General features: G+C 40.0%; 2 protein-coding genes across 2 annotated transcripts in view; one reads left to right on the top strand and one right to left on the bottom strand.

The window, feature by feature from the left end:
- Positions 1-13,697: 13,697 nt before the first annotated feature.
- TMEM65 (transmembrane protein 65) lies at positions 13,698-49,303 on the bottom strand. The gene is made up of 7 exons (XM_037501988.1): positions 49,003-49,303; positions 26,202-26,246; positions 22,759-22,826; positions 18,420-18,474; positions 17,611-17,653; positions 15,756-15,861; positions 13,698-14,314 (listed from the first exon to the last, which is right to left on the bottom strand). Exons 1-7 carry the CDS (start codon positions 49,301-49,303, stop codon positions 14,216-14,218), a joined length of 717 nt encoding a protein of 238 aa, XP_037357885.1. The 3' UTR covers positions 13,698-14,215.
- A 20,525-nt stretch (positions 49,304-69,828) lies between these two features.
- TRMT12 (tRNA methyltransferase 12 homolog) overlaps positions 69,829-72,089 on the top strand; it is a 5,800-nt gene continuing 3,539 nt past the window's right edge. The window contains exon 1 of the mRNA XM_037516659.2: positions 69,829-72,089. This exon is cut by the window's right edge and continues 3,539 nt beyond it. Within this exon, the coding sequence (XP_037372556.1) occupies positions 69,829-71,145 (1,317 nt within the window). The 3' untranslated portion in view covers positions 71,146-72,089.

The following is a 72,089-nucleotide window of genomic DNA, read 5'->3' as shown; positions in this document are numbered from 1 at the left end:
TGGTTCCAGTTCCTACACTTAGCAGAATGTTTCACATCAGAGGCCCTGGGGGTACTGAAGGGGGTGCTTCACAATGTAGCTATAAGTTTCAAATCCAAACCATATTATAAACTACCTTGATATGCCAAAGCCCTCCAAATACCACATATTGCTTTGAACAACCGAGCCCTTTATCAATGTTACTGCTTTGCTAACATCTCTAACTGAATTCTTTTCCTCCAAAGAGAAAAATAGTAAAAGTCACCAAGGAAAGACAATTACCAGATAAAGGAGTCTGGGGTCATACCATATCCACTCTGGACACTTGGAATTACCCAGTAAATATAAAATGACTCGATTTACAGTCAGATCTGAGAAGGGAAGAGCTTTGGTGCCAGGTAAGGTCCTGATGGTCCACCTTCAGTCCACGTTTCAGCATCACCACGTAATCACGTAACCCTTTCATTTCTTACAGTTAATAATGGCTTTGCCCTCCTCTGATTGCTACTTTCTTCAGGAACCAGTAAGTGCTTTCCCTCAGGTCCTCTTTAACGGAATGTGTCCAGACAGGGAAGAGCCTGGCTCCTCCGTGCTGCCTCTTCACTGGCTTTTGTTTAGCAACTGCCTTCTTTAAAACAAAGAATAATAAATGTCACAACTTCTGCAGAAGGGCAAAGAGACCCTTGGCTGCTCTTGAGAAAGATGCGATGATTGTTATCTTCCTGCCTGAATGCATGTGCTTATGCACTCTCACGGTTTGCTTGAAAAGTATGAATAAAGAGCTGCTGAGACCCTCAGCAGGACGATGCCTGCACCCTGATCAAGTGTTAGCGTCTCCTCACTCCCCTCCCCCTCATTTCCACGATTGCGCCGACGCCGTCCCATCCTTCAGGAACCCCTGACACCCAGGCGGCTGCGGCTGGCTGGCTCGCGGCAGTCCCAGATTCCAAGTCAAATAAGGCATTGCACAAGGAAACATGACCCTGTCTTCCTCTACTAGGTGATTCCTGGTTGCCTGGCGGAAGAAAGCTAATCTCTTTAGTGAGAACAAGCCCCTTCAGGATTTAGCCTTTGTCCCCAATCCTTTACCAAACTCCACCCGCATTTCACATTCCAACATAGGCATCCACTGTGGTTTGTCAACACAGCAAATCCAGCGCATTTCCAGACGCTGTGAGCGGCACCAATGAAACCAGGCCGCTGAATGAATTTGCACTCAGATTTCTGGGGCACCAGATGTGCAAAACTCAGCCCAGTTGTAAAAGTGTAACAGGGGGGTCCCCAGGAAAGGGGGAGGTTCCAGGTTCCCTGCCCCACCCAAACGGAGGGTGGAGCTGAGCAGGGAGAGAAGAAGCTGCAGAGGAGACTGAGGAAGGAAGGAGCAGGATGGTGCAGGATGGAGCAGGATGGAGCCAGGAGCCCTGGAGGAGACACACGGAGCCTAGAGACACGTGAAGAAACTGCGCTTGTCTTTTGGTCGTGGACGGGGTGACACAGATGTGGGTGAGACCCGTGGGGAGGTGACAGTGGCAGCTTTTATCTTGATTCTGATTTTGCTCTTTTCCTTCCTGGCTTGTCTTTTTTTTTCTAACCCTTTTCTGTGGGTCCCACTGGAAGATGCTTTAGACCTGGGGCAGGCTTTGGGGCCTTGTTCTGGACCAATCCCATCTGGATGGAGTTTTACCCACGAGGGAACGGGTAACTTTGGGCTCTTGATTTAGAAACTAGATTCTTTGCCTTTCCTGTATTGTTTCCTAGTTGTATTAAAGTTCCTTCCCATTAAAGTCCCTTATGTTTTGTGTTGATGCGGCGGATGGCAGAACCCATTTAGAATAGGCAGGTTTGCGGGGTTTGGGCTGCTCCTCTCCCTGCCCTGTAACAAAAGGGCGATTTGAAAGGCCCTTTCCTTGAGTACATGAAGATCCTGAGGATCTTTGCCTCTGCATCTTGCAAATAGAGCACGCCTCCCGTTCCTGCAGTCCTCCGGATGTCCACAGAAGACATGTGTGTGGTTCTTGCTCCCCAAATCAACCTGTCCTACCCACCTGCCCATCAGCTGCAGAGGGCTGAGGGGAAGAGCAACCCTCCCACTAGTGGACCAGAAACCTAGGGCTTTGCTGTTGCTCTGTGCAGGAGGGGGCAGCCCCGGGCAAAATTGGACCTGACCCTTGTAACTTACCTGCTAAATGACTGTTATGTCTCTGAACCCCCCTTTCTCTGGAGCGAGGAGCAATCATAACTCCCATAAAGGTTATGGAGAGAAGTGCCTAGCCTGGAGCAAATGCTCTACATGTGTTGCCTATCAGAATTTCTTTAAGTTGCAGGCAATGGCTCCACTGAAATACCTTTGGGCCATGAAGAACATGTGGTCTGGGTTTCATGGACAGCCTGAAGACTGGTCCAGCCACCGTGCATCTATATCTGCGTGTCCTCCACACTCATCCTCCCTTCCAGTTAGCTCCAAGGGACGTTGGAGCTTACTCAACTGAGGCCAGTTGCTGGGTGTTTACCCTTCCCCTGGAGGGAAGTGTGTTTGCGCTCCTGGGAACAAGTGCAGGGACACAGCCTCTGTTGCTCTGACTCCTCAGGACCTACTGTGTGATGTGTGGGTTGTGACATGGAAATGTCCAAAAACATGGAAGCAGAGGACCTGGTTCTAGTTGCAGCTGCGCTGTGTCATCTTGGCTAAGCCACTAGCCTCTCTGAGCCTCAGATTCCTCCTCTGTAATATGGGGGTGTCAGCCTCACATATCAGATAAGAAGAAGGAAAATGTTTTCTAAACTGTAAAGTATGGATCTAGGTCTAGAGCGTCTCAGATTTCTCTTTTTCCTCTTGGCCTACTTTATGATAAGTTAAGAATCTCTTATCTATGAATCCAAATGGCAAAAACATCTGAAAAACAGTATTTTTTGATTACTCATTAAGCTGATCTTTGACCTGAATTGATGGGAGTCTAGTTGTAGACTTTATTTGTCCTACTTATATTCATCACTGCAAAAATTATAACATGCTTGATTTGAGAGTGCTGTTCCAGGTATCTCTGGAGATACCAAGTAATGCACGAGATAGTCTGAATTCTCAAACATGTCTGGCCCCAAGACTTTTGCTTGGATTTATGTTGCAGGAGTCGATCCTGAGATTCATTTGTGCATGGACCACTTCCATGACTTTTTGTCATATTCTTATTATTTGCTTCAGATACATTTAATTGACTCAATTTTAATTTACTTCTTTCAAAGGAGTCACTTTAAAACATTCAGTAAAATAAATTCCTAATTATCCATTAGAAATGTTTGTGATGCCCCAAATCAGCCTGCTGATCTCAGTAAGTGGGAACAGCAGTGTCAAGCCAGCAGGTTAAATCTTCAGTAGCCAGAATACCGGGGATAAGGGCAGCCTGTTGAGGGCTTGTCAATGGTGATTCCTTAAAAAAAAAAAAAGGGGGGGGGGGGGCCTCCCCGGTGGCACAGCAGTTGAGAGCTGGGTTGCAAAGCTGCCTGCAGCCTCTGCAGCACTGGTTCGATCCCCGGCTGCCTGGCGAGGGTCCCACATGGTGCGCAGACCTCTCCTGCCGCCCGCTGCTCCCCTCAGCAGTGTACATCGTCAGTCTGCCCGTTCTACTCTCTGCTCTGGCTCTGGTGAATTCTCTCACCCTCCCACACCTCTGACTGTACCCAGTGCTTGCATGCATAAATAAATAAATCTTAAGGAAAAAAAAAAAAAAGGAAATACCATATGATCCAGCAACACCACTGCTGGGTGTTTACCCAAAGGGTGAAAGCGCTAACGGAAGAAGATTTCTGTAATCTTATGTCCAGCATTATCCATAATCGCTGAGTCCTGAAACCAGCCTCGGGGTCCAATGACAGGCTGGATTAGACATGACGGGACACGTACTCAGGGGAATGCTACTCAGTTGTTTAAAAGGATGAAATAGCGCCTTTTAAGACAAAAATGGATAGATCTCAAAGTGATGATGCTCAGTGAAGTCAAGTCAGAAAGTGAAAGACAGATACCAGATGGTTTCACCCATTTGTGAAATATAAATAACCAATGAAAACAAACTGGCAAGCACAGCAAAGATAATTCTGAGACACTGAGAAAAATGTACTGGTTACAGGAGGAAAGCAGGCAGGCGGAGGGGGAGGGGAGCTGGCGGGATGTTGGTTGGTGGAGGGCGAGGCTCGTGCCCTTGTGAAGGGGTGAGGCTGTACCCCCAACAAGAGCAATGTGAATGACTGAAAATTTAAAAAATCAAATAAAAAAGGGATTCTCAATTATACATATTCACCAGTTCAGTTCCAGCAGGAGCTGGTGCCCTCTGCTGCGGGCTGGGATCTCCATCCCATCAGTTGTGCTGTTGTGTGGAAGCCCCAGGAGCGCCAGCCGAGAGGGGATACTGTCAACCTCCCAACAGCTGATGTGCGGTCAGTTCTTTCAGGAACATTTTGCCTCACCAGTAGCACAGGCCGCATTAGAGTATCTTAGGATGAAAAACCAGGCCCACCTGGGTTGGAAGCTTTGCCTGAGGTCTCCCAAGTCAGAGGCACAGCAGAGTAAATTCAGGCCAAAGGTTTTCTCAGCCACATCGTCGTGAAGGTTTCTCAGCCACATTTTAGGGGCTTCAAGCCACAGACTCAGCTGCTCAAGGCTCTGCTTAGGCCACTTTCTGCCTCTGGTTGATGTTAATAGTCACCAAAGTCGAGGCGTGTAAAAGCCTCTGGCTTCTTAGCTTTATAAACCTCCCCTCCCAACCCCCAAGGCTCGCTCTGAGAACTGGCCGGTTCTGCCTTAAAAGGCTGTGAAGAGGTTGGGCGGGTGTAACAAGGCTCTTGGAGGCTTGGCGAATCCTTAGAATCTGTTAACAGTTTCAACATTTTCCAGGAAGTTCAAGGAATAGCCATTTGTGGAAACAGGGCTGGGCCCAGATGTTCTGTCCCAAGGCCACGTGTAACAGTGTAACTTGGCTCTTTGTTAAATATTTTTTATTAGAGCTTTGGTGGTGGCACAGTGTGAGAACATACATTTGTGGAGGGTTGAACCTATCACCCCTAAAACTACCATAATGCCATAAACCAACTTTACCTCAGTAAACATATAACTGGGAGAAATAGTACCAAAAATTTGGAAGGAAAACATGACTTCTGAAGGGCTCAATAATTTCCCAGTTATCTAAACAAAGAAAGGGAAAGCAGAGCACACACACTCTATGTCACTCATGTTTCCAGGTTTCCTTTTTTCCCTTGGGTAAGTCATGAAAAGGAAGTCATTTTTGTTGAGTTTTGTTAGTTTGCTTACTTTGCTTTTTTTTTTTTCCAATCTTGTTGGGGGAGGAGACTGGGCCCTGGGGTTCTCTCAGTGGGCAGCGTGCGTGTTGGGGCTGTTTCCGGGCTCCCTGGCATTGCACAGTCGGGGTATAATGTACCAGCTAAGCAGGGCGGCTGTGGTTTTTACTGTCTGGATGATCCAGACCCTTGGACTAGTCTCTACGAACACAGATAATGGGCAGCTCTTGCCTTCCACCATAATGGATTTATTACTTAAACAGAATGACTGAGGAAGCATCTTGAAGGCGACAGATAAGCTCATCACTATTCAATTTTAAAATGCACGGAATCGGTCCAGCTTTGAAGCGCTATTCACAGGGTGCCTGGGGAAATGCAATGGGGAAAAAAATCAACCAGCACAGCTTTCAACATGGCTCTTGGTTATCAGTGGAAAAGGAAGTCTAGGCGAATGGGAATAAATAGCATCTGCAAGTAATTATGGGTCTGTGCCTTTGACTTTCAGGACAAATCTTTTCACCCACGTATGCCCCTTGGTTAGAGTCACCTCGTGACCTTCCCTGGCTTATGCCTTCTCATTTTCTCAAGTCTATCCCAAACTGCTATCTTTTCACCTTTCACTTGAAATACCATTTCCATAGCTTCTGCATGCTACCAATTTAAATATCTATTCTTTTTCCTTCAACTTAAGTGTAATTTTGAAAAATAAACTCTCAAGAGTGGAAAGAGATAGGCTATTTTTATTTAAAGCAAAATCCATCACAGGAACCGCTATCTGGGGATAAGAGAGACTCGAAAAACAAGGCATTAAACCATTCCCATAGCAACAAGGGAAGCAGGCATTTCTGTATGCCCCAATAGATGTCCAGGGAACTACCAACTCCTAGAAGAGTTTTGGGCCTCCCCAGTGGAGCAACGGTTGAGCGCTGGACTGCGAACCTGCCCGCAGCCTCTGCAGCACCGGTTTGATCCCCGGCCACCTGTGAGGGTCCCACATGGCGTGACAGACCCCTCCTGCCGTGCCCGCTGCTCCCCTCAGCAGTGTATTTCATTGGTCTGCCTGTTCTGTTCCCCACTCTGGCTCTGGTGAATTCTCTCACCCTCCTGCGCTTCTGACTGTACCCAGTGCTTGTAAAAATAAATAAATAAAAAATCTTAAAAAAAAAAAAAGTTTTAAAGCAGAGCACAGGATTTAGAGGACAAGAACCCTGGTATTAGAGAACCACTTCTGTCATTCATTCTATGTGACACTGAGGTTCTCAGAACTTACCTAAGGAAAGGTGTAAGGATACCTGTATCTTCAAAGTTGTTGTGATGGTCAAATGAGATCTGTATGAAATCTCTTGATAACTAGAGAATTTGAGACAAGTCATGGTCACGCTCTGAGCAGAGTATGCTGAGGTTTAGCAGTGACAGCAACCACAGACATATGGTCAAGTAAGGTGTGTGCACACACATGCACACATACAATGCACATGCAAACACATAAACAGGCTGTCTGGAACATGTATTTGGGGAAGAGAGAAATACAGAAACAAGAGCAATAGTGTGTGACCCCTGCGTTAGCATGTCCCAAATCTGGAAGAGAAGCCTCACATTGGGGGACTGTGGGACTTTAAAGTTTTGTGATGTGATCATGTGATGTGCTCCAGGACTGGGGACAAACCTTCTGGTCCCAGCAACAGGATGTGGCTACACCTTGGCTCCATCCTCACATCATCACCCCAGCACTCATCAGCTGGAAAAGTCAAACCAGGGGGCACAAATGTGTATTATGGTCGCAGCTGAACAGGCAGCAGGGTCTGTCATCTCGGTTTTCTTGGCTGGGGAGCACCAGTCCAGCCAAACTTCCACTTCAGATTGTACCAAAAACTGGTTTAATAATCGTAAATGCTCCACAGTGGCCGGTTGCTCTCGTGTTTTAAAGAGGCCACCCTGGATCAGTCTTGAATAGTCAGTCTTTCCTTTTTGGTGGAGTAATAAAGAATACTCTTTTTTTCCATTTGAGTTCTGAATGTTTTGAGAAATAAATAAGCCAGACAGTTGAAGATTAAAAAAAAATAGCTGCCTTACTGCCGAAAACGCCAAGAAGGCACTATGGTTCAATGGACAGTAATGATAGACTCCTGCACCCCAGAATTCTGCACGCCAGAATTAGGCAGCCCGGCTATCAAGTCACAAGTATCTTCCATAAATAATGGGCCTTTCTTCATAGGAGCAAAATATTTTCTAATAAAATTGTCAAGCAGCCAATTTTCTCTGTAAAGAGCAAATCCCAAAGGGGACCCAGTAGGTGACCAATTCCTTCCAATCAATCACTATAAGCAAAATGTTAACTAGATACAACCCCAGGAGTCAGATTAATGGTTAAAAGAGGCTAAAACTGTTAAAATGATAGCTGAAATAACACTGTGAGATTAAGCATCTCCTCTTGAGCAATTCTGAGTGGTCCAGTGGACTGCAGTCAGTTCAGCTCCATGTGAGAAAGGAGACCTGTCTTAAGTTCCCCATTAAGTCCAAGTCCCAATGTCACACCTATGGGTGTTTAGTAATATTATAATTAATATGACAGTGGTCCCAATGACAAAGCCATTTGCCATGCAATGTCCCATTCAATCTTAAAACAAAGGTGAGACAATGATGATAATGTCTGGATTGCATTTTGCAGATGAGAAAACCAACAAGTTACCTAGGATCAAATACCTACTAAGCTGAAGATCTGTGTCTTGGATTTAAATATTATTTCAGTGAAACTATGAGAGTTTCAAAGACTGTATCAGCTTTATAGAACATACGAGAAAAATACTGGGAAGCCTCAAATCACTAACTTGGGTGCAGTTATTTTAGGGGTTGCATTGGCACAAACAACTTCAAAACCATATGATTGATCTGGGTTATCTTTTGACTGATACTCAACATTCACCAAAGATGTGTCTGAAAGACTGAGATGACAGTACTTAAAAGAAAATCACACAAGTGGAATATTTTCACTTTCTCGTTATTCTGCAGTTGGAAAATATTCAACAGGTAACTTTTTTTCTGCCAGACTGAAGACAAAAGAGTCCTAAAAACTATCTTCTCTACAACCATTTACTGAGCACCTTCTGCGCATGCCGAGCATTTCTCCAAGCACTCTATGCCTATAACCTCAGTCCTCACAAACCTGTAAGGAAGATATTAGTGTCTCCATTTTAATAAATGGGGGCACTCAGAGTTGAGGGCTAGTCCTCACTTTTAAGTTTCTACAGCCAGGACTATTGGATTCCAAATGACAAATACTACTATGTACACGGTCTCAGAAAAGCAAAGGACTTCAGCGGCGGAAGTGATCTTCTGCACGACCGAATGCCAGCTAGCCCAGTACCGCAAGTGCCCTCACAGGCTCAGAGGTAATGGCTTAAAAAGAGCATTAAAAATAAGGAAGTTTATATCTATCCATTTATTTTTTAATGAGTTTACAATTCTCTTAGCAAATCTTCAGACCCTCAAAATTAATATTGATGTTAACTTAAAAATCTATATAGGTCAAGGAATGACTCACAATACAGTGTCGTGATAAATACCAGGACACAAAAGTCATTAGATGTATGTGGCCTTTGCCTGAGAGTTGAGGCCTCAATGTGAAACAATGTGCTAAAGGCATCCACAGGGACCCCGGAGATGGGTAATTTAAACTGAATTTCTGTCTTTCTCTGTAAGTAGCTATCTTTCAGTTATATTGTTCCTGAATTGGAATAACTCAGTGTTTTTTATGTAAAAGGTTACTTACACCAAGTCTTTCTGAGAGTAGATTACTAGGAATAGTGTCAAAATGACTTTATTGCCTAGTATGTTGAATTATATAAAAAACAAAGAAAAATTATATAAAAACAAAAAAAAATGATGCATCACAAGAATTTAACAGCCACACTGTGAACCACACAGATCAACTAGAATCACAGAACTTTTGGGCCTTGTGGAATACCCAAGGACTGCCATCTCTCTGATACCACAAGGGCCTCAAGGGAAGGAGTGGGGCCTCATGATTTTGGATTCCGCCTCTCTCATAATCTGACTTCTTACCAAACAGTAATAAGTAGTATAAAAAAAAATTTTTTTTTCTGAATTGCACTTTGAATTTCTAAATTTCACAGAGACAAATGATTGGATCTTAAAATTAGTCAAGTTATTTATTAGCTGTTGAGTGGGAAGGATATTGCAGTAAGATATAATTATAAAACCTGAATGTAGCTGCGAACCAGCCCAGTTTTCAGCCTGTTTTATAAAACACTCAAATATCAGATGGCATCAAAGGGTAATGTGCTAATTGCAGATACACAAAACACCGGCTGCAATTTCTAGGAAAGACTAAAGAATTTGGACTAAGCTTTTGGCAGGGCTGCTCTACAACATACTTTTTCTCTCGAAATCTAACTGCTTAGAAATAGACAGGACTTGAAATAAACGAGGAACGGCTATTTTAAGCACCTGAAGCTTTGTTCTTCGAAAATCTTTCATTCTTTTACCCAGGAAATATAAATACAAGTGTGGTACCAACCACCATAATGTTGACTCTGTAAATTAAAACCCCTCTGTTATCCATCCCACTCTTCAGTTGCCTAATGTAATAACATCCTATAAAATGAAAAGGGAAAAAAGCCTAGAATTTGTAGTCAGGAATTATATTTAAATAAAGGTATAGCAACTTAAACAGCTATACAACTCTTCTCATCTATAAGATTCCCCTTACTTATTTTGCTATAAAAATGCTGTTATTTCAATATTCTAATGACTCATCAATAGTGGCAATTTCCTTTTGCTTACTCTGAAGATTATGATTTTAAATGCCTTGGAATAAACACCAACTTTCTAGAAACCAGTATCCTTTGCAGATGGCTATGTATGCTCTCACCTCCTTCAGGTTCTTCCTGACCACCCTGTGTAAAAATAACCCCCACAAAGGACCACCAGTACTTACTAGCCCCATCCCTTACTTCATATATTTCTACAGGACTTATTACCACCTGGCAACAAAAAAACATGAGTACATTTGCTACTCTGCACTGTCCTCCCTCACCAGCATCCCCCACAGATAAGCTTCCTGAGGATGGGGATGTTCTAGCTGTTTACTCAGAGCCTCAAATAGTTTCTAGCACAGAGTATGCAACCCAAAACACGGGACTTCTAAATGAACCTTGAGATTATAAATACCATTCCTGCAGATGATACATGAGGAAATGACTCCACCGATCTGGAGGGAAAACAAATCTAAGCAGAAGAACAGATGTGACCAAGTCCATACAACAGATAACCCGACTGTATCCCAGTTAATAGCACAGGCTGCACACTTGCACAAGCTGGATTCCAGTCTATTTATTAGTGGTGACATCACGGGCAAATAATCTCTCCATGTCTAAACTTGCCCAATATAAAACAGGGATAATAGCACCAACTTAATGTTATTAAAGTGATTAAATATAGTAGTGTGTGTAAAATACTACAGTACAAAACAACAAATAAGTGCTTAACAAAAGGAACCAATGTTATATTTATCATCGTCATCATTACCATTATCGTTTCTCTCAAGTTCCATCATTTATTTTCTAATATTTCCCAAATAATTTATGGGAAAACTGGCTAACTAGTTTCTAAGTCCATGCAGCCAAGTAGCAGCAAATGAGAGATGAAGCAGTTGCCAGATATCAGAGCAGTTAAAAAAAGGGGGGAGGAAAATTAAAAACCACAAAAACTATTCCTGAAGGACCACACTGCAGCATAATAACGTCTGTGAAATGGTGTTTTGCCACTAAGAAAAAAATCATATAATATTTAATATGCTCTTTTAAGATGGCAAGAAAATACAATTCTAAAATTAGAAGTTTCCTTCAAAATGGTTTACACAAACTTTTGGTGTAAAAGATAAACTTACACTACCTTCAAAATGAGGCATTACAGAAGAGGCTTGGCTAGCAAGTATGATTTATTTCAATCTCTCTATCTAAAGTTTTGGACAACCTATTAAAGATCAAATTATCTCAATAGGAGCAAATACTGTTTAAAAATGAACAATGATGTAAAAAAATAAAAACATTAATATAAAAAAAGAAAAAATTATCTTGATATGGGATCATTCTTCTCTCACAATCTGTAATGATGTATCTTAAGTGTGGATTTCAAGTAGGTGGTAAAATGGTTCCACTTTACTGTCTCAGTGACATTGCAACAACCCTATAACAAAGCTGCTTTTATTAATCCTATGTTCTTATTAACACAATAACCAGACCTTCTGAGTTTAGGTAGAAAATCAAATTTCAAAATCAAAACCACATTCCAAATTTCATAAAAGATTTTTCTTGTTCAATTCTTTTGTAAAAACATTGGTCACCATTTAACATACAGTGGCAACAAAATACACCCAATTTACATGCATCAACAATTCTGTAATTCATACTACATGGACACAATGGATTTCAAACAAGTATTACTAACATAGCTCATGTAGCAGTTAACCATAGTTACAGTGCTCCCAATAAAAGAAACGGCTAATATGAGAAATAAGAATTCCAGTTTCAATCTGAAATAAGGGTCTTTGTAACAAGTAACATGACACAGTAACTCCATGAAGTCATTATGTTAAAGGGAACCATTTTTCAAAAATCACTTTATGCTAAGGTACCATACTCATGTAGAATAAGATCTTGAAAAAAATGTGTATCTTAGGTAAAGGACAAAAGGTTTCCTTTTTTTTTTTTTTAATTACCTGAAAAATTCAATTTTTTATTGTGTCCATAAATTAAAATATCTTTCAATGTGGATTACATATTTCATGTTCTGAAAGTAAATAATTCAGCAAACATCCTAAATGCAAAGATTCTGTAGGACTGGACTGCCTTCAAGAGCCAAAAAAAAAAAAAAAAAAAAAAACAAGACAACAAAACACACACACACACAAAAACAATAACCAAAAACCCTTTCTTACCTTACAGGCAAGGTTTCTGGATATGGGATTTGACTAAGAAGAAGAAGAAAACTGAAGCACCAAAATAAGACACTTTTTTTTTAAGAAAACAGAAAGAACTAGCAATATATGTTAGGACAAAAGCACTTAAACATTTACCAAAAATAAGTTTTATATCGCTTCTCGGCCTTTTGGCTAAGATTGAGTGCAAAAATAACTTTTGTAGTAAATACTCTAATCCTATCACCTGAAATAATAAAAAAATTATTTTTGGTGTGTGTGGTATTTTGTGGAAGATACAAACCAAATTCCATTTAAGATGTCAAGTTCTATGATTCTAATTTGATCAAATGAGACTCATATTTGTACATTATAAGAATATTCTCATTCCTTTTCCCCCTCAAATATCTATGATTAAAGTACAACACTAAATTATTTTGAAGTGCATAGAATTCATAATAAATTGCCTGTGGGGGGTGGAGGGGAGAAAAAACCTCCTCTAATAAGAACTCAAAGTGAGTAGATGTAAATAAAATTTTTAAATAAGGTACCTGTAAATACAGCCATCTTGTAAGTTTTCCTTCTTTTGCATCTATTTAGCATCATAAACAATTTCAATGCCAAAACAGTAATTTTAACTTTAGTTTTTCTCCTCCACATTATGCTTATTCTTCAGAGTACATTTTTTAGCATGTGTAAAAGACCACATTCTAAGAAACTTTAGCTTCCATCAAATCAAAATTTAAAATTCACACATGGTTATACTTAAGTCAGATATGCAAGACTGGAAATGAGTAACTTCAACCTAGAATATGATTTAAATACCACAGTAGAAGAAAAAAAGACCAAAAGGGACTTTTGACTACTAGACTATACACAGCCAAAAAGTAAGGTATAAAAATACTTAGTTTTCACTTTGAAAGAAGTTATTCAGAAATAAAATTTACTAAACAAGATACAGTGAATCAGGATTATGAGTGGAAATAATCAGACTGATCCAATGCAAATGAGAAGATATTTTGAGGGGGAAATATTCCTCCCAAACAACATAATATTTTATATCGCATTCATCTTACAAACAGCATTTAAATGTCACCACTTCAAAAGCCTTCTTGAGAGTTCCCATAATCTACTTCTCTAAAAAATTTTTGGCCTCTTAATTTCTAAGTTTCACGTCAAATCCCTTTAGTTCACTCTACTTCCAACATCTCCATAAAAAGACCCTAAAATAATCATTTTCTTCCCCCAGGACTCAGAAACCACATGTAAATATTCAAAATTAAGAAATAAAAGGTAAAAAAACCAACTTGAAATAATACACTTGTTAACATATAGGGCTTTATGTAGAAGAGAAACCACATAATTGCTTATTCTGATTACTCCCTGGCTCTTAAGACAGTACTATGTCAGAAAATCAAAATGAGTAATAGATACTTAAAAAATACACCAAGTCTGCATCCATTTTAAACAAGGTGAGTTAAAAATGACTAAAATCATATAATTGTGAATATTTCCTGTGGAATAGTACAAAAGTGATGTTGCCAAAAGAGTAAAAAAAAAAAAATCTGTAACTGATATTGAACAGTTTAAATAATATGGGGGAAAAAAATCTTAAGGGTGAATTCTAACTACAGGGAACAACAGAAAATGCTTTCATGCATGTACACATGTTAAGTAACAAATAAGCAAACCCCAAGTCAGTACAGTACATCAATGACTGATACTTAAATGATATTTTGATATATATAAAGAGAAGAAAAAGGTAAAATGTTGACTGCCAATGATGAAAAAGCATCTCAGCAATTTACACAAAATGATACTAAACAGTTTTTTTTAAAAAGATGTCCTAAGAAAACCAAGCTACAATAAGTTAGTGTTTTCCATAATACACATGCTGAATTATTTGATCCCATATCTATACACAGTTACTGTCTTAATTCCTAAATGTCGTGACAGCATATTTAGTAGTTGAGGTACATTAGTTTACATCTTTTTATAGATATCCTAAGAGCGTTAATTTGTCTTTTCCAGTTTTTCATCATCTTCACCTCCAAGGAAAAGCAAAGGAAACATTCCTAGAATGCAGCCAATAGTCACCCCACCAGCTTTGCCCTAAAACAAAAGACATTTTTTAAAAGTTATTTTAGCCTTGAAAGAATCTTTGCTTACATGTCTATGATGAATACAATGTACTATAAAAGTCAACTCGACTGCAGGTCTTTGATCAGATCTTGTAAATCAAGGATTTACATACATGTAGCTACATAATTTTCTGCACAGTAATGTATAGGTCTACTCAGGTGGAGAGTGAGACTCTGCTTTTCCAATATCCTGGATAATGCTGACCCTGCTGGGCCTGGCACCATCCTTTAAGAACCACTGTCCTATACAAAATTCTCACCTTCTCCCATGATTTTAACTACCACCCACCTTGCCAGTGGGGCCTACAGTGACTGGTCCTCTTATTTAAAACTATTTCCATCTAACATTCCCAACTTCTTTTACCCAGCTGTGTAGTTCTTTTTTTTTATTTTATTCCCATAATAATTATGAACTCTAAAATATTAAGTATTTTATTTGTCAGTTTTTTTTAATGTCTGACCACCCTCCTACCCCAGCAGAATGTCAGATTTACTAAGCGCGTTAAAAACTCCTAGACTGTTTTCTATGAATATTGATATTATTCATTTACCCATTGTCTCAAATTCACACCCTTCTAACCCTTGACCTTCAACCAAATGCCTATCAGGTGCTATCACATGAATGTCCTAGTAGCACTCAAATTCAACATGTCCCAAACAGAACTCATTACCTTCCTTACACACTTGTTCTTCCTCCTCCTCTTCTTTACTTAATTGATGGCATCGTGACCCATCCAGTTACTCCCTATTTAAAATTCTTCACTAGCACTCCATCACTGAGGTATGAGGTACAAAGTCCTTAGCACAGTTTGTACAATGCCTTTCCTGACAGTCTTACTTCTCCAGAACACTGTACTACTGCTTCTAACCACAACTACTATGCATTAGATTCCAGCAATGCCTAATATCCTATATTTCTCTAAACATATCCTATTTTTATGCCTTTCTACTAGTTAGTTAATATACTTAGAATTCTCTTGTTCACTTAGCAAATGTCTCATCAACAATTCAAGAATCATCTTAGACCCAGTAATAGTCAAAGAAATTTCCCCACAAAAAGAAATTTCTCCTCACAAAGTGTTTATTATCTTATTTGTGCTATTATTATATCTAGTATATAATTTTATTAATGTATGTCACATTAAATTAAAACTTGGTTTACTTGTTTGATTTCACACCTACACAATCCTCAAAGATAACTATAGTTTATTATTTATTATGTGTCCTTCATTCTCTTAACATTAACTGAATCATATAAAAAAATCATATGAAGAATTTAAATCAAGTACAACAAAACACACTGTTCTTCTGAAAACTGCCAGTGGTTAGCAAATTTTTGTTAAAGACTTCATTCAAGCTAAATTGCTCTGGCTCTCTGAATTCAATTATGATAAACCACACAAAGCACTTACCAGATGTGTACTAACACGTGTTTGCCACATGTCAACTTGCTTTGGTGTGAGATCAGGAATCGACAGGCCTAACCTAGAAGCCAAAGCTTCAACATAGCCTGCAAGTCTTTAAAAAAAACAAAGACAAAATACAAGAGAATGAAATACAAGTTTTAAAAGAGACACACAAATGTCATCATATAGTAAAAAACTAATTATACAAAGAGAAACAAAATCATTTTACACCTCTAACTGGCATTATACAAAAGGTATAAATACTGCTTTACAACTTTCATGTTGTATTGTGATAAATATATACAGTTTTAAAATGTCCACATTAATATACTTAATATACAGGTAAAGTAATTCACAGTGCAATTATCCTCTACCATTACTTTTAAAAGATCAATTCAGGGTATAAAAAAGTTTTGACAATTGTAATTTATACATTAATTCCAAATTCAAAGCAAAAAGCTTTGATGTATGATATAACTCAAAAATAATTTGTCATCAGAATGAAAAAATTTCCAGAATTTATCAGATTGACATACCGAGAAAAACAACTTAAAATTTTTAGGGCAATCTCAAATATTATCAATTCTAAGTTGCTATCATTTAATGAGAACAATCTTACTTTATAAACTGTAGGAAAGGGAAAAGGCCAATTCTGCATACCATATTATAAGATGAATCCCAATATCAGATACATTAAGGTCTAAAAGAAATGTGCACTGGTGAAGTATGGTACTTGTTATTTAATGTATTTTTTTAAAGGTGGACAATAGTTCTTAAATATAAAGAAGTATTTATCACTCATAAAATAACTCCCTAATGATACAATCAAAAATCTAAAATCTATTAGATCATTTGATTTTATTAAATACAGAAAGGTTATCATAGTAGTTATATTATGCTTATTAACCTTAGTGTTGGAAATTGGGAAACAGATTGTTTAAGGGTGATATCATTATAGATTTATGGCAGAAATTACAGGAATATAAAATTTCTGCATTAGCCTAGAAGCAAAGAAACTGTTTTTAACAGTAGCTTTGGCATCAAGCCCCAGTTAGAAATCTTGTATAATTAGATCACCATGAAGTTGGCTTTGACTAGATGATAAGACTAACCTAACTTCTATTAGACCCCCAATTCAAACCTTAAAACTTACCACACTAATGAACCAAAGAAAGAAGAAACAGTCAAACACTGAGCAAGAGAGAGTATGTTTGTCACATTATTTCATGCCAACTTAGTCTAACTTAAACTTCCTAGGTTTCCCCAAACCGAGGAAGCAGCCCAGGCCATCTGTCACTTGGAATAGAGAATGTAAAGAAAGTGAGAAAACTAGCCTTTTCTAAGTAGACATACTCAGTTTGTTTTATCATTCCTGCCACATGGAACAAAAGAAAGGGAAAACTGGCCAAGTCCATGTCTGCTTTGGCTATCATTCCCCTCTCTCTCTGTACAACACACCCAGTCGGCATCCTCACTCTTGATCAGACAACTTCATCTCTGGGCTTAATGGGAGGAGGAGGAGAATGAGGTGGAATAATGATGGTGGTCTTGCTTTTATCCTTGGAAAATGTCTATGAAATGCATATATTTGAGTAAATAAAGACTATTAAACAGAAACGCCAAGGCCCCTCCACCAGACACAAAAATTGTGTATGACTGGGGTGTAACCCAGGTACTTATATTTGATGCATATCAAAGATTTAGTACTACTGATTTATAATACTGTACTAAATTTTAAAATCTAGTTCTAAAACACACAGGATTTGTTCCTTTTTCTTTAATCCTTATTTAAAGGAGAATGGAGAAGAAAAGGAGCAAAGTAAGTATACACAAGCAGAAATGAATATATAAATGAACCTACCCAAGTCCAGCTAAATCTGACACAAGATTTCCCAAAGCAGCAGCTAAAAATTTTTTAAATGAAAAAGTGAATTGTCATATGGAAGTCAGAAAAATCATTACAATACAACATTACATAATCAATAAAGTACTGACTGGTCTGGAAATTATCACATTTCTCAAATTTCATCAACTATATCCAAATAACTGAAAGATTTCAAAATCAAACACAGGTCTTTTGAGATTACAGAATTCTACCTTCACCAAGTACTAAGTTTTTTCTGTTACTGCAGCCAGTTTCCATTTTGGTTTCAATATTAAAACACCTGCACAGTATTTTAAGGGAATTTGGATATTTGGAAGTTAAAGAAAAAAAAGGCATATGTATGGCTTTAAATTTTGAAAAGAATCATGTTTTCTATACAGTAAACATAACATTAGAACCATTCCCAAATTTTATTGTTACAAAAATGAGTGGTTAATTGGGGGAAAGAAGGAGAGAGAATCAAATTATACTTCTAATCTTTATTTCTGTCTTTGACTTTTCTACCCAACTTTAAAATAAATAATTTAATAGAGACGAAGGGTAGAAAGGTTTTGGGGTAACAGAGAATAAAAGGAAAAATATCTTTTAATACAATCGAGTATTACTGATCACTAATTAAAATTTCTCAGCAAAAAACTATTCTATCACAAAATTAAATATTAGAATAGGATTTAAGAAAATAGACATATTAATAAGCTGACTGAAACAAATTATCCTCTCCTAAACCTAATCTACTGAAACGTTTTATGAATATACAGTGAAGTAATAACATTACTATTAAATACCTGCCATAGTTGAAATTCCAAAAATAATGCCAATAGACATCTCAATATGGGTTCCCTGAAAAATTATTACAAAGAAATTAATCTTAAAAATTAAAGATGAAGTAACTATAAAAGAATAGCAAAGTATTAATAAAAATAGTTAAACCAACATGCTATCCAGCAAGTGTATACATAAAGTATGCAGAAATGTGTATATATAATGCAGTAATTCACTTGATTATTAAATATATGCATTCATGCAGAAATAACATCAATATTTTATCATTAAAATTAGGTTTTCATAAAAATAAAAACAATATAGCAATACAATTCATCATTAAAAATCTAGAATGTATATTTTCCTACCACAAAGAAATTCTAAAGCTCTAAGCAAAGACCAACTCACCTCATTTTAAATTCTGACTGATATCTATATTATTATTATATTTACTCTACCAAAAGATTAAAAAGACAGACTTAAGCAGTATCCAGGCACCAAAAGGACCATAGACTTCAAAAATTATCCTAATAACACTTACTTCTTTAACCAGGAAGTAGTGAGATTATATGATTCATTTATAAGCAACATTTAGTATAATAAAGCTACAGTAAAAAGGAGGCAACATTGCATTTCTACTGAATTTATTTTATTGGGAGACTTTTAGAACTTGAAAATACATCATTATTCTGAAAAGAAGGACTTGTATATTTACCTCCACTGTAAAGAGAAGGAATTAAAATGAAGATAATTAAACTATTCTAGTGTGGTATTATGTAGAATAAATAAGAAATCCTAGGATTTATTGTGCTAATTCAGTTCTAATTCTTAGGTAGTACTACCAAAAATAGATGTACTTTTTAAAAGTTCTCTTTAATACTGATGTTTAGAACTTTAGAAACTTTTAAATCTCAGTAATATTTGTAGAAGGGGAAAAAAGAATACTATATCTGGGATGTAGAAATATGGCATTACTCAATTATTTATAAAACAAATGTAAAGCTGGCCTTTTGGTTTCACATCTTTAAAATACAACTCTTGTTGAATACAGACTGAGCAGTCTGATCTTCAAAAATCTACCTGATATTTAAAATTACAAAATTGAATGGTACCCAAAGGAACAGATTTCTGAAGAGGAAAAGAAAATAACAGGCATGAAGAATGAAATTGTTTCTATATGGATAAAATGAAAACACAAAACTGCTGTACTAATACAGGAGAAGTACCTGTCAGCTACCATGAATAAAAAAATAAACATGGCATTTTAACAGCAGTTATTAGGAAATGTTAGGAATGACACAGAAGAATCCAGTTGCAATACAAGTATTTAAATAGTGTTGAGGTGCTTGTTCATTTGGTTGAATTTCAAAATATGAAGGTCCAAATACCATGAAAAGCCTTAGGTAATATATAATCAAAGACAGTTTGATGGCAATTGGACTATGGATTTTTCTTGTTCCCATAATTAAAACAAGTTTTATGTTAACAAGTGAGGCAGGAATCACAAATAAATCTAACAGAACAACAGGTCATACATGTTTCATCACCTTAATACTATTAATCTACTCTAGAATTCTAATTCTACCCTAATTGTAAGAAAAGTAATTTTTAAAATGCTGAAATATAAGTTAGAAGGAGGCAATTCTAGTAATATAAAAAAATGTAATGAAAAACTAAGAAACCAAATGCTCAGTTTGGACAACACTGAACAACAAAAATAAAATCTACTTTAAAGAAATTGTATAGGAATTTGTTTCTATGACTAAAACGAAGGTTGCAGCCAAGAGAATATATTATGGAAAAGTAAAATATCTAATGTCTATAGCATGCCAGGAGGAAAAATGAAGTATCCCCTTAACTCACAATCCTAAAAAGAGTCATAGCTGTTCCACAATGGTAGAAGCAATCAGTATTAAAAAAAAAAAAAAAAAAAAAAAAAAAGGTGAAAAAAAATTCTTCAGGTAATAATGATTATTTATTTCCCTATTAATAGATTCTGTAGCTGTATTTATTACCTATATTACTATAGTTAGTTATATATATATAACTCTCTTATTTATGTGTGTTAGTCTCAGAAATTACAAAAGCTCTTGGAAAATTTTACTGTCCCTGAATTAATTTGAAAGTATCACAAAATAATATTGTACCACATTTATTTACTCTTAATAAGGTACTGAAGCCAGTGGTTTAAACATTTATTACAGGATTATATAAATAAGAACTGGTGATAGTCTTGAAAATAGATTTCAGTATAAATCAGAAAGTTGTTTCTATATGGATAAAATGAAAACACAAAACTGCTGTACTAATACAGAAGAGAGGAACCTGTCAGCTACCATCAGTATTTAATTTGGAGTCAATTATATCAGACCTGGAAAAACAGTTCACTCTCAATTATACAGATAATGAGACACAGGCCAGAACGACACAAAAGAGTGAGCCATATTAATAACTGTACTCTAGAACGCAGTGTTTTGGTTTGGTTTGGTTTTTCCTCTTTGGTAGTTGTATTTAAACACTCATCTGTTATTTATTTCAAAAAAATGATAAAAACATAAGGTGAGTATCTTATTCAGGATCACGGAAGCCACTCAATATCTCTATTTTGATCTCCAAAAATTCCTTGAACCCCTCTCTATGGAAAATATATCCTCTCAACACTGCTGAGACAATGATGTTTCTTAGTACCCGAGTGACTCAAGTTTGTCCGAAGGCGGTGGGGGATAAAAGTAACAAATGATTATTGGAACGTTAGCATGGGTACTAGCTCTCAGTAACATAAAACACTAAGTTATGTGAGATTTAAAGAAGTATCTCTCACAGCTATAATTCAGACAATCTATTCAAGAATATATAAGTCTAGCTTTGGCGGTGGGAGAGCTATGGTGACCACACCTGAAAGGAGAAATCCTATAATGTCGAAGTATTAGCATGGATATAAAACAGTGGTACTTCAATAATAATAAAAAAAATTAAATAATACACCAAATCCTGACTACAGTTTGTAAACTCATAGTTTTCATGATAATTACATGTGATTTACATTAACTATTTAAATAATCTGAGCAACTCATGTGATTTCAGAAAAGGTAGTATGGTTCCAAATGCTTGAAGAAATTTTTCACATTAGATGAAGTGGTCAATTTGAATCTTATATACATACTAGGAAAATGTAACAATTAGAAAGAGAGAGAGAGAGAGAGAGAGAGAGAGAGAGACCAGCACTTTGAAATGGTTCTAGAAGCTGCTAAATCTACTGAAGAATTACGTGTGCTTATCACCTTCAAGGTGCATGTTAGAGTATCTTCTAAGACTGTTGATTAGCAGGACACCTTCCTGCTGTGTTAACCCTATAATTTCCTTCCACAAGTTAAGTGACTGAATATCTGATTTCATCAATCTGGACATATGGTGAGCTGTACAGCAAAAGAAACCATTCTTGAATGAACCAATTTCAGATACTTAAAGCAAATTTACAATCTATACAATGTAAATTATACTTTAATTCCTATTCTGAAACCTAATATGTGCATTTATAGTACACGTGATCTAAAATTCACCAAAACAAACTAAAAAGCCCCCGGTAAACAAGCAAATTTGGGGCCTTCCTGGTAGCACGGGGGTTAAAGTCTCAGCACTATCAAGCATGAGTTCAATCCCTGACCAGGGATAGGGTCACATGGTGCAGACCTCTCCTCTCTCACGGTATTTCAGCACATATGCCTATCCTGCTCCCCACTCTGTCTCTGGTGAGTCCTCTCACCCGCCTGCACCTCTGGCCTATACCCCAGTTCTTGTATGCATAAATAAATAAAAATAAATCTTAAAAAAAAAAACCTAATAATCAGTCATCTCTAAGACTAAATGACACTCTTAAGGAACATCCTTACATTAAAGTGGCCAGAGCAAAAGGGAATTTTTTTTTTTTTTTTAACACTACAATGGAACAAAGACAGGAAGATATATTCACAATGTTCTGAACTGAACTTAAAACACCTTTGTATTAAATGGATAGACTATATAACAAAACACCCCTTAAAACATTTATGCATGGGGAACTTGAACTAGGAACTAGTAAAAGAACATATATGTGATAAAAAGCATCAGAAAATAACACATTTTTCCTGTAAGAATGTTGAAATTCTTGGTCAGCAACTTTACCAAAAGTCATAATGATTAATACATATAATGATGCCTTAAAGTTGAATTATAGCCTAACATGAGATATAGTATAAAAAAAGCCTTATTCATTATGCTGTTAAATAAAACTTTATAGCTATAATATACAAATTACTAGGAAAATTTAGATCACATTATTTTCTTTATTAACTCAAAATAGAAGGGGTGAGAGAAAGAACTTACTGCAACAATCATAATTGCATTATCCAAAAAGCCAAACCCTATGAAAGGTATCGCATTGTGGATGAATACTGAAAAACATCAAAAACAGAAAAATATATTTTAAGATTTCTATCACTTTAAAATGGCAGTAACAGACCATATGATCAGTCTCCTAAACAGATTTGATAATCTTGGGATTTGCTTTTCATTTCCCATAGGCAAAAGATTCTGCTCCTACTATAAGTGTAACCACTTGGTAGATGCTATACTGGAAATAAACAAAATAAAACACATAACATGTAGAAGTAACTGTGTTAGACTTTATGTTTTCTTACTGGCAACACACACACACTCACACAAATTACATACAGTTAATGGCAGAAAAAGTAAGTACACATTAATGAGTACCACGTTTTACCTGTTTAAATTGCTACTGACATCAACCTGTTTCTCTTATACCTAGACTGATATTATAAAATTGATTTCCATATTAGAAATAATAAAAATGCCCTGAATCAACTTTCAGGGAAGCTATTTGGTTGCTATTACTCACTAAACAATTTTTAAAACAAATATCAGAAAAATGTGGTATCATATACGTCAGACATCTTGTGCAAAGCCTTTTTCCCCCCTCATAATAAACTGGTACTCCTGAATGCTTTCACAGACTATAAACCAACAATACTTGATTTAAATCAAAATGTAACTTGGCCTCTTCCACCAAAGACACACCTTACCTTATCTATCTAGTACATAATCTAGTACATAATCATAAAATAGAAGTGTAACCAGAAAGAACTAAAACCACTATATTTTTCTATAGTTAGCTTCATTTTTTTTCACATGTGCATCTTTAGCACATTGCAGAATGGCTGGTGCACAGTAGATGCTCAACAAACATTTAGTTAGTGAAGTTGAGGACCACTAACCTGTAAAGGGAGAGAATTCCAGATTGAGAGAATTGAAGGCAGAATGTGAAACAAATGAAATGCTGGGGATAATTAAAAGACTTTATTCTAATTAATCCATAACATTGCAAAGGAATACCTCAGCATCAGTTCAACTGAGAACTCTTTTTTAGATAAACATCAAAACTTTAATTTTTATATTACATCTAAAAAATAGTCTCTTCAACCAAATGGTTATGAGTTCAGTGACTTGAGTTTTTTCCTCCATGGAAAGTATAATTAAAATATACTCCAGAAGTTATGCAAGTCTGATACTACTGTAGTGAGTTCTGCACCAATCAGGGAATGCTAATAAGCAGTGAAAAATAGTAATAATCCACACCTCCATCTACAAGCACTATCAAAGAGTAAGATCGAGGGAAAAAAGGAAATATCCCAGGCCAGACTTTTTTCTTGTTATTAGCAAGAATGTCCAAAAAAGCATTTTTATTGTAAAGAATGTTATTTTTAAAGTTATTAAAGATGATAAAGATAAAACAGCAGATTGATGAAATGGGATGTTTCAATGCCAGTCTAGCCTTGGTTCTTTGACATTTTTGCCTAAGTCCTATTGCTTACCTACAAGACAATTTGTTTACAATAAGCATCTTCCAAACATGTACACTATCCAATTTCCAAAAATATAATGCAAATTTGGCATGTCAGAGGAATATAATGAAAAGTTTTTAATTCACTAAATTAAACTTTGACACTGAAGAAAGAGATACTTAATATACCTCTGGAGAGAAATCTAAAACATCTTCTGAATCATCTTTGAAATGCAAATATGGCAGAGTAGCTATGAAACCTTTGGGATTACATACATTTTGGGGCCAATTTAATGGCATCTCTAAAACTGGCCAGTTACAAATATCTTAAAATTAGGTGTTAAAACTATTAAAATTAAGATGAGATTAATTGCTATGCTAGTATAAACTTAGTCAATAAAACCAATTAAAGGCACACTGCCATTACTTATTACTTTGAACTACAAAATACATCACATTTTTATGTTTAGATCTAAATAAATGTGTCCTATAAGTACAAAGTTATTTTTATGTCCTATAAGTACAAAGTTATTTTTAACCCAAAGGGAAATAATATAACTTTCAAAGAGTTAAATGAGCATGAACTGGACAGAAACTCCACCAGGCACTTGAGATACAAAGATAAGTAAGACTTTGTTACCAGCCCTTAAGAAGTTCTGGTATGACAACTCAGCCATATAATGAGTTGACTTCAACATGACCCCCAAAAATTATAGCATTATTACACAGTGTTACAGATGATTGCAGGAATTTAGACTGGGATCTTCAGGGAAAACTGCCTACGGAAGAATATCAGAGATTTCTTGAATTGTTCTGGTATTTGGGAAGTTATTTATTTCTAATATATATTATATTCTACCTCTAAGTGAAAAAAGAACTAGATTTTATTTTTTTTTTTTTTTTTTTTTTTTTTTTTTTTTTGTTTTTTTTAATAGAGGCATGATTTATTTATTTGTTTGCTGGTTTGTTTGTTTGTTTTGTTTATACATGCACTGGGTACAGTCAGAAGCGCGGGAGGGTGAGAGGATTCACCAGAGCCAGAGCGGGGAGCAGAGCAGGCAGAAGGACTGAAGTACACTGCTGAGGGGAGCAGCGGGCGGCAGGAGAGGTCTGCGCGCCATGTGGGACCCTCCTCCGGTGGCCGGGGAGCAGCCGGGGATCGAACCGGCGCTGCAGAGGCCGCGGGCAGCTTCGCAACCCAGCGCTCAACCGCTGCGCCACCGGGGAGGCCCAAGAACTAGATTTTAGATAGGTTTTTAAAATACATGTATGTTTGCTATGCAGTATGTCATGTTTTCCTACCAATCTGTGATTTCTTCAATTTCCTTTGGGAAATGCTATTCTCTAACTCAGCAGTTGTCAGCAAGCCATATCAAATATTTAGCTTTAACTTAAAATCCACTCTAATTTATTGCACTGATAGGTAATTTTCTTCTTTCATTATCTTTATAATAAGATCCAAAATTGTTTTATATTACTTTAGTATTAGCCCTTGAATATTTATTCCTATCATAATAAAGAGAGAATACCAACAGCATTGTAAGGTTCTTCTTCCTTGTGGTTTTAAATAAACTTTTCTTCCTTCTAACACAAATAGCAACTCAGAAATGTTTTCTCCACCAGAGAACAATTCTACCTACCCTTGAATCTAGAAATTTCAGTTCTGCAATTACTCAACTTAAATCCAAACTAAACATATCCTTTCTCCTGGAAATTGAGACAGTGTCTATCATAAGTATAATTCTCTTTCTATCTGTAACATTTTAACAGTATTAGAAATAAAATACCATATTACAGAGTTGGGATATGTCTTCAATTAAGACATAAATCCTTTGCTTCAGCATAATGAAGAGGATAGCACACTCTATTTGGTAAGATTTACTGACTCTTCTGTACTACCAATGAATGATACATTTAATTCAAGTTCAAAAGATAGATTCATAAATATTAACAATTATAGAACAATTACCATATCTCAGCTGTCCTGGGGTGGGTGGTGCAGCTTCCAATTTTTCTAAATGGGGGAAAAAAGGGTGTAGGGCAAGAATTAGTTACTGTAACATGATTTCTTTTTTATTACAAAGAAGAAATATCCAGATTTACAAAGGGGAAGAATATCAGAGTTTATTCATAAATGATCTTTAGGTTAATGGACCAGTGTTATCGGTACAAAAAAAAAAAAACCAAAAAACTACTACTTGGATTAAATTACAAAATGGAAAAACAAAACTGAGTTTTAGTTATGAGCTCACCATGGACCTTATATCCAGGTGGTAAAGCATTCATTTTTCTCCTCAAGTTCTTGTATATACCTAATGATGGTGTTTACATTAATTACAATTTTAAAAATCTCCAGAAATACAGTTATACCCTTCTTTTAGCAACCCTAAATGGCTTAAGAAATATACATACAAACATTGATAGTGGCAAAGAAAGAGTATTGAAATAGATCTATATGTCTTTCAAAACCTGGAAAATAATATCTTAAAGCAATACATGTTATAACAATCACTTCACTGGATTATGTTTTGCTCCTTAATCTCCACTGATAATATCTCAATCTCTGAGTTTTGAAATCTATGCTATAGTAGGGTGTTATTGAAAAAAAAATTTTTTTTAAAGTAGGGTGCTATTCAAAATCATAAGTAACAATATGCTATTTATATCATAATAAACACACAATGATTTCCAAAATACAAATCAAAATAAGCACCATCATTAGATTTAAAAACTGACAATTATAAGGAAGGAATATACCTGATCTCATAACCACCATCTCACCATTTGATAAATATTAGAGCAAACCAAGGTAACAAATACCATTTTTATTCTCATGCAATCCAACAGAATTATTTAATAACCTACAAAGAAGGACTCACAACATGGATCATTCAGTTCAAAAGATTCACTACAATGAGACTGTCCAAGGGAATACATTACAAACTAGGTATATATTTTCTAGAATATTTATTTATAACCTATGATAACACAATAACTAAGGAATTTAGTTATAAAAAAGTAAAAAGCAAATGAATTTTCATTGATATGCTGTATAAAAGAGGAGTATGATCCAATTTATGAATGGAATTTTACTAGAAAAGCTTACAGTGCCACAAAGGTTTTACAGAAAGAAATAATAAAACCTAGAGTTTAAGCAATTTTTATTCAGAAAGTTCGAAGAATTCAAGTTTTTTTTTTCCATTTTTAAAAATATCTTTGTAGAATTTCACATCCGATTAAAATATGTTCTCCATGCTTTGACCAGCAGAGTAAATCAATCATCAATATAGTTGATAGTTTAAACTGCTAATTTATACTGTATCAGATGGAACTTATTTAAAATGAGATAATCTCTTCCTCCTGTCTTTGAGAATCTAAATACATGCAATTATTACAATATATATATATATATATATATACACAAAATCTTTTCCTAATAAAAAAATAGCCCAGCTATTCATTACAATTCCTAAAAACAGATAGAAAACACAGTAGATGTTTAAACATAAGATTTTTAACACTTTCAACATTTCATTTTGCTTCAGTAACCTGGTAATACTAGAGACAATATCAGGACATATTAAATCTTTTAAAGCAGTTTAAAAAAAAAAAAAAAAGATTTCTTTCTTTCTTTATACAAGCACTGGGTACAGTCAGAAGTGCGGGAGGGTGAGAGAATCCACCAGAGACAGAGCGGGGAGCAGAACAGGCAGAAGGACCGAAGTACACTGCTGAGGGAAGCAGCGGGCGGCAGGAGAGGTCTGTGCGCCATGTGGGATCCAACCGGCGCTGCAGAGGCTGCGGGTAGCCTTGCAGCCCAGCACTCAACCACTGCGCCACCAGGGAGGCCCTTTTAAAGCAGTTTTACTTTATTTAATTAAACTGATTTCTTAGGATGCACAAACAAAATGAGGTATTTCAGTTAATATTCTAATAAACTAAAGCAAGAAAACCATAGTAGATAATAAAATAGTATATAATAAAATACTGTTACTGTGTAGGTGAAGTAATAATAGCTTTTTTAAAAATGAATTTTTTTGATGATTTGGAATATATCTCACTAGAATCATCATTTTAAAGCTCATTTATTATCTATGTAGGAAATACAAAACAGGGGCACTATCACCAAAAAAATCAGTAAACACAAATTTAGTTCTTTTTTTCTTCTACTTTAGGAATAAAGCAGCTGCTTTTTACATCTGGTTATATAATTATAAGGTATTGTTTGACTACTCACTTATTTTATCAGGAAGTATGTTTCATCAGCAAATTGACAGTTGGTACTTATTATAGGTGTAAAATGTTATGAGGTTTGGGATACTGAGCCATAGGATTACAAATTTCTACTGCACTAACATAAATATAAAGATCTGGGTTATTATTCATAGTACACATTTAAGAGTAGCCTGGTGAAACAATAATAATCTCAGTATCAACTATCACAACATTGTTTTGTGAGAAAAAAATTGTACTAGTACAGCTTCTTGAGAATACCAAACAATAGAAATGAAAGTTAAAGACATTCTTCAGATTTTAATTGATGATTAAAATGAGCTGATTTAACAAAAAGAAACTGAATTGAAAACAACTCTATCTGTAACGAGAAACTACTTGTGAACAGCAACCACCAAGTTCATGCACCTAGACTTGACATTTGCTTGCTGGCAAGGGAGATGGAACTTCACAGAAAAACTTGCCAGACACTGACTGAGACAGCATTTACTCTCTCTCAAGGGGAATCCAGCCCCAGTCCCCCAAAAAACAGAACTTTATTTTAAAATTCTCAAATCTCTCTCTTTTTCACACACACACACACTCTCTCTCTCTCTCTCTCTCTCTCTCTCTCTCTCTCACACACACACACACACACACACACGAATCATAGTCAGTCATTAGGAGGACACAGGTTCTGGTCTAAACCAGCTTTGACCTGTGGTCATTCAACTTCTATGCAATTATTTTCTATATTGAGGCGGTAGCATTTATCTCGGTTTTATATTAGCTGCACAGGTTTTACAGAACTGTACCATATACTAGATCTGACTTCTGTTATTTATCAGGGATCTGATATATATCTGATAATATCTGATATATATATATATATATATATATATATTTCCAAAGACTATTAATACCCTTGAAATGAGTATTAGCTTCTAAATAGATGAAAACAGGTAATAAGGTCTAAGAAAGAAAGCCATCAACAAAGCATAAGAAATAAACAGTTTTTGGATCCTTAGGTTTGCTGTCTTTGACTATTTCACATTTTCTCAAAGTAAATGAAACTAATTTTATTTATGAAAATACCAAGTCCTTGAATAAAGTTTCCTGAAAGCAAATGCCCAAAATAATCTGTACAAAATGAAAAAGAACATGTGCATTACTATTTTCAAAAACTAATCAAATTCATGAATGTACTCACGAAGTTTTTACAAAGTAAACTGCACATAAACAAATATATTAAAATATTAAAGACAGTCTTTTAATGTTAACTGAATAAAGAGAAAAATCAACATTTGTTCATCTGCTAGCTCTCTTTGTCAAATTTATCTTTTTATAACAAAAGTTACTAATTTTAAATTCAAGCTTATACTAGTAATCTGAGTAGATGAGACTAAAATCCTGGGAAATTAACAATCCAGAGACTTACTTCAAAAACTCATAAATTTGAATAAAATACCAACTTTCATGACATCAACAAACCTGTTTCCTTTGTGCTTGTCAGTCAAATTTGATTGCTATAATAGGAATTAACTGCAAACATCTTATTTTAAAACAAGTCACATAAATACACATAATTTATAATTATACACCTTTTATTTAGTTAACATATATTAAAACAGTAAGTATTGAGTTTAATTTTTAAAAGAAGAATTTTTTTATTTTATTTTATTTATTTATTTTTTTTGTGGGACCCTCGCTGGCGGCCGGGGAACAAACAGGCACTGCAGAGGCTGCAGGCAGCCTCGCAGCCCAGCGCTCAACCCCTGCGCCACCAGGGGAGGCCCTAAAAGAAGAATGTTTAAAAATTAGAAAATAGTATTTTAAATGCTAAATTCTTTTGGTTTATCTAAAGAAATTATACTCTTTATCTGTGAAGGTTATACGTGTTTACTATACAAAGTTGTAATATTCAGAAAAATAGAAAACATTTAAATCAATAATTTATCAGAAATAAACTCTGATGGTTTATCCTCCAATATTTTCTCTAGATATATTCATATGTATCTATATTTGCATATATGTACACAAAACTATCCTTTCATTTTCATAAAGCATTATATATATTTTTTCTTTTTCTTATCTTTAAATTTTTAAGATATTTTATTGATGGCATTTATTTCATCATATGATGCACAACACTTTAATCACCCATTACAACATATTTATTATTTATTCTATTTTATAAATAACACTAATACAAACTTGTACCTAAATCTTTTTATATTCCTTTAAATGTTCCTCAGGTTGTACTCCTGTAAGTGGTATAACTCAGTTAATAAAAATCACAAATTGAAAGATCTTAAAGATTTCCAAAATAACTCTCAGAAAAATTATGCGAAGTTACTCCTATCACGTTACCTTTTTTTTTAATGTTACACTTTACTAAAAATATTTTCATGTTTTTAGAATGTAGGTAAAATGTCATTAAAACCAAATCCTTGAGCAAAATTTCCAAGCCCCAATCAGTTGCCAAGTTATTTTCATTGGCAACAAGATTGTAATACAACAAATAGGTACTACAGATCTGAGAAGTTTATTACAAGACTTAACCTGTATATCACTCCTTATTTTGTATTTCCCTTTAAAAATAACTTTCATTAAAAAAAACCCTTTAGTCCAATATTAACAAGTGTTTCTAAAATATTTTTTAGGCTAAGCGTTCCTGGTATATTTCATTTTAATTAAGTTTCTCTCATAAAAGTTACATCTTAAATTGAAATTCAAAATTCTCTTGTTGAAAAAACGTAAGCAGAACACCTATATCTTCTACATTGTAAAATTACAAAACATGTTTACAATGGTGGTGCTGGAAAACAACTAGATCCCATGACATATAGAGTGAGTTCTATTATTTAACAGAAGCTATAATTTGTAATTTTCATTGTTCAACATTGCATTAAATTTAACCGTACTATTCAAAATACAAATCCAAACCTGAAACGAGAAAATCTGAAAAGCAGAAAACAGTCATTTTTTATTATACTCTCATGGTAATAATTCTCAATGTGATAACTTATTTTGTTACCAATAAGCTAACAATGTAAGATCTCAAAAACAAAGGAAAAAGATCAAAATCATTAATAATAGACTTAATACATATCAAAGTTACTTCACTCTGAACTGACATAAGAAGAACCATTTAAAATAGGCACTATTCTTAAGAAAAAATAAAAAATAAAATAAAATACACACTATTCTTTTATTATAAATCATTTAATACGCGTTAAGTGCCCAATTATCTAATTTCTGATCTTCTGACCACTGAATGTTTGCTCCAAGCCCCACCACTGCATCTTTCCCAAGAAAGCACAGGAAGTAAAGGGGCAACACAAATCACTCTCTGGCCTAATAAGAGATTTATAAAAATTAAAAAGAGGAAACTACTGAGTTTAAGCAACAAATTGGGGACTACGGGCTTCGGCTATCTTTATTTGTAGCCATTATAAATAACTGCTTAGACTTTTATTAGAACCAAAGTTCAAGTGGGTAAGGTGAAATTTAATTATTCAACAATTAAGTATAAACTTAAAATGCAAACCATGCGATATGCAAAATAAAGCAAATCATATAAAATGCCAAAAAAAAAAAATTAAACATGCACCAAAAAAGGATTATAAAGCTACACAGCAATATTTTTGTAAAAAACAAACATGACTAAGTAAGTAATAAACATAAAAACTGACATTCAAAACTGAAAAATGGGTGGAGAGCAAGGTGTGGAGGAGTCCCTCTGGACTGTGGTGGTAGGCATGGTGCGGTGACTACATCTGAAGAGGGGCGACAGAAAATCAACTTTGTAAACTGAATGTTTTGTGACCAATGTTTTGCAAACCAATTTACCTCCATTAAAAAAAAAAAATGAAAACACTCTTTAGACACAGCAAAGAACAACTTTATAACTTGGTAAATTTCAATTAGCAGGTCTTTTAAAATAAAGACTATAATTGTAAAAGGCCTTTTAATTATTTTTTAAAATACCTGTCTTAGCAAAGATTTTTATTTTTTTAAGATAATTTTTTTTTTAAGATTTATTTATTTATACAAGCACTGGGCACAGTCAGAAGTGTGGGAGGGTGAGAGGATTCACCAGAGCCAGAGCGGGGAGCAGAGCAGGCAGAAGGACCGAAGTACACTGCTGAGGGGAGCAGCGGGTGGCAGGAGAGGTCTGTCGCACCATGTGGGACCCTCGCCAGTGGCCGGGGATCTAACCGGTGCTGCAGAGGCTGCGGGCAGCTTCGCAGCCCAGCGCTCAACCACTGCGCCACCAGGGGAGGCCCTAAGCAAAGATTTTTAAAAAGGCATTTCAGTGTGTTTTTGTGTCTTCATTTCACATTTAAAAGTTTACTGCAACATAGTTTACCTTCTGAGGATCAGAACATGACCTGGGGCTTCACTGGGTCTTAGATGGTCCTCAGTGTGCGATTTAGTGGCACAACAGGGGAAATCAGCAGTGACAACAGGAAGGCTACAGTACCCAATTAATCATCACCTTTATTACTTCATTAAGGTACTATCCTGTCGTCTAAGTTGAGGTTAAGAAACAGTAAATACTAAAGGCACAATAAGTTATTTCTCTGTTATCTGTCATTATTTTTGTAGTGTTTTTATTTAGGATAATCAAACATACTATTGATTTGTAGCTTTTACTTGTATGATTTGTGTACTTGAAAGAAATACACTATTTAACACAGAGACTCCCCTTCCTTCATGCCAAAGAAAAGCAGACAAAATAATTACTATATGTAATGAGATTCCTTCTTTAAAGTACACTAAAACAACAGTATAACTTTTTAAAAATTGTCAGATCTTGTTACTTTTACTTAGTAGGTATAGGGACAACACTATATAACTTAAGTTTAGAAAAATCATGTAACCATGATTATATTGTTATAGGTGGAAATGTCAAGTGAGCTAAAAAAAACAATTGATCTTGGAACATTGTAACTGGTAGATATATATGGGCATGATTACACAGACCCCCAGAAGACAACAACTTTAAAATAAAATTACTCAATATTATTAAGCAGCAAATATTTTTCAGTGAATGCACTGCTTTTTTCCCTTTCAGTCTTCCCCCAAATAAGAACTCTTTCAAAGAATGTTATAGCTGAAACCACCTGCCAGTGCTTCTCAGCATTTCAGAAGATGTTCAGAAATGCAGGGATGCTTTTCATTGTAATAATGACTGAGAAATGCTACCGACATTAGGGATTCTCACGCCCTACAATGCCCAAGAGAGTCCTTCACAAAGAATTATCCAGCCCAAATGCCAATAGTATGCTGCCTGATAAATACTGGCTTCATTCTCCACTTTAAAGACTCAGCCATTTAGGGTCAAAGTGTTAATTAATGACACACAGCTGGGTCTGGAATCCAGCTTCTTCTTCTCTGTTCCACTTGTCTTTCTTCCTTTCTTTCTTTTTAAAGATTTATTTATTTATTTATACAAGCACTGGGTACAGTCAGAAGCGCAGGAGGGTGAGAGAATTCACCAGAGTCAGAGCTGAGAGCAGAAGAGGCAGATTGACGAAGTACACTGCTGAGGGGAGCAGCAGGCGGCAGGAGAGGTCTGCGCGCCATATGGGACCCTCCGCCCGGTGGCTGGGGATCAAACTGGCACTGCAGAGGCAGCGGGCAGCTTTGCAACCCAGCGCTCAACTGCAGCACCACTGGGAAGGCCCTCCACTTGTCTTTCAATGAATAAACTGTTAATGGAAAAAGATAAAAGAGCCAACATTCACTGATATATGCATCTGTAAAACACTGTCACAACATAAGTCATGTGTTAATATTTGAAACTGAAGTAACTTAAATTAAAATACTAATATCTTTTTCAAACTGCTTTTTTTCTCTCCTAATAAGCCCCTTTCATATATATCATTTGCAAAAATCCATCAAAGTTAAAGAGGAGAAAATTGGGCCTTCCTGGTGGCGCAAGGTGTTAAGACGCAACCTATGAAGCTATCCGCAGCCACTGTGGCACAAGTTCGATCCCCGACCAGGGAGCAACCCATATGCTACAGCAGACCTCTCCTGATTTGCCCACTGCTCCCCTCAGCAGTGTATTCCAGTCAGTCTGCCTGTTCTGTTTCCCACTCTGCCTCTTATGAATCCTCTCACCCCCTGCACCTCTGGCCTGTACCCCAGTTCTTGTATGCATAAATAATCTTTAAAAAAAAAAAAAAAGAGGAGAAAATCAAATTACTATGTTTCCAAAAAAAATACATTTTTTGAATGGGAAAAGTAAGTGACTTCTGCTGGTTTCAGAACAATCGATACTCGATAGTTGAGGGCTGATCTCTGCTAACCCTGAATAAATATATTATAGTGAAAAGAGCACAGATCTAAAATCCAAAGGACTTGACACTAATCCCTGCTCTGGTGTGGGGTGTGTGTGTATAATTAGTCACCAAATCTTGGACATCAAACAAACCCCCTAGATCTCATTTTCATGTTACATAAAATGATGAGTTTAGATCTCTGTAGCCTCTTCTAGTTCTATCATTCTGATTCCATGCTTCTTTACTACATAGTTAATAGGATAAAGAAGAAAAATAGAGGGATACTACCTAAATCTTCCTGAGGAAGCATACCAAAGTGAGTTGGGATAAACTAAGTAAGAGTCTCAAAAGGTGATTACTGACTGGTAAGTTCTACAATTAGTGTAGTTGTTCAACGCGCCTTACCTCTTTAGTGGTATCATTTGCAATCATCTATAGAATAAATCATTCTTTTGAAAAGAATGAAGGTTAATTAACAATCTTCAGAATAAGTCACAATTAAGACCTTATTCTTCAATGTACATTATAAAAAAGTTTAATTTTTACCAACACACACTGAGATTTATTTTTATTTCTCCCTCCTAATCTCTCATCTCTCTCTCAATACAATTCCCCCACTACCACCACCAGTCCATCATGCAACATAATTAGCTATCAAGCTATGTGGAGACCCAATCTAAAAAGAAAAACCTTCATGAATGACCTAAAAATTTATAAAAGGCTTTCAAACTATTCAATAATATGAAACACTGAATGTTTCCTAAAGATTACTTAAATGTAGTTTCTCTTCACAAAATTCTGAAGTTTTCCCATGTTTGGTCCTTTATTCCTACTTATTCATCCTAAAGAAATTTATAATCTTTGCTGCTTCATATGTCTCACTTGCTGAGACTTTAAATATATATGTGATCTTGGTTAAGGTCATAAATCTAATCATTCAGTTAATTAAACATGCAGTTATCATTCCATCACATCCACAGCCTAAGATAAGATAATAAAAACAAAATTCTGTAGCAGTCTAAAACACTGATGCAAAATTAAAAAAAGACTATCATTACAACCAAAGCATTCTATTTCAAACAAGCAAGAAGTTCAATAAAATAGATGCTTTGTTACTTAGAATAAATATCTGCAACAACCAACACTGTAAGATTGTACTATACCAAAACTATCAGGGGCCTCTGCTGATGAAACCTCCTTCATTTGCTTCACAATGGTAATCTCAGGTTTGGGAAATCTGCGTGCTAAAAAAATTTTTGAATTAAAATGTATTCAAGCTGTAACTGGGAAAAGCGATCTTAAAAACCAATAGGTAAAATTACAATTGTTCTATGCCCTTTAAAAAACTATTTCAAAACATTAAAAACTCTTCTTGAGAACCAACAGTCACAAATATAAGGAGAAATTTTTTAAATAGTAAAACTAATGTTTAAGTTCTATAACTTAAAATATTAGAAACACTGGAATTAAAGTGTTCTATTTCTAGGTAAAAAAAATACCAAAATTAGATTGAACAATGCTAGTACTCTCCTCATCATTTACCTTCACAATATGGAGCAAGCATATTTTCCATGCCTTGATGAATTATCACACTCCTTCCTAAATCTGAATTAGCTTACAATATTTTATCCTTGGCATTTTTAATGTCGTGAAATATCTGAGAATTCCTTTAATGTGAGATCTTTGCCAGAGTCATTTCCTCTGGAACACCTTCATCCTTTCCATCACAGCCTCCTCACTTTCCTCAATCTCTACCCACAAAGCTCACCTGCTCTGAGCTCCTCTGGCTGCCTATCTGGAGTCTCTGAAATAGCTCTGGTTCAGCAGCAGTGTCCACAGTTGGCTATTTCTTCTGCAACTCCATTTGAAATTGAAGTTTCACTTCAGTATTATCATTTTTCCTTTTTTTGGCTATACTTACATCTTGTTTGGTCAATTAACCATTTTTGAGGAAATGGCTTATGAGTTTATCACTGGGAGATAAGGATAACACAACTATACAGATTGCTGTCTGTACATGAACTGGATGAACAGATAAATGAACAATCACTGATGAAATGTGATTGGTTATGATCGTGATGCACATCTATTTTACACAGTGATTTGTGTACTGAGGAGCTAATAGCAAAGTTTGCACTTATGTGATTACAGCTACTGGATATACTGTTAATAACTAAAATGTAGTTATTAACATTTGTGCAAAGCAGGGACTTCCTGTGCTAACAAAAAAAAAATTATAATGAAATGTGGGTAAACCCAGAAAAAAAATCATGGCATCAGAATTTGATATACATTACTTTCGCTACAAATATCAACTAAGGAAAATAAAACAAGGATTCTTTCCCTTAAAGAAGTTAAATGTTTTGGGCCTCCCTGATGGCACAAGGGGATAAGACGCAACCTAAGAGGCTGTCCACAGCTACCGCAGCACAAGTTCGTTACCGGCATGGCGCATTAGACCTCTCCTGACTCGCCCGCTGCTCCCCTCAGCAGCGTATTTCAGTCAATCTGCCTGTTCTGTTTCCCACTCTGTCTCTGGTGAATCCTCTCCCTCCCCACACCTCTGGCCTGTACCCTAGTTCTTGTATGCATAAATAAATAAATCTTCAAAAAAAAAGAGAAGTTAAATGTTTTCCAATTAACTCACTTGAACTTAGTACCATCCAGGTTTAGCAGAAGAATTTATACCTGTAATAAAGCAGTTTTCAAAAATAAAGGAATTTTATCATTAATCACACAGGGAGACATTTTTTAAAACACTTACACATTCAGAGATGAAAAATAAAGTTCTGCAAGGTTAAAAGAAAAAAATCTTGTAGAAATTAGTTCCTGATCTCAATTATATCTGACCGCACAAGAGCTGATTAGAGAACAAAAAAGTATAATTTAACATCACCAAAAAAATAGAAATCATGGTTCAACAGACAGAATGAAAGAGAAAATAACATCATTTCTGTGATATTCCTGCTAAAGATGCAAACTGGAATCTAACCATGAGGAAAGAGACAAAACCAAATTGAAGTACATCGTACAAAATAACTGTTCTGTAATCCTCCAGGGCCCCACAGTAGTGAAAGCCAAGGAAAAGACTGCTGAACTACTATTGCAAGTGGAACAAAATTAAAGATACATTACAACGAAATGCAACATGATTTTGGATTGGCCCTTTCTGCTATAAAAGACCACTATTAGGACAACTGGTAGAACTTGAATGGCGTCAAAGTATTACATGATAGAAATCTATCCTGGTTATATTTTGGTTATACAGGGCAATGCAGGAACACTGCGGAAGTACTCCAATTGTAACGGACACTGGTTTGCACAGTTTAATCCTCAGCTGCCAGAAGTTCTGCCAGGAGACAACCCTCAGCAGTCATTTGGGGCGCTGCCTCAGCTAAGGAATGCTGCCTCACCCAAGGTTCTGAGTCCTGCCCAGGGAAGTCTACATCCAGTAGCTCATTTTCACAGAGGCCCAAGGTCTCTCTCACCCAGCTCAGGACAATGCTACAGGGTCATCTTATCTCTAGAACTCTCCTCATGATCAGGTGAGGCTTCCATTAAGAAGCCTCACCCTACTTCTACCTCTGTTTAAATCCTCTTCCCCCTACCCCTTCTTAAGGTAAGGATTCTAACAGCACTCCCCAAAAAACTTCTCTCATGCTAATATTTGTCTCAAACTTCCCAAGGAACTAACCTGTAACAGGGAACAGCATCATGTCAGCAACTTACTCTCAAAATTACTAGGGGAAGAAAAGAAGCTTATTCACTCTATTTGAAATTGATCTATAAATATGAGGTTGATACAAAATTTACAAATACAAAGCAGGTTGGAAAAGCACAGGAAGAATAGAAAACAGAAAAGTGTAAGAGAAAAAAAGCATGACTGGGGCATGGTTCACTGAAGAAATGAGACAAGCCAATAAACAGTATATTCTAGGTAATAATGGGAAAGAAAACATGACTAACAAAAAGAAATACACCCATTACACAGAATTTATTACTCAAAGTGAACCTTGTATAGCTATAAAGTCAGTGTTAATAATTTACAATTTTTGGTGGTGGGAAGTCTATGGGGACTACAACTGAGAAAAGAAAGCAAACATTGTACAAAAATGAGCAATGATGTAAAAAATATATAAATTATTTAATAAAAATAATTTATATTTTTTTTCTGTCTTTAAGATGCTCCTCTGAGCAGGAAAAAAAATGCTAGAATAATATTTTTTAAACCATAAGCTCTCTCTCACACACAAACATAAAATTCTGCCAGCTCACAAAATGTGCCCTATCTTACATTATCACTCTCACATCTGTTTGCCTATTTCCTTTCACAATTCAAGCCTCTCCAAGTTTATCTATGTGACCTCAACTCTTTACCACCTTAAAAACAAAAGAAAACTTTCTTTAACCTTGCTATTGAAAATAGGTCCCTGGACCTGCAACACTGGATCACTGGGAATGCATTAAAAATCAATACTCCTAAGCCCCACCTCAAACCTACTGAAACAGAATCTACTTTACAGCAAGATTCCCAGAAAAATGTATATGATCATTAAACGTGGTGAAGCAGGGTTTGAGTTTCCACTCCAAGGTGTAGAGGGTTACTAAGAGATTGTTCCCACCCTTACAATGGTACAGCCAGAGCAAACTTAATTCATGACTTATTTTGAACCCATAAGAGAACTCCAGTGATGGCACAAACAGCTGGCCCTAAATCAAGAGAGAGGCAGGCACCTATAAAGACAGAGGGGCAAGAGCAGTTGCTTACTTGGGATAGAGGAAAATACTGAGTTGAAGCAACACATTGGGGACTAGGGGCTTCAGTCACCTTTATTTGTAACCATTATGAATCACTACATAGACTTTCAATAGAAACAAAGTTCCAATGGGCGAGGTAAAATTCACATTAAATATACAACAATTAAATATAAACTTAAAATGCAAACAATGAGAATAAGAAGGGAACTGCAAACAATGAGAATAAGAAGGGAAGAAAAAAGCAAGGGTTGGCTGGACACTGCAAAGGTATTAGGGTACATATATATTCTGTAAGTGCAGCTCTTTTTGCAGGTTCTTCCACTAGAAATCCCAACAGACACAAAAAAGAGAAGAGCGAGCTCGAAGCAGTGTCCACCGTGGCGCAGACCTGGGGAAAAGCAGTCATGCAGGAAATTCTACCTGGGTCCTTTCCTCAATCTCTCCTGAGTCAAAAGCCTTCATCTGTGAGGAGGAGGATGAAGAGTCTGTCCTAAGGCAGGCAGAGTGGGCCAAACAATCCTGGGTGGGCCCAGGATTATCCCAGTTTTAGCACTGAAAAGTTCAGCATCCCAGAAAAAAATGTTCTCTCTAGCGCCTAGATATTGTGATTTGAAAAATGGAGTTTCAAACTGTCTTCTTGATTTCTATGAAAATTGTAATGCAACTGCAGAAAAACGAAAACAAAAGATGTTTGATAACATGTCCAAATACAAATAAGTTTTTGCTCATTTAGCGTATATTTGGCAGAGTGCAAATATAAATTTTGCAAATTCTATTTAGTCTATTTTGTATATAAGCTTACCAAAGAATATGATTCTTACCTCCTAAATGGTTTCTATCTTTCTATACAGTGCTGTTACAAAGGGATGTGATCTGCTTACCTAGGATACTGACATTCATGATAAAATTTCTGGTCACAGGCAGATTGACTGAAATACACTGCTAAGGGGGGCAGTGGGCAAGTCAAGGGAGGTCTGCTACACCATGTGGGTAGCTCCCTGCCCGGGGATTGAACTTGTGCTGCGGTAGCTGTGGATAGCTTGATAGTCCTGCATCTTAACACCCTTGCGTCATTAGGATGTCCCCTGATCTCAATTTATTTTATTTTTTTAAAGATTCATTCATTTATGCATACAAGAGCTGGGGTACAGGCCAGAAGTGGGGGGGGAGGTTGAGAGGATTCACCAGAGACAGAGTGGGGAGCAGAACAGGAAGACTGACTGAACTACACTGCTGAGGGGAGCAGCGGGCAAGACAGGAGATGTCTGCTGAGCCATGTGGGTAGCTCCTGGCTGGGGACTGAACTTGTGTGCAGTGGCTGCGGATAGCTTCATAGGTTGCATCTTCACCCCTGTGCCACCAGGGAGGCCCAGGAAGTAAATCTTTTAAATAAAATATCACACACTAGAATGGTGAGGAATTAACCTGAAAGTCTCTAAAATTTTACTTAAAGGTTTTGTAACTCATTTTAGTTCCCAGTCAAAACAACATAAATGTTACATAATTTAGGTTCCACAGAGCTAGAAAGTGGAAGATAAGGCCCTAACATTTAAGGTTAACATTTAATGATTTCATAGGATTTTTTTTGAGACTTACTATATATTTTAAAACATGCTACAAAGCTGGTAGAGCCCTAGAGATCACATAATTAAAACCACAAAGTTCTACTTATGAGGCAACAAGCCCTTAGTATATGGGCTTGTCAAAATCTTTACTAAAACTCAATCCTATCAGTCCAGTGTTCTTTCCATTATGTATAATGAACTGATATAACTGAGATATATTTAAAATACACAGACACACACAGTCATATTTCATATCATGGAAAACAATTACTTTCCTTTGTATTTCATACTACATAACATCCAAATTTTTCAATGAGTTACAAATAGGTAAATAAGTACATGAGAGAGTAAATTATGGCCCTTGGGCCAAATCTATTTTTATACAGCCAGGGAGTAAAGAATGGTTTTATATTATTAAATATTTGGGAAAACCACCCTGAATCCATATTATCAAGCACTGACCATAACTGAAACAAGCTGAAGCCTCGATGATATTTCTTAATACACTCAACCTAAAGCAGCATAGTTCTTATATGCAAAATACACATGAGTGGTTAATCAAAGCAACTGTCTAAATACTTTATGTACTTCCTTTACTGTTAAAAGTTAAAACAAAAAGCAAAATCTTCATTCTCACACAAATATAAAGTAGCTATATTTTCATAGCTCAAACCCCAATTCAAACTTCAATGCAAGCTCCATATTTCAAAATCCATTTAACTATGCAATTGAGGAGTTAACCATCATTTGGAAGGCACTAATCTGTAACATATTATATGCTAAAACAGTATTTTTACCTAGCGGAATTCTACAAATACCTTCTAATCAATCATTATGCTCATTTAAAATCACAGGCTCATAAATTGATACCGGTACTTACAAGTACCAGTATCAAAAGATATTTTTAAAAATGAAATTCATAAAATCTCATTACAGATCAGCATTAACAAAGATTTTGACAAGGAAACACTAATATTGAAAGGTTATCTCCTGAAAAGAACTTCAACTTTTTCATTAGAAGATCTATATTCAAAAAAAATAAATAAATAAATAAAAAATAATTGTACTCAGGTACTGTATTTTTAATTTTGTCAATTAAAAAATGTGGAAATTTGTTTTGAACTCATATAAATGTTACACAGGATCCTCAAATTTGCCTCTTGGCCTATAAAGCCTAAGATATTTACTGCCTGGCCTTTACAAAAAGTTTGATCACCCCTGCTCTATAAAGAAGTCAAATTCATTTTTTTTAACTTTTAAGAGACTAATACTTAAATTAACACTATGTATTATTTTTACTTATTCTCCAGTCAACCCACTCAAATATTTCCCATCACCCAACAGATCTTCTCAAGGCTGAGAAGATCTTTGAGAACAAATTCTATCTTAATTGCCCTCTCAGCAACAAACATCATAGCAGATAATTTCCTCTTTCTTGATTTTTTTTCTTAATGTTGGCTTCAAAACTCTGGTTTTTATCCTATTTCACTGGATGATCCTCCTCAGTCTCCAATGCTGGCTCCTACTCTTCTGACTTGAAACTTTGGGGCTTAGCAATCTAAATTGTGGGCCTTTTTTTCTCTCTCTATCCGGAGCAAAAGTTGGCAAACATTTTCTGTGAAGGGTGAGATTCTAAATATTTCATGCTCTGGGGCCATCTGGTCTCTGTCATAACTACTCAACTCTGACATTCTAGCATATGAACAGGCACAGGCAATACATAAATGAATAAGTATGGCTCTACTGCAATAAAACTTTATTTATAAACACAGGCAGCAAGCTGGATTTGCCTGTGACCCATAGTTACCCCACTCCTGACTAGACTCTCACCTCTTCTCTGTTCTTTCCCATGACGAAAGCACCTATAAACAACTGTGGACACCCACATGTAAATGTCAGCCTATGAGTGCCATATCTATTCGCATAAACACAAACGTACTTGACATCTCCATTCACATTCACAAAGGTATCTTAAAGTTGTTATGTCCAAAATTAACACTTAAATTTTCATTCCCCTAGCTATTCTTTACCCAGTCTTCTCCCTTTTGGTTAATGGCTCCATCTTTCATCAATCACTGTAGTGAGAAACCTGAGTAATCACTATTTCCTTTCCCTTAATCACTTGCCCTTTCTAACCAACCTTCATTATGCATCAATTCACTCTCCAAATATATCTCAAATTCATTTCCATTGCCACTTAGGTTAAGGCATCCCCAGCCTGCACTACTGCAACAGATTCCAAAGTGGTCTCCAGCTTATATATTTGCACCCTACAATTTGTTTTTTAACAGCAGCTAAAGTGCTCTTTGAACACCATTATTTTACTCTCATGCTTAAACTTTCAAATAGGCTCCATATGGTTTTCCTGACTAATCTGGCTTCTGCCTACCTGCCCATTTCATTTCAACCTTCCCTTTGTTTAGTAAGATCCACTCACTATTTACCTTGTCAATTCCTACAGTATACCAAGTCCCTTCCTAACTCAGAGTTTTGATACTGCTTTTCCTGCTCAGAATGATCTTTCTGCAGCTACCTGAATGACTTGGCTTCCACTCAATCTTTCACTTTCCACTAAACTATTACCTACACAAAGGCACCTACCTAGCCCTCTTGGAACAATTTCTCTGGTAGTCTTGACCAATCATCTAAGTATTACAACCTGAGATTGTCATGCTGGTGGGGTCATGTTCATATATGCTGGTCAACAGTTCCAGGTGAGCCCAGCCTTCTAGCTATCTTCACCAAGGTCCCGGCATGTGAGTAAAGTCATACTTGGACCCTAAGACTAGCCCATCTGTCAGGTGAAGTTTACAGAGTGACCACCACACATCTCATGTGAAACAGCAAACCATCCAGTCATGCCCTGCCTGTATTCCTGATCCACAAAATCATGAGATGTAATAGTTCTTCTAAATTGCATGTAACTCTGGAATCAAGTTACATGTAAGTGATGATTAAGGATTGTTAGATAGCAGATATCCATTTTATACTGTGTGCAACCTGTTTTTGCCTGTTTAATTCCTAGTAACAGGAAACTCCAATATACCAGTAACTATTCAGAATTAAGGGTCTCCCTGGTGGCGCAAGGGGTTAAGCACCGCACTATGAACCAATCCGCAGCCTCTGCAGCACGAGTTCGATGCCCAGCCAGCCAGGGAGCTACCCACATGGCGTAGCAGACCTCTTCTGTCTCACCCGCTACTCCCCTCAACCGTGTATTTCAGTCAGTCTGCCTGTTTTATTCCCCACTCTGTCTCCTGTGAATCCTCTCCACCCCCACCCCCACACACACACACTTCTGGCCTGTACCACAGCTCTTGCATGCATAAATAAATCTTAAAAAAAAAAAAAAAAGAATTAAGCTTGTGGGAATACACTGCTATAATTAGGTTCCTTCCATTCTGGCTGATTCATAGATTTTAGCAAAGTTTCTTTTAAATTACCTAGATCCAAGATACAGAGGCTCTCAACTTACTAGATATCTCTCATTCCTCCTGCCTCAATTCACACTTCCATCTCCTCATCCTGGTTCTTTCCCTCTTGCTGGGTCCAGCTGGGGCTTCACTTCCTTATTTCTCTTTCACTATTTCAACCAAGGTACTAAAATGTCTTTATTCACTTATCTTAATTTGGAGTATGAAATGTCTTTCTTGACTCTTATTTTCTTTAAGCAAAAGTCAATACTATCTCTAACTCACCCCAAAGTCTAACAGCTTCACACACTTGTGATGTTCTCACATTAATTCTGAACAACGGGCTAAGAAAAAGGGGGATTTTGAACTCTTAAGAGTTCAAAAAAATCTTATTTGTTTTTTTTGTTTTTTTTTTTTTAAAGATTTTTATTTATACAAGAACCAGGGTACAGGCCAGATGTATAGAAGGGTGAGAGGATTCACCAGAGACAGAGTGGGGAGCAGAACAGGCAGACTGACAAAATACACTGCTGAGGGGAGCAGCGGGCGAGACAGGAGGTCTGCTCGCCATGTGGGTTGCTTCGAGACCAGCGGGGATCGAACTAGCACTGTAGAGGCCGCAAACAGCTTCAGAGCGCTGCGCTCAACCGCCTGCACCACCAGGGAGGCCCAAAAAATCTTATTTGTTTTTAAGGATTCCAGATATCCACTTTACTACCAGCTTTTTAATTTTCTGGCTTTTCATTTTGCTAAGGCCCTTTACAATATATGGCAAGTTCTCAAAACAAAACTTCTCATCTAACCTCAAATTATCACAAAAGGTGGGGAGTTGCAAGATTAAAGTTGAGAATTATGTGGTGTATCTATTTGTATATAGATAAATGGTAAAAAAAAAAAAAAGTATACAATTACCACTTATACACAGAAACCAGGAAAAAATATTAATACAAGCTTAAGATCTTAGGATCTAGGGCCTCCCCGCTGGCGCAGCAGTTGAGCGCTGGGTTGCAAAGCTGCCCGCAGCCTCTGCAGCGCTGGTTCCATCCCTGGCTGCTAGGCGAGGGTCCCACATGGCGCGCAGACCTCTCCTGCCGCCCGCTGCTCCCCTCAGCAGTGTACTTCATCGGTCTGCCTGCTCTATTCCCAGCTCTGGCTCTGGTGAATTCTCTCACCCTCCAGCACTTCTGACTATACCCAGTGCTTGTATAAATAAATAAATACATAATAAATCTTTTAAAAAAAAAAATCTTAAGATCTAATGATAGAAAAGCTGCTCTGTTCACCTCAGTGCATCTCTTACAGGTAAACATAAAAAGAATCTCATGTTTAAAATACCTAAAATACAGATTTAACAAAAATATTCCATAAGAAGCTCCTTCTCTCAAATTATATCTCTCTCTGTAACTTAACATGCCAGCTCTTGTCTTACTGTAATTCTCTGATAAAGACTAGTTACAACACCTGAAGTAAGTGTGGAAGGCAGACTCCAAGACAGTCCCAGTGATATCTACTTCCTGATATTCGCACCCTGTATAGTTCTCTCCCACAATTACCTGGGCAAAGAGATGACTATCTCTTCTAAGATTGGGTTAGACAAGACAGTCATTTCCAGCTTGGGCTGGCTCGCTCTCTCATTAGTAACTCTGGAGGACACCACCTGCCATGACTTCAGGACACTTAGGCAACCCTGTAGTGGTGTCCACATGGCAAGAAATTGAGATTTCCATGCAACAGCCATGTGAGTGAGCCTTCTTGGAAATGGATCCTCCCTCCAGTCCAGACTTCAGATGATGCAACATCAACTTCATTATAAGTCCATGAGAAACAAAACATCCCATTAAGCTTCTTTAGGAGTCCACACTCAGGAACTGTGAAACAATATGTGTCTGTCTTAAGCATTTTGAGGTCAGATGTTATACAGCAAAAGGGTAACATATGAGGACCGCCCATCCTTCATGAACCAAATTGCTGTATTTTAAAAGGTTTTTTAAATTATTATATATTGAAATACTAATTGCAAGGTTTGGAAGAAAGATTTGTTTTTAAAATCTTGTTTAAAACTGAAAGGCAAAAGCGGTAATGCCAACTCGCCAGTATCCACAGAACACAGACTGATTGTGGAAGAAGAGTGATCTGGTTGAGCAGATAAATTGAGAGAGGAATTTATCAACTTTTGTTAAATTGGGGAGAATTCAATTTACTTTTAATTTAAAAATCACAGTATCCTATCTTAACTCGGATATACTGCAAAGCCTCCCATATCTATTACAAATTGATTCTAAAGCTTTATCTTTTCATAGACTGTATCACAAACCTATTCATAAACACATAAGGCAGATAAGGACAATTATACAAAATTCCAGCAGTAGCCTCCATTGCCACATGGAAGTATGAATGAACCTTTTTTTATAATGCTTCCACTCCAAGTGCAAACATTTCAGTAGATCATACAAGCATCCTTTCCAAAGACACACAGACCTTCCCATAATAAGAAATAGGCCTTTTAACAGAATTTACTCCATAAGAAAGTGCACTTAGGACAAACACATTCAGTACTTATGTCGGGTATTTCAATACATTCAAAAAGCAATAATAAAAGAAAAACATGGGCGTGTTTCACCGATTGGGGAAAATGCTGATTTCAGTAATGGAATGAGCTGTATGCATTTTCAATATAGTAAAATTCATTTTATTGTAAATGATTAATGAATAAGGTAATTTACTAGTGATGATTCCAGTTATCTCTATAGCTGCTATATATACATAAAACAATAAGGAACACTAAAAATTAAAGCAACAGTACCAATAAGTGTCATTTCAGTCAAAGGGCAATATTTTAGCCATTAACATTAGCAAAATTAGCTAATTTAAATTCTGAAATTCTTTAGCTTGTGAACAGGAGATAAACATTTATTTGGCCACTGCAATTTTCCACATCTTTACCTGTCTTCCTAAAGATACCAATTTAAATTACTAAATTCTCTCTCATATAACTTACAGAACTGTTAAGTTCAATTCAGACTAACTGATCTCCACTGACTGAAGTTTCTAAGTCCTTCCCAGAATATTGAAAGCGATGTTAAACTAAAAACATTATCTTCACTGGAAAATGTATCGTGCCCCTGCAATACTGCTGACATGTGCTAAAACAAGGTATGAAGTAAAATTCATCCAGCTGTACTGGCTTTACAAAAATGCCACTATTTTATAATAGGATCCTCCTAATAACAATGTTACTGCAGAATTTTCAAGAAATGACTTCGAGAAAAGACCAAATGTATGTTCAAATAGTCTTACCAATGGAGGAAGAGACCAGAAATTACTGCTCCAGCAGATGACGTCTATACTCTTCTACAGGGAGCATATGCATCAGAAGTGAGTATTCTTAAACCACACAAAGCCTACACACATAGCTTACACATGTGCCAGTATGTGACTCTGATGTCACAGCATGATCACATATTTAATAACTGAACTGATGGCTGTGTCACATTCGCCCTGTAAAGGCACTGCGGGTAGACAATGCCTGGAATCATCCAACTCTATAAACTGGTCCTTAATTTCCTGAACCGGAGGGAGGGAGGTGAAGGAGTTAAAAGGCACAACTAGGTCTGTGCAGCAGCGGCAGAGAGAAGTTATGCTTTTATGAGGTAGATAAGTTATCCTGCTATCGCCAGGCACAGTCCAAAATAACACTTTCATGAGCCATCAATCATGGCAAATCAAATGCCATGTTCCAGATCAGTGTGCTGGAGACCTGGGAGTCCATGAGATACTTACACACCGACCAACTCTGCGGGTGGGGAGTCAACTTAAAAAAAAGGAAGAAAGCAAGAAAGAAGGAAGGAAGAAAGAAAAGAAAAAACTTTCAAACACATCAAGAATCGTGAAACGGTAACCACGCATCCTGCCCGGACGGCCTTTCTTAAATGGAACGATGTCCTAAGACTGACTGCGCGGCTTGCTGCTCTCATCCTTCTGACTTTCTAAACTTTCAGCTTTTCGCCTGGACTCACCTTCCGACCTACCGGCTCGCTGCACCGGTTTTAAAAATACCCGGTTTTAACATGTCGCTTAAAAATAGCTCGGCTTTCGCCAAGTTCCCAGTAACTTTGAGCCGAAGTCTGCTTTTCATTGTGGAGCCACAGATTTCCCAGAAAGAAAGGAGGGGGAAAAAAACAACAAAAAACCCCACATTCCTGCCGGCTTCATCTTTCCAGCCCTGGGCAGCGGGAACCGGGGGCGCCGGCCCGGGGCGCCCCGTCCATCCCGGGACGAGGATGCAACTGGCCGCGCGCGCCGACCCGGGCCGCGGCACCTCCGAGCAGGCGGCAACCTCGGACTTTGGGGAACCCGAACCCCGTCCTCGCCCGGGGACCAGCCAGGAAAGTTGCGCCCCGGCCCGGGACGGCGGCGCCCCCGAGGCGGCCCGTCCCGCGCCCGGCCGGCCGGGGCTGGGGGGCAGCGGGCCGGGCCCGCGGGTGGGCGGCGGGGGCCGGGGGGGGGCCCGCCCCGCCCGCGCCCCTCACCTTGGGCGATGGCGATGGACTCGAAGCGGTGCAGCTCCTTGAGCAGGCAGCTGCGCTCGGAGGAGTGCAGGCTGTAGATGAAGTCGCGCGCGCCCTGCGCCGTGTTCAGCGCCTCCATGGGCTCCTTCTTGGGGTGCGTGCCCAGCCCCCGGGCGCCGGCGGGGCGGCCCCCCGCGGCCGCGAGCGCGCGCAGCCCCCGGCCGCAGCCGCACCAGGGCGGGCGGGGCGCGGCGGCGGCGGCCGGGCCGGGCCTCAGGCCGCGCGCGGGCCGGCCCCGCAGCAGCGGCAGCAGCCGGGACATGGCGGCGGCGGCGGCGGCGGGCTCCGCAGGCGGCGGGCGGCGGGCGCGGCGCTTCTCAGCCCGACCCCGCCCCGAGGTCCTGCGGCCGGGCAGCCGCGGCGCCGGGCACCATGCACCCCGGCCGCGCGGCCGTCGCCCGCCCCTCCCTCCTCAGCGGCGGCCGCGACGGGGAAACTTTCTCGGCGGCGCGGCCGGAGCCCGGGCGGCGGCGGCTGAGGAGCGGGCGGGCGGGCGGGCGAGGGCGAGTGTCCGTCAGGCGGCCCCGCCGGGGGGATGAGTCAGCCGCGCGCCGCCCTCCGCCGGCGCCGCCCTCCTCGGGCGCCGCTTTCCCACCCGCTCGGCCCCGGGCCCTGGAAGCCGCTCCCGCGCCTCAGAGCGGCCGCGGTCTCCGGCCGCCGCCGGGCCGCGCCTCCCCTAGCGGCCGTCGAGGGGGTAACAGGGCGGGGCGGGCGGGGCCGCGCAGGCGCAGTGGGCGGGCGGGCGGCCGCGCCTCCCCTCGGCCGGGAGCGCGCCCCGCGCGCCGCCGCCGCCCGCGCGCGAAGGTGGAGGCGGGAGGGCGCGCGCCTCGCCCCCCGGCCGCCGCCGCCCGCGAAGCCCGCGCGGCCTGCAGGGAGCGAGGGTGCTGGGCCGCGCGCCTGGCCGGCTCGTGCAGCTGGCGCGCGGCCCGTCCCAGCCCCGCTCCTAAATCTAGGACTCCGCGGGCGATGCTCCCGCGGGCGCCCCCGAGCCACAGCTCTGCAGCCCGGAGCCTCGCGGGGTCACTGCGCCCCGCGCCGGCCTTGGGGTACCGTAGCTCCCAGGCCGCGCCCTTTGCCAGATCACCACCCACCAGACACTGGGGGCTCGAAAGGCAGGACGAGGCAGGCCTACCCTTTACCCAGAAGGGCTGGAGAGAGACCTGCACCCAGAGACCACCGCCCCTGCTCCGATGCCCGCTGATTGTGCATGCTGGAGGCCAGGCCGAGGCCAGCGGGTCAGAGACCTCGGTGTGCGCGCGTGTTTGGCGGAAATAATGCTGTGATTTTCCGTGGTTTCCACGTGTTAGGGTCCTAGGCATCTTTCAAGACCCAGGTCAAAGGGTGGCCTACTGCGATCTCTGCCTTCATCTGAGTCTAATGACACCTGGGCTGCTTGTCTTAAAGAATAGTGTTGTGCCCAAGGTCAGCAGACTCGGCGAGCATAGCCTCGAAGAACCCAAAGACAGCTGATGCAAACACAAAAGGGAGTTTATTTCAGACTCGAGTCCAGGTTCAAGGCACCTACCAATGCAGTGGCAGATACCGAGAGCCCCGAACAAAGGAAGCAGGGGTCTTTTAATAAGGTTAAATTATGCTGGCAGTTACTCATTGGCTACAAGGATGAGTTCTCCAACTTTGCCCAGCTATCATTCTAAGCTGACTGGCCAGGCCAAGATGCAGCTCCAACCTGTAGCTCCAATGACAGCAAGTTCGCCCTCATTGGTGACCAGAGAGTAAGGGTGGAGTGAGGGTCCAAACTATCTCTGGAATGCAGTCTTTCCCCAGCAAAACCTAAAATTCTAAAATGGCAGTTACACAAAGCAATGGCTAAGAATACTTATGCTTGGTTCCACAAATAGATCCACCTAGAGAATAAATCTACTCAAGTGTAATCAAGATCTAAATCCTACCCTGATATCTGCAGCTGCACCCAGCCCAAGTCCTTGTATGTGGATGTGCTGTGAACATGTAAGTGCAATATATAAATGTGAATCAAGAGAAGAATGTTATCACTGAATCCTACTGCACTAACTCGGTGGTTCTCCGAGTGGCATATCTGGATGGGTGAGCTTGTTAGACACGCAAATTTGTGGGTTCCACCCAAGACCTCCTGAATCAGAGACTGGGCTATTAGTCACCTGTGTTTAAACAAGCCCTCTAGTTAATACTGTTGCCCACAAAAGTATGAGAACCAGTGCTTTAAAGAGAAATGGAAAACAATTTTTTTTCATTGATATGTGCTTAACTTAGATATAAAAGGATGGATAAATCAAAGTGCTACTTTACATAAAGATAGGCCAAATGAACTTGCAATACTTCCATGGTTGCACATCTGATGGATATATATATGCATATGTAAAATACATATATAATATATATGCATATATATAATGCAAATGTATAATGCAATAATGACAATTAAGAATGCTTTCTGTGGAAAGACGAGCTCTTTGTAGAGACTGTGTCTTGTTTTTGAAACCCCCTTCAGCCCCAGGGTGTGTTGGAATCCTCTGCAGAGCTATTTTAGTCTCAAGTTGTTGGAATTGTCACCATCTTCCTCCCCATATCTCTTACCCCCAAGAGATTCTGACTCATAGACATGGGGCTGTGTCTGCGAGGTGAGGTCTGAAAAAAGCTCCTCAATAAGAACCCATCTCAAGAGTCTTCAGGGGCCTCCCTGGTGGCCAAGGGGTTAAGATGCAACCTATGGCGCTGTCCGCAGCCACTGCAGCATGAGTTCGATCCCCAGCCAGGGAGCTGCCCACATGGTGCAGCAGACTCTCCTGTCTCATCTGCTGTTCTCAGCAGTGTATTTTAGTACATCTGCCTGTTCTGTTCCCCACTCTGTCTCTGGTGAATCCTCTCACCCCTATACCCTCTGACCTGTACCCCAGTTTTTGTATGCATAAATAAATGAATCTTTAAAAAAAAGAGTCTCTAGGACCCCAATTTTGTGTGTGGTCTTGCAGATTGCAGAAAGTGTGATAACTGGATCAACCATTTCTTAGTTGCCTGTTAGTGGAAGGCTGTTACAATGTTGGCCCCAATGAATCAGGTCTTGTGGTATCACAACTCCCTTGTGTAGAACTGTCCCATATTGACTTTGGACTTGGCCATATGACTTCCTTTAGCCAATAAGTAGGATATCACAAACCTGATCGGATAAGTGATTGCTCATTAGGGCTTTTTCTAATGTGCTTGTTATATGACTTATGAATATTCAATCCTGGTATAGAAAATAAGAGCAACTAAAATATAGATGCTTATGAGGGGTGTTGCACATAAAAATAAATGGATATGTGTTTAACATAGATATAAAAAGGATGGACAAATTAAAAGGATGCTATTTTACATAAAGATAGACCAAGTGAACTTGAAATTCTTCCATGGTTGCTCATCTGTTTGATAGAAATCTTGCTAAGTTAGCTCATTTGTAAATGACAATAAGGATATCTGCTTTGTAGGGGTATAGTAAAATTAAATGAGTTCATACCTGGAAAACATTTCAAACAGCACCTGGAGTGTGGTAAATGCTCAATAAATATTAGCTATTCTCCAAATTTCTATAGACTGCTCAAAACCCCAGGATTATGTTTTCTAGCTCTAGTTTGAGAATACCTACCTAGCTATGTCATTTCATACCTGGGTTGGGAGTTAAACAGAAGTGTACGATAAGGCAGGTCTAGAAATGGGTGGCCAGAGGAAGATTCTGAGAAATTTTGAGGGTGCTCAGGAGGTAGTTCCGGCTCTGGAGAGTATTACAGAAATGAGGGTGGGTCAGCGACCGATCTGGGACTCAGCCACTGAAAGACTGGTAGAAGCAGGAGTCAGCAAGATAGGAGAAAACTAGAGGACAATGATGTTTACAGTCCTCTCTATTCTTATTACAGATGTCTTGAAGGATGCTCACCTGATAGAACCCTGGTCATTACCTCTGGGATATTGGGTGATTCTTTTAACTTTCTCCTTTGCACTAGTTCCAGATGCTTGGATAGTTTATGATAGGTGTATATAATTTAAACAAACCTTTACAGTAAGGACAGGAACTAGAGAATATTTTTGGCAAGAAAAACCGTAAATAAATGCTGAACAGATTATTTCTCTTTTGGATCCTTGGCATTCCTCTACACTCCTTGGCATTCCTTTACAATACTACCCTCTGATCATTACCTCTGTGTAATTCATTTTGGAAAATAGAATCTATATGTCAGAAATGACCATCAAAAGTCAGGATCACATAGAAGCAGCATGGACAATAGAGTAAGGAGCTGTCAATGGGAAGTCAGTGCTCCTGTGCCAGCTACATACTCCATGAGCCTTCCATGTGTCTGCCCATAAATATGCCTACAGGCAGCTAAACTGTGATTTTGCAACCCAACAAAAGAATGCACATACATACACAACACACACACACACACCCTGTCTGTTTCAGGCAATATTTTGTAAGTTTTTTCCCTTTACAGGCTACTCATCTCATTTGAGGTTGGGGAGGACTATGATCAAGGTAAATATAAACAAAAGGAACTTGAAATGCCTTCTGTGCAATTTTAAACTCAAAATTTTAGGCTAACAACTATTTAGATGCCTCAACAACTACTTCTGAAAAAATGACTCCATCTTTGAGTCCCTCAGGAAGGCCCACAGAAGGATTTTAAATGTGCCTGCATCTTTTTTTGGGAGGATAATGAGGCATCTCTACAGACTTTTCTGAATACCTTGGCTCATAGTTTATATTTAAACTATGTGAGAAAACAAAAAGCTGTTTGGAGACTTTTTGATTGGTAGAGATGCTTAATTGGTGGTTTCATGAAATTGTTTGGAAATTAATTAGTGGTAGGTACCTGGAAAACTAAGCAAAAAAAAAAAGTTGAGGAAATTGATAACTCTACCTTTTTTTCAAAAAAGTGTGTTAATGATAAAATATGATAAACTAAAAGGCTCCTAATAAATAATATTTATAGGACTATTAATACAGAATATTAATTTAACCAAAATTTGTGAAATTTCTAAATTGGGTGACCGGGGGAGGGCAGGTATCTTAGTGAGCCGGGTCAGTTATAACAAAATACCATGGACTGCTTGACTTGAACAATAGGAATTTATTCTTCACAGTTTGGGAGACTGGGAGCTCAGAATGAAGGCATGAACAAGATAGATTTCATTCTGAGACTTCTCTTGGCTGTGTACTTCCTCCATCGCCCCATGTGCTCACATAAACTCTCTGCAAGTGTAGACAGTGAGTGAAAAAAACCTGGTATCTCCTTATAAGGACAGTAATCCTCCCATAAGACCCCTACTCTCGTGAGTTCATCTAACCCTAATAATCTCCTTCCAACCCCATCTCAAAATAACACAATGGGGTTAGAGCTTCATCATATTGGCAGCGGGAGGCAAAACATTCAGTCCATTACAAGTTGTATTTGTGTGTAAGCAAAACTTGATCTAGCTTATTTGATAAATATAAGCAAAACTTAATTTAGTTTATTTCTCCCTCCATCACTTCCCAGTTGCTATAAAAACTAGGTCTGCTGATCAGTTTCCGAGTAATAGTTAATCTTTAATCGATATTCACTATGTGGAAGACACTCTGCTAGGCACTTTGGACACTTCATTTTATTGAATCCTTTTAGTTTTGCAAAGTAGCTTTTGTTATCTCCAGTTTACAGAAAATGATAATGATGACTCATCACCATCCATGGTCCAAATGCTGTGCTAAACTTTTAATACAGATTACCTCTATCTTTTTTTTATTAATAACCTTATCAGGTAGGAACTATTTTTAACCCGCATTTTTTAGATAAGAAGCTGGAGACACAGACAGGTCAAGTAATTTGTCCAAGGTCACACTGCTAATAAATGAGGGATAGTATTCAAATCTCTGTTCTCCATAATTCCTGAGTTGAAGTGCTGGGCCCCTCACAGGCCCAGCCCAGTTCAGGTACAGACAAGCTGACCTTACAGCTGAGAGACACTGAGTCACCATCACATTGTCTTTTCAGAGTTTCAAGATTTCTTAAAATCAAAAGTCTACTTTCCTTCTTGAGAGCCCCAGCAGCGACTTCCCTCAATAAATTATCTCTTGCCTGACTAGCTTCATATTTAATGACTTTCTAATCCCAGTTTGAATTATCCCTTATCATTACCCTTCTTGACTCACCCCAATGATTTCTTCATGTAAAGTTGCCCCTGAGACATTGGAAAATGTATCATTTGAGGAAAAAATATATAAAATAATACATGAAATACAGGATTCATTAAGATCAACCAAAATTCAATAAATGTTAGAGAGGATTAATATATTTCAATCTCTTTCACTTGCAAACATTTATTGCCAACCATCTCTCTGTTTAGCACAATACTGGGTTCAGTTTTATCACCTTCTCTCCCTCCAATGATCCTTTCCTCCCCTTCTCTTTGGCCAGTTATTTCCATGGTTATACCTGTCCTAGTCGTCACAAATAACATACTTCAGTTTCAACCATAGCACCCCCCCCCCATCATCACTTGCTCCACTGCTGGATCACATTTTTTTTTTAAATTATTTATTTATGCATACAAGAGCTGGGGTACAGGCCAGAGATGTAGGGGGTGAGAGGATCCACCAGAGACAGAGTGGAGAACAGAACAGGCAGATCGACTGAAACACACTGCTGAGGGGAGCAGCGGGCGAGACAGGAGAGGTCTGCCTCACCATGTGGGTTGCTTCCTGGCCAGCCGGAGATTGAACTCATGCTGTAGAGGCTGTGGATTGCTTCATAGGGCAGAACTTATCCCCTTGCACCACCAGGGAGGCCCCTGGATCACATATTCTTACTGCTCCCCACTGCAGTTGTTTGATCCTATCAGGACATTGCTCTATTGCCTTTTAATTATCCATTAATACTCTATGCCCTCCCTTGCTTTTGATCCCAGCTTAACTCATTTGGTCTTGCAAAGTGGCTTTAGCCTTATAATGACTCATCATCTTTCTCCTTCCTACTTATTTGGCAAAATGTCAACTCTAGCTAAACTCAACTACTGGCCAAACACCTACGCCAGCTCTGGACAGCGGCATGGATCTGGGGAACATTACAACTTGTCTTACCTGGTCCTCTCCCTTCCAGTGGATGGGGGGTTCCTGCTCCTATCAGAGGTGGCTTCTCTGGATAGTGCCTGCTCAGGAAGACCACTTCTACAATTAGTCCCCAATCTCTGGCATCTTTAAGTGGTCCCTACTGGATCCTTCCCACAAGCATAAAAGCTTCTTCCGCTATCTTCCATCTTTAAAATAAAACAAATCTTCCCTTGAACATACATTTGCCATTAGCTACATCACCATTTTTCTGTTTCACTTAAGAGTAAAACCTCTGGAACTTTTGGTTAGCATGCCTGGTTCATGGTCAACATCTCCACTTCTTCATTTCCCATTTTACTCTTCAACCCACTCAGTGAGGCCACGCTCCCACCGCTGCACCAAAACTGCTTTAATCACACAATTAATAAGGTCTATGTTGCCAAACCCAATGTTAACTCTTTCCATTTACTTCCAATCTCAAAGGTCTCTGAAAGGGCAAACTGCTCCCTTAGCTAGAAATGCTCTTATTTTCAATGTCTGGGAAGATATCTACTCGCCTAGTTTTTCTACTATCTTACTGATTGTTTCTCTAAATCATCTTCAAAGGTTCTTCTGCAGTACCTTGCTGTGTTCCAGGGATTGCTCCCCGTGCCTACCTCTCTTTCTCCCTCTGCTTTCACTGACGTGATCTAATTCAGTCTCATGGCTATGATGCCATCTATATGGAAATGGCTCCAAATCTCCATCTCCCGACTAGTAGGTCGAGATTCATGTAACTAGTTGCTCACTTGACATCTCCCCTTGAATATCCAATATGTATCAAATGGGACATAAGCAAAGACTCGTGATTCAACACCATCCCTAATCTAGCCCGAGGTGAGCCGTACTCCCAGCCACCTATATTCCTGGGTCAAAATCCTAGAAGTGAAATTCTATAATAGGCAAATCTATAAAGACAGATAATAGCTTAGTGATTACTAGGTATACTGGGTTGAGTGATGCCCCCCCTCAATAAAACATGACTATATCATAACCTCAGGAATCTATCACCTTGACCTTATTTGGGAAAAGGGTCTTTGCTAATGTAATTAAATTAAGGATCTTGACAAGAATATCCCAGATTCCCCAGGTAGACTTTAAATTCAATGAGTAGTGTCCTTTTAAGAGACAGAAGAAGATAAAATATGGAGACAAGAGCAGGCCATGTGAAGATGGGGGCAGAGAGTGGAGTGTTGCAGCCACAAGCTAAAGAATGCCTGGAGTTTCCAGAAAAGCATGGAAGGAATCTCTCCTAAGGCCTTCAGAGGGAGCGCAGCCTCCTAACAACTCAGACATCTGCTTCCAGAAGAGTGAGAGAATAAATTTCAGTTGTCTTAAACCATCAACTTCCTGATAATTTGTTACAGCTGCCCTAGGACACTAATACACTAGGGTTGGGGGCAGAGAGAACTAAGGTGTGACTGCTAACAGGGGTGAGATCTCTTTTTGGACCGGTGAAAATGTCCTAAAATTATATCATGCTGATGCTTGCCCGATTCTGTAAATATACTAAAACCCATTAAATCCAAGGCTTTAAATGGATGAATTTTATGATATATAAATTATATCTTCATACAGCTATGAAAATAATACTCTTAGGAGCTTCCTTTAATCCTCTCTTTTCTTCATTCTTACGTTGCAATTCACCAGCCAATCTTTGGACACTCCTCCAAAATCTGACTCAGATCTGACCAACTTCTTCCTTTCCACTGCCACCATCTCCGTCCAGGCCATCATCTCTGGTCTGCGCAACCACAAGAGCCTCAATGTTTTCCCTGCTTCCTCTCAAGCCTTGTACAAATCCATAGCCCTTAAAGCAGACAAATGGTGCTCTTCACCATAAATCAGGCCACGTCTCTCTCTTGTTTCACCCTCCTCCCTCTGCCTTTGGTTTTCCTTTGCACTGAGGAAAAAAAAAAAAAAAAAACCAAGACAGATTCTCAGTGAGTCCTACTGAACGTAACGTGCCTATCTGGCCCCTGACCATTTCTGAGACCTCATTTCCTTAACGCTGCCCTTTGCTCTAATCTTCAGTCACACAAAACCTCCTTTATGACTCTGGGAGGGCCCAATCTCAAAGCAAAGGTCCTCTGTTTCAGGGCCTTCACTCCCTCCCCCTGCCCGATTCCTCCTGCTTCTGAACTCCCTCTCCACTGTCTTGTTCTTCTTCTTTTTTTTTATTTTTGTGGGACCCTCGCAGGTGGCCAGGGATCGAACTGGCGCTGCAGAGGCTGCGGGCAGCCTCGCAACCCAGCGCTCAACCGCTGTGCCACCAGGGGAGGCCCTCCACTATCTTCTTGTTAAAACCCTCTACAGTGTTGCCACGATCTCCTTTGTCCCCAGTAACATCACTTTGTTTTATTGTTCAGCAATTTCGTTGTCTGAAATATGGCTGTTCATACAGTGGTTCGCTTATTTATAATGTATTTCTCCCCAGTAAAGATAAACTCTATAACGTTAGGGATCTATCTGTCTTTAGTGTATTTCTCCCCAGTAAAGATAAACTCTATGAGATCAGGGATCTATCTGTCTTATTCAGGGCTAAGTCCCCACTCCTGCAACATCTCTGACAAGAGAGAGCTCAGTAAGGACTGCATTCGTGAATAAGTGAAGGACACAAATCAGAATGTATAGCTGTCGCCCCTAACAAGCTTACAGCCTATGGTTGGTCTAATACAAAATTGTACTGTCAAAAAATGTTTGATGATAATGTGAGACTGAACAAAAACAGCCAATATGTAGACAGTTTTCTCCCAGAACAAATCCGGTGACCATTGCACAATGAGGAGCTCCCAGGGCACACTCTCTCCAGAGTCTGCATTGGCTGAGCAGCTGCAGTAACTGAAGGGGACAGTGAGACCCACGAGTTATAAAGGGTCTCACAACTTTCCATGACCTCTGCAAGGATTCAGAGCAAGGTCGGAGAGCTGTGGCCTCTCTGGGCAGTATCCCTGGACCACTTCCCCTTTCTACACAATATGTGTTCCTCATTCTTATCCCGCTTGGCTTCCAGAGTCTAATCTCTGCACTGTGTTTTATTTTACATACTTTTTTCCCCCTAAAGATTTATTTATTTATGCATACAAGAACTGGGGTACAGGCCAGAGGTGTGGGGGGTGACAGGATTCACCAGAGACAGAGTGGGGAACAGAACAGGCAGACTGACTGAAATACACTGCTTAGGGGAGCAGCAGGAAGACAGGAGAGGTCTGCTGTGCCAAGTGGGTAGCTCCCTAGCCAGGAAGCAAATTCATGCTGCAGAGGCTGCCGATAGCTTCACAGTGCCGTGCCTAACCCCTTATGCCACCAGGGAGACCCCTATTTTATGTACTTTTTAAAATGTAGTTCTTCCACTTGCTAGCTGTGTGACTTAGAGTAAATTACTTCCCCTGTTTCCTCATCCATAATGTGGGGATAAAAACCCACATCATAGGGTTGTGAGAATTATGAGACAATTTATGTAAAGACCAGCAAGAATTAGGCACAGAGTAGGCGCCCAATAGTATGGGTTTTTTTTTCCACTGTCTGTCTCCCAAAACCTTTATGGTTATGGCTTTCTTAATGAATTTCAAGAAAATAACCAGTGATGACATTATGACATTGTCTAACCTGACAAGTGGTTAAATGCTAATTGTAGCCACTGCTAAAAATATCTAAGACCAGTTGCTTAATTTGACTTTGACCTTGCAATATTTAAGTGGAAGCCTAGTTCTAGCTTTGACTAGTGTTTTCTGAATAGCTTTGGATAAATAATTTATTACTTCTATTTATAACATTGCTCCCTTCTTCTGAGTAACCTTTGGTACAAAAGTTCAAACTCTTAATTCAGACAAGGCATGTATAATAGATATTATTCTCTTAGTGATTATTGTATTTAATGTACTTTATTATTGTACTTAATTGTACTGTAATGAACCTCATATGCTCCAGTGTTGAAAGTAGAACCTCATTGTTAATTAGGCACCTTTGAAATCATTACCCTTTGGCTGGCTATTTGATATCAGGAAGGTGTGACCCATTAAGCGATCAGTTTAGTGATTAGTTTAGAAAATATTGACCTTATAATTTATAAACATTTCTCCATTTTTCTAGGTTTTCTTTAATTTCTGTCAGCAGTGTTTTATAGTTTTCGGTCTTGAGTATTTATTTTATCATTGACACAACATTTCTATCATACAACTGACTTCATTACTCCTTATAGACACTCAGAATCAAAACGAGTCATAAAGGAACTGGCTTGAATAATAGGATTCCTGAATAATTATTCCATCTGCTCAGATGCTATATAGAACAAACAACGTGTTTATTTTTTTCATTTTGCAGAAGAAAGAGTATTTAATTCTTTAACCAATTCAGTGTATATACACGTAATTAAAAAATCAGAAAAAAAGCTGTAAACACCAGGGCGGGTAGATTCTCCCCGAATCCTTCCTATTGTAACCACAGGAACTCGAGGTACAAATCTGTGTGGCCTGGATCTCTGAGCCCAGGATGGTTCCACTGACATCCTGTAGATAAAGCTGGGGTGGGGGGGTCTGACCATGTTACCTGTGGGTCGGCACCTCCCCTGGTTCTCCATTCCTTTCTGGGCTAAAATCCAAAGCCTCCTGTGATTGCCACCCCACATCTACGCATCAACTTGTCCCCGAGCACCCCCTAGTGGTACTTTAGGTTCTAGCACTACCATAGGCCATTTGTGCAGTCTCTCACCCTCTCCCCTCTGAAAGACCCTGTGGCAAAAGAACCTTTTCTCCAAACAAACTTTTACTTTTAAGGGATTCACCTTATCTCACTGTCCTAATGAAACATCCCTTCAGATTATTACGTATCCTCCCCCCTTTAAAAAATTAACGATCGTAATTATTCTAGTAAAAATAGGTTCTGTAATTTGTAGGGCCCAGGGCAAAATGAAAAGGAGGAATTCCTTTGTTCAGATATTATAAAGAATTTCAAGACAGCAGAGCACTAGTGTGAGCATGGGCCCTTCTAAGCTGCTGTGGGCCGTGTGCAGCTGCCCGGGTCACAAGCCAGTGAAACTGGCCCTAGGCCCACGCGTCTGCCAAGGGCACTGAGGACAGAAACTGATCTGTAGTGCACATGTTCCCTGGGCCTAGGTCAGTGCCCCCAATTCAACAAAATGGTAGTGGAGCAGATGTATAGAAGAATGAGTGAGTGATGTTGAAGATAGATTTTATTTCATGGAGGATTGTACATATTTGTTCCCTAAATTAACTAACAAATTATCACAAACTTGGTGACTCAAAATAAACAAAATATGTTCTTATAGTTCTGGAGGCCAGAAATCTTAAATCAAAGAATTGGCCAGGCCATCCTCTCTTTAAAGTCTATGAGGGGGGCTTCCCTGGTGGCGCAAGGGGTTAAGTCTCAGCACTATGAAGCTCTCCGCAGCCAGCCAGGGAGCTGACCCACATGGTGCAGGATGCCTCTCCTGTCTTGCCTGCTGCTCCCCTCAGCAGTGTATTTCAGTAGATCTGCCTGTTCTGCTCCCCCACTCTGTCTCTGGTGAATCTTCTCCCACGCCGCCCTCTGGCCTGCACCCCAGTTCTTGTATGCATAAATAAATAAAATAAATTTTTAAAAATATAAAAAAAAAATGCCCCTTTGTTAGACAAAACTTGCAAGGGGACCATAGATCTCAGGCATCTATGAGTGGGAGGGGAGAAATGGGCCACTAGGGGAGGGAAGAGCACTAGGGACTGTGGTGATAGATCGTGGGTGCTGTGGCGGTGGGAGAACTACTCCCCGATGTAAGAAAATAAATAAATTTAATTATAAAAAAAAATGCTACTTTGCTGTTTTCAGGTTTTTCCCCACTGCCTACAGAAATGTCACTCTCCCTTATTTGTCCTCAATTATCCTGATAATCTAATAGCATACAACCAAAAAGTAAAATGAACCCGCTTCCCAGCCTCACCAGCAGTCAGGGGTGACCATGGGACCCCTTTCTGAAGAGTAGGAAGAAGCCTGTGGGGTGGGAACTTCTTGTTTCTTGTTGCTCTGCCCTACTCTTTGCCTGAACTTGCTCAAAGAGCCTAAAAATGTCGTGAGCATCTTGAAAGCACAGACTGAAAGGGTCACGCTGAAGCTGAGAAGGTGCCTGGTTTACTGAGCATTTCCCTGAGCAACTACACCAGTCCTGGGCTCCTTCTCATGTTAAAATAAAGACCTCTCCACTCCCTGCTGAGCTGCTATTTGTTGGGATTGCCATTACTTGATGTTAACGACACTCTTCCAATTAGATGTGCCATGCCAGTACATGATGACTGGTAGAAATGACAGAAGAAAAGCCAGTGAGGAAGGGAAGGACCCTGGAGGATTCCTGGTTAGCCAAACCTTTTGCAACGCAAGAACTTTGCTTAGACTTTGGTGCTGGTCACTGCTGCCACCTAGTGGCAACATTTTGTAATTAAAACTCTCTTGGGCTTTGATCGCTTTCTTTTCCTACAGATCTTCTTTGCTTCCATCATTCATTAATTTGTTCATGTGTACATTCAATCTACAACTATTTTATGAGGACCTAATATGTGCATGAGGTCCTGCATACTATAATTCCTCATAAGAAATTAGAGTCACGTGGGAGAAATCCAGCTCCTTGCCTCTTAAAACACACATCCAGGGCAAGATAACCATTAATCAGATTGAAAAATGAAGTATAACTAGAGACAGCTCTTGGAGAAAAGCATGGAGTTGTGAGATTTGCTGATAGGGATTTGACTTACTGGACAGATTGTAGGGTGTTACAGAAGATTTCCTAAGGGTGTTCTGATTAGCCTGAGATCTGGGATTCAAATAACTCCATTAGGATGGGGTTTTCTGGGCAGTGAGAAGAGCCGTGAAAGTAAGCAACAGGGCCTCCTTGGTGGTGCAAGGCGTTAGGATGCAACTTATGGAGTTGTCTGCAGCCTCTGCAGCACAAGTTCAATCCCCCGGCTGGCCAGGGAGCTACCCACATGGCGCAGCAGACCTCTCCTGACTCGCCTGCTGCTCCCCTCAGCAGTGTACTTCAGTCAATCTGCCTGTTCTGTTCCTGGCTCTGTCTCTGGTGAATCCTCTCACCTTCCACACCGCTGGCCTGTACCCCCGCTCTTGTATGCATAAAAAAATAAATCTTAAAAAAAGTAAGAAATTAAGCATCAAAAGGGGGTAGTGTGTGGAGTACAAAGGAATGAAAGAAAGCCATGTGTTTAGGTTACTATTTGATAGCAGGCCTTTTGGTTTCTGAATTGAGACTATGTTTATGAATTATAGAGACTGTAGAATTTTCTTACCTGAGCATGAGCTGCAAAGATATCACCTAACAGACATCTTTAGAACACTCCACCTAAGAGCAGCAGATACACATTCCTTTCAATTGCACATGAAACATTCTCCACGATACACCATATGTTAGGCCACAAAACAAGCCTTGGTAAATTTAAAAGGATTGAAGTCATACAAGGTATGTTCTCTGACAGCAGTGGAATGAATTGGAAATCAATAATAAAGCAATTTGGGGAATTCCAAGTGTACAGAAAATTAAACAATGCACCCCTAAATACCAGTGGGTCATGTGCCAGCAGGGGCAGGACTGCCCCAGGGAAGAGTAGGGCAAAATAAAGATCATTTCAGGTTACAGTCCATAAATTCTGAGTCTGCATTTTACTGTTTACATTTAAAGCACTACAGAGAGGGGGCGGAGCAACACGCGGCGAGGAGATGCTGCGAGTAAGATCTCCCATGAAAAAAAAGTTAATAGGGAGGAAAAGCGGCAGGTCCCGGTGAGAACTGGGACAGGGAAGATAAACGGGTGACTCCAGCAAACTACCGGAAGAAGAAAGTGGCCATAAAAGAGGACTAGAAGGGAGGAAAGCACAGAACCCTGCTCCCCTCCCCCGCCCACAGAGTCGGCACTCTCCGCCCGGCAGAGAGGAGGAAAACAACACACTGAAACGACCAACAAGAACAAACGACGCAGCAAGCGGGACTGTGAGTGGAAAGGAACTATGGCAGCCACCACACCCCGTGAACGGGAGCTGTGGAGAACCCTGCAGGATTCGCCGCAGCGGTGAGCGAACGGCTCCGGGTGCCATTAGAGAACAAAGAGACTCTGGAGACGCGCGCACACAGCCCGGGCCGGCCAGTAAGCTTGTGCGGGAAAGCGGCGCGCTTGGCGCGCTTGAAAAGCAAACGCAGATCGGGATCGCGGCTGCCCAGGTCCCCGCGCCTGCGACCTAGGCTTGCGGGGAGACGCGCGGAGGCCCTCACAGGGGTGAAAGGCCCTCCCTGAGTAAGCAGGAACCAGGAGCCCAGGCACGGGAGCGGGGTGCAAAATGCGCCATTCCCGCGTCACTGAACTGGGCTACAGCCCGCGTCCTGGACCTGAGGGCTTTGAACTGAGACCCGGGGCACGAAATTCGGGGCGTGGGTCCTCCACATTTGTGGGGCACAAAGCAGACACAGCACCCCAAAGCCGTTGAGGTGTTCCCTACCATTCCCACTCTGTTCCCTGTCCCACAGGGTGAAAAAGGCAGCCCCCAAGGACAATAGGAGAGATCTCTGGCGCCACCTAGCGACCAGAAAAAAAGTCACTAACACCCCATAGAACAAGGACCTTTCTTCAGAAAAAACTGCTTGACCGGCAGAAGGCTCCTGGAGGAACCCGTGGCCAGCTGGGAAGTTAGCCCACCCCAGGCCCCTTCAGACCAGCAGTCTGAGCCCACAGAGGGAGCAGGCACCCACGGCCAGGGAAGACCGGGCGCACAGAAGAGTGTGCCCGAGACCGGACGCGCAGGGAGTGCGTCCCGCATCGCCATTTTAGAACAGGGACATTTCTTCAGTAAAGACTGCCTGCAGAAGGCTCCCTCAGAAGCCAGAGGTGAGCGGGAAAGCTCGCCCACGCCAGGCCCCTTCTGGCCTGCAGTCCAAACCCAGAGGGGGAGCGGGAACCCACCGCCGGGGCAGACCAAGCACACAGGGGAGTGTGTCCCCACATCGGCATTTTAGAACAGGGACCTTTCTTCAGTAAAGACTGCTTGAAACCAACAGATGGCTCCTGGAGGAGCCAGAGGGGAGTGGAGAAGCTCACCCAAGATGCCGGCCAGTCCCAGCAACACAGTGTCCCAAGGCATACGACAAATTAGAAAACAGACAGTAGGGAGTAGAAGAACCACACGCAACCTAACAACTCCTCAGGAAAAAAGCACACCACAAAAAGAAAACCACCCCCCAGATTGCAACGACAGTAACTTGGAAGAACTTCTGAGCCTTCCAGAAAGAGAATTTAAAATTGCCGTGATTAAAAAAATGACAGAACTCATAAAGGAAAACAATGATCAGAAGAAGGAAATTGAGTACCTAAAGAGGGAAAACAATGGTAAGAAGAATGAAATTGAGTCCCTAAAGAGGGAAGCAAAAAAAGCACAGGAGATCAAAGAATTAATGGAGGAACTACATTTAAAGGACTACAAATCAATCAGTAAGAACACAAGCATCACCATATAAAGATAATCCACACTGGGATTTTATTGTAGAACATAAAAAGAGATCCAATCCATCCATCTACTGATAAGGTAAAGTGAGAGGTTTTCATATAAGATTTTTTTTTGACATTGGATAAATTTGTATCGAGTCTTTTACAATGTGTGGTAAAAGAAAAATCAGTTAACCTTAACCAATATTTTACTCATCTGTATGGAAATACCTATAATTGCATCCCATCCAGGGAATCACTGTTCACATTAATTTGTTTAAATAAATAAATTATACACCATCATCTAAGCATTACTTCGTATTTCAGAAATTAATTTAATATAGCATATTGAGTAACCTTCTATTTCATTAAGATTTCTTATGACCATCATAATAATTGTAATATTTTCATCTAAAGGTTGTACCATAATTCTTTTTTTTTTTAAAGATTTATTTATTTATACAAGCACTGGGCACAGTCAGAAGCACGGGAGGGTGAGAGGATTCACCAGAGCCAGAGAGGGGAGCAGAACAGGCAGAAGGATTGAAGTACACTGCTGAGCAGAGCAGCGGGCGGCAGGAGAGCTCTGAGCCTATGCGGAACCCTCCTCCAGTGGCCAGGGAGCAGCCAGGGATCGAACCGGCGCTGCAGAGGCTGCCAGGCAGCTTCGCAACCCAGCGCTCAATTGCTGCGCCACCGGGGAGGCCCAAAGGTTGTACCATAATTCTTTTTAACCTCCATTGATCAGCATAAGTAAAAGAGCAAAGTATATTTTAGTTTATCAATCTTTGTCTGAATTTTTTAAAAGATTTATTTTTATTTATTTATGCATACAAGCACTCGGGTGTAGGCCAGAAGTGTAGGGGGTAAGAGGATTTACAGGGACAGAGTGGGGAGCAGAACAGGCAAATCTACTGAAATACACTGCTGAGGAGAGCAGCAGGCAAGACAGGAGAGGTCTGCTGAGCCATGTGGGTAGCTCCCTGGCTGGGGATCGAACTCATGCCACAGTGGCTGGTGATAGCTGATAGCACTGAGACTTTAACCCCTGTGCCTCCAGGGAGGCCCTTTGTCTGAATTTCTTATAACTTTTACATTTGTATAATGGATTACTGCTTGAATGGGTACTGAAATGTTCAGGTCTCTTAGAGAGCAAAGCAGACATCCTCTTATTAACTGGTATTTGTCAGGTAATGACTTATGACCAGATACTACAAAAAATGCCAGGGTTATAGCAATAAATGGAAAAAGACTACTCCCTGTCTAAGAGAACATTACTACTGGGGGAGACGGACATGTAAGATTATACAAATAAAGAGCAAACAAAGGTTTAAAAAGAAATGAAGAGATTGTGAAGTAGACATAATGGGGAGGGAAAGAGTAACAATTTAGAGAGAAGATTTTTTTTCAAACCTCCAGCCACTGCATCATCTAGGAGAAGGGCACTTCAAACAAAGGAACAGCAAGTAGGAAAGAGCACATAGAAAGACTTGGTTTATTTCAGGAAGTGAAAGGTGTCTATAATCAGGGGAATTGTTCCATCTCAGGCTGAGGCTTATGAGCCAGATCAATTTTGGTCTGGTGGGCAGGGAAGACAACTTATTCTTTGAATAATGGGTAGAGAGAAACTGTTTTTCAGTAGGAAGAGGATCAAAAAGTATGTTTTGAAAACTCTCATCGTGGTTGTTATATGGAGATTAAACTATGAGTGAAGAGATCAGCGAGGAGGCAGCTGGAGGAATCTACATGCCAGAGATGGCTGGGGAGAGAGACAGTCTAATTTAATATACACTATTATGGAATATAAAGAATATAGAAATACACAGCATCTGACTATCCAACTTATGGGAAGGTAGTAAAAGGAGGGAGGAGGTGATTAAAGATAGTTTCTAAACTATATACTTGAGTAAATGGGTGGCACAATTATATCTATGGTAGGTGGTGGCAAAAAGAAATGTTTTAGACATATTAATATGAGTTACTATTAGACACCAAGTTGAGGTATCAAAGTGATAAATGATTGTGGTGATATCATGGATTGGGATATGAACTTGGAAATAGCAGTAGGAATGAGGTGTCAAGAGAGAACTTGTAAAAGATGGTAAGTGCAGCATGTTTGTATATTAATGAGAAAAACGGGGACTGGGGTGTTGAATATGCTGGACACAGAAAAGTATTTTGAAAAACTGGAGTTCTGAGCGAATTCTGGGAGACAATATAGAACATATTTTGGAGGTTTTCCAGCTAAGGTTGAAAACTGGAAATTGGAAACTGGGAAATTTATCCATCAATATCATCAGTCACTGGTTAAAGGACTTTCTCAGGAGGGCAAGGAAAGCATTGATTTCCAGCACTTCTGACCTGCCCTGGACATGTGCTAAGCTATTTCTGGTGAGCAGAGAATGTCCTCAGGCAAATACTCCCAAGTTCTTGAAGTTAGACGTCATTGGGTTGGCATTTACAGGAATGGTGAGTACCAAGAGTATATGGGGGCACCAAGAAGGTCTTCTACTCTATCCTGCTTTCTGCTTTCTCCATGGAGTCTGAGTCTGTAACAGAGAGATGAGACTGAAAAGAACAATTCTGATACTGAATAGGTATCAAAAAAGTAAGTGTTTTAGTAATAGCCAGGGGGCTCCCATAGAGTGCATGAATTTGAGACATCAACTAATGTTAACATCTCTTGATCTCTATACCCTGATCTATAGAAACAGGGAAGGTAAGTGTGGCTGTGCAATATGGGGTGAGGCTGGAGCTTGGTGGGAGGGGTGAAAGAATTTACCAGATGCAGAGTGGAGAATAGAAAATACCCTTCTAGGGAGCAGGGTGCAAGAAGGCAAGATCTGTGAGGGAAGGAGGATTTGGGGTTCCCTTTTATAACCTATTTTCATCAGATTTTTCATGACTAGGGGAGTGGGTCTCTGCTGATTGCTGTATCTGCTGGGAATCAGGTTTCGGTGGGCCTTACCCACAGGAGGTGTCCTCTGGAGTTGTTTGCCCAGTTTTCACATTCTGGGAATTCTCTGTAGCCCCCTATAGGTCCTGTGGACCCAGGGTCACGTTCCCTTGGCAACTCTATCGGTTTCTCTTTCTTATCTGTTTTGTGTCCCCCAGCATTGTTCAGCTGAGCAAAGCGCTGAGACTAAGCTTTAACTCTGTTAAAGGATACCTTGACAGTAAGTAGAAGGGGTAGGGCTTATTCCAACTCCTATTTTTAATTAAAGGGGAATTTCCCTTTGTCCTCATTCGCTATGGCAAAGCATTTCAACAGGTATTTAAAACTTGCGATCCAAGCAATTCAACTGGTTACACTGTAATATACCTCTTTCCTAGTCACTGTTCAAAGCACTTTATATATAACATCCCTAATTGTTATAGCAACAAACTGGGGAAGTTAAAAAACTTCTCACTTCACTGGTGAAGACTGCTGTTGGGGGAGGTGGTATCATTTGCCAGAATTCCGATGCTTCTGGCTTCTTGTCTGTACAGCGGGACGGGCCACCGCGCGACCATCTCTGCAAGGGAAAGGAAGCCGGACGCCGCCTGACGTTTCAGTCTCTGATGACTAGACAGCGCTGTGACGCGGGTTCAGCCCATTATTCCAGGCTCACTGCGCTCTGTGGATTCTTTTTTTTTTTTTTAAGATTTATTTATTTATTTATACAAGCACTGGGTACAGTCAGAAGCGCGGGAGGGTGAGAGAATTCACCAGAGCCAGAGCGGGGAGCAGAGCAGGCAGAAGGACGAAGTACACTGCTGAGGGGAGCAGCGGGCGGCAGGAGAGGTCTGCGCGCCATGTGGGACCCTCCTCAGGTGGCCGGGGAGCAGCCGGGGATCGAACCGGTGCTGCAGAGGCCGCGAGCAGCTTCGCAACCCAGCGCTCAACCGCTGCGGCACCGGGGAGGCCCGCTCTCTGGATTCTGAAGCAGCATTAAAGAGTATGCACGAGGAGGGCACCATCTAATTAGAAGCCAGAGAATTCTTTGTCATTCATTTCCTCGGGTAGCAGCAAGGAATGGCGGACCACAACAAAGATGGCGGCGGCAGCTTCACCACTGCAGGGACGACGCCATTAGTATGTCATCGCTTAGTGCCGGCCAGTCGGCGATGTCACTTCCGGCGCGGCAGGGCGGCGTGCGCGCTGATGCACCTGCTGAAGCTGTGACGCGCGGAGAGGGGACAGCGGCTTCTGGGGGGCGGGCGCCTCCCGGGGGCGTCCGGGCGCATGTGGGGCCAGCGGCAGGAGCGGGGCGGTGGGGAGTCTGCGGCCGTCGTCGCGGTAGTGACGGAGCCGCGGTTCGCGCAGAGGTACAGGGTCTATCTCGAGCAGCAGCGGCTCCTGGACAGGCGGCACCGCGTGGAGAGGCTGCGGGACGGCTCCGTGGCGCTGCCGGTGCTGGGGCCGACCCTGGCGGAGCAGCACCTGCGCGAGCTGCGGGAGCGCGTGGCCCCGGGCAGCTCCTGCGCGCTCGCTCGGCTCCCGGAGCCCGCGCCGTCCAAGGCGGCCCGGGGCTGCCCACCCGCCCGCAGGCTGTGCCTGGAGGTGAGCCGCTGGGCGGCCGGCCGGGGAGTGGCGTGGTCGGCGCAGTTGGAGGCCGATTTGCCCCGGTCTTGGCAGCGACACGGTGACCTGCTCCTGCTCGGCGAGGACTGTTTCCAAGCCAGGCAGTGGGAGGGCCTGCAGCCAGAACTCTGGGAGACGGTGGCCTCGGCGCTTGGGGGCCGGCGTTTGGCCAAGCGAGGGAGGGTATCGCCGGACGGCGCGCGAACGCCGGCGGTGACCCTGCTGCTGGGCGACAGCGGCTGGGTGGAGCACGTGGACAACGGGATCCGATATGAGTTTGACGTGACCCGGTGCATGTTCTCCTTCGGAAACGTCACCGAGAAGCTGCGCGTGGCGGCGCTGCCCTGTGCCGGAGAAGTGCTGGTGGATCTCTATGCCGGGATTGGTTATTTTACTTTGCCCTTTCTAGTTCACGCTGGGGCTGCCTTCGTCCACGCCTGTGAGTGGAACCCCCATGCTGTAGCTGCTCTAAGAAATAACCTGGAGATCAACGGGGTGGCCGATCGGTGCCAGATACACTTTGGGGATAACAGAAAACTGAAACTTTCAAACATTGCCGACAGGGTGAACCTGGGACTGATCCCCAGCTCTGAAGAAGGTTGGCCCATTGCCTGCCAAGTACTACGTGAGGACGCTGGGGGCATTTTGCATATCCACCAAAATGTGGAATCTTTCCCTTGCAAGAATCTCCATTCTCCTGGAAGCAATACCGTGGAGGAGAAGGAGCTTATCACCAGCCAAGGGGGAAATGGAGCTACCAAGGATTCTAGCAGGAAAATACTGTCAGCGGCCACCAAGCCAGAGTGGCAAAGGTGGGCGGAATTTGCAAAAACTCGGATTGCTGTTCTTCTTCAACAGGTGCATGGGAAACCGTGGAAGACAGAAATCCTGCACATCCAACCAGTGAAATCCTATGCTCCCCATGTGGATCACATTGTCCTGGATTTGGAATGCCGCCCCTGCCCTCTGGTTGGCTAGAGAAGGTGGATCCTGAGACACCAGGATCTTCATGCATTGGTTCAGGCTGGGTTCTCAGCTCTCTTGCCTCTATTTTAATATCTTGTGGCCCCACCAGCAGATTTTAGTCCAATCCAAATTACTGCATTTGTCTTCCATGACCACACTGAGGATAAGGTACATTTCTGGGGGAGCAGTGAGGTTCACTGAAATGGCCATCCAAGCTATACTGAATTCCTAATTCTAACCTCAGTTCTGTCGGACCAGAGGTGCATGGTTGCACTATTGTTTTCTGTCTGGGATGTCCTCACTTGCAAAGTGAAGGTTCCCATGGGCTGTCTCACCTGGCTGTTCTCTCGTAAGCAGTTGCACACAGGGTCATTTTAGAGCGAAAGACACAATGCTGTTTCCAAAGTCACTGTGGTGACAACAGGGAAGATCTATTGGAGGGACCAGGATGGAAGCGGGGAGACTAGTGACGAGGCTCTGACTGCCCAGGCAGGAGATGATGTTGTGGCCTGGGGGGTGTGTGTTGGGGGGGATGTGGAGGCAGGTGGATTTGAGAAAATTGATGGAATTAAACTATGGAGTCCAAATCAAGGCATTAGGTGGTGCTGTTTAGTTATTATGACTGACTAGGTTAGCGAGGGAAGGAACTGACATTACTTCAGTGTGCTAATTTCATTCCCTTGCTGTAGCTTTCCTAAATGAGGATGGGCGTATGTCGTCTAGCTTACGGTTATTGGGAGAAAAAAAGTTAAAAATGATTGCTTTAGGTCATGGGGAAACTAGATTTCTAACTTTAATCTTGTGCAGTAACTCCCAATTGCTTACTATTTTAAAATTTAAAATTAAAATCTTAAATTTCTGGAGACGTCAAATTCTTTTCATTTTCCTTTCTGGGCTGACAACCCCAGGGCTCACAGGAGCCATAGGGAACGTGAGGCGTTTTGCAGAGTTTTTCA

This window comes from Talpa occidentalis, unplaced genomic scaffold, assembly GCF_014898055.3.
Source record: "Talpa occidentalis isolate TD23 unplaced genomic scaffold, MPIMG_talOcc4v2.1, whole genome shotgun sequence".
Lineage (NCBI taxonomy): Eukaryota > Metazoa > Chordata > Mammalia > Eulipotyphla > Talpidae > Talpa > Talpa occidentalis.
The sequence above is the reverse complement of the archived record's forward strand: the minus strand, read 5'-3'. Positions and strand labels throughout refer to the sequence as shown.

What these genes read in the sequence shown, in the direction of transcription:
- TMEM65 (XM_037501988.1), bottom strand. Translation starts at nt 49,303, where the DNA reads ATGTCCCGGCTGCTGCCGCTGCTGCGGGGCCGGCCCGCGCGCGGCCTG. An exon ending in TGGAATTTCAACTATGGCAG is followed by an intron (nt 17,654 to 18,419) that starts GTATTTAATAGT and finishes AAAAATTTTTAG; the next exon opens with CTGCTGCTTTGGGAAATCTT. An exon ending in TCAGATTTAGCTGGACTTGG is followed by an intron (nt 15,862 to 17,610) that starts GTAGGTTCATTT and finishes TTTTTTTTAAAG; the next exon opens with ACTTGCAGGCTATGTTGAAG.